Raw genomic sequence first — 62,488 nt, forward strand, 5'->3', positions numbered from 1 at the left:
TGACTTCCAGCAAGCCCTGCTTTGGCAATGTTCCCCTGATTTGGTCCTCGGGTTGGAGTGACCTGGGACCCATGTGTGTAGGGTGGGGAAGGGATGGGCCCACCTGAGCAGACGAGCTGGTAAGACTGAGGGAATGTCCTGGGCATCCTTGAAAGGAGGCAGATGTACCCACAGATTTTCTTTTGCCCTTTCATTTGTTTTGGTGGGGGTGGTGATAAAGAAGAAAGGAAACTCGGGTGCAAGAGACATTTGGATATAGGGTAGGGAGAGGCCCTGCTCGGGGCTGAACCATTCATTTGCACTGCCTGTAGCCGCATTTGACACTTTATGTTTAAACTAATTAAAATCAAGTAAAATTTATGGGACTTCTCTGGCGGTCTGGTGGTTAAGACTCCACACTCTCAACACAGTGGGGCACAGGTTCGAGCCCAGGTCGGGGAACTAGGATCCCACATGACGTGTGACTCGGCCAAAAAAGTTTTTTTAATTAAATTAAATAAAACTTAAAATTCAGTTCCTTAGGTCCAAGAGCACATTTGTTTAGAGGTTATCATATTGGGTAGACAGATATTTCCTCTGTTAACAGAAAATTCCACTGACAGCACTGGCCCTAGCAGGAAGTCACTTGAAATGAAAAGAACTGCTGGAATTGAGCCAGAGGTGGAGGTGTGGTTCTTGGAGGGAGACCTTGAAGGACCAACTAGCTGGAGCAGGGCCCCTCCCTGGGCCAGGCCCTCCCTCCTGCCCTGGCCCCAGCCTCCACCCCAGGCCTGAGCACCTCTCTCAGGCTGCCTGACCCAACCGGAGGCCTGTCTGCTGCTGTCCCCACCACCCGTGGGCAGGGAACAGGGCCTGTGGGGACCTGCAGGGAGCTGACCAGGAGCCAGCAATCATGGGAGCTGCGGAACCTCCTGCAGGCCATAGGCGACTGTGGCCCGAGGGGTGCAGCCTGCCAGGGCCACTGCCCACCTGCCTGCACCCCAGCTTCGACGGGCAGAAACCCGGAGCTGGGAAGGGAGCCCCTTCCGTTCGGAAGCCACCAGCCTTGGTCCTAACGAGAGGCCCCAGGAGGGAGTGGGCGCGGCGTGTTTGCTTCGCGGCATCTTTGATGCTCCTGGGAGCCTTTGATGTCGGAGGATGGCCCTAGCCAAGACGGCCATGTGCTGTTTGCTCTGGGGTTTTCCTTTTATTTGTTTTTAAACTCATCTCGTTAAATTAGTTCTGTAAAGGGCGAAAGAAGGAGCCCAGCGGAAAAGAAATGCTGTATAGTTTATAGGGGAAGGGCGGAGGGGTGGCAGCCCATTTGTGGTGGGTGTGGCACAGCAGAGAACAGAAACTGCCCATCCAGCTCACACTACAGGCCTTCAGCACTCCACTTGGTGAAATCTCTGAGAATCTTTCCAGAGACTGCTTGTGGATGAACCTAAAACCCTCATGCAATCTTAATGGAATCCATGTAGAAGATTTGCAGAATCCTTTTAGAAGCCACATGAAAAATCCACATAGAATTCACCAGACTGCTTCTCATATTCTGAATCCTTCCTCACATACACACACACACACACACACACACACACACACACACACACACACTCCTGTCCCCTCCAAGGGAAAGAGTAAGTCACCCTGAATTGCACTGTCTTTCCTCAGACAGAGTCCACTTGACAGATCTCTTTTTACAGGTGGGGCTGGAGTCCCCCACTGTCTGGGGTTAGAGGGTACTATGACATTTCGTGGCCTGACCAGGGCAGACAACTTTCTAGGCCTTGGGCCTGCAGACCTGGTCCCTTGGGAAGAGGAGAATCATTTGCATAAGAATCCCAGGACTTCCAGGGAAGGGACTCCAACTGTTGCATGCAAATGTGTCATGGTGATTTGGGTGCAGTGGCCCCTAGAATGGGAGCCCCACGAGGCAGGATTAGTTTGTGTTGTTCCTGAGTCTGGCGCGGAGTAATTCCTCCATGCTTGTTTTGTGACTAAATGAATGAAACTGTGCTAGCAGAAAGGATTCCCAGGGCTCAGAAGGATACCCACGAGGAGGACAGGGCAAACATGAGGCCAACGCAAGGCCTAGGCCAGACACTGGGCGTTACAGTGGACTGGCTGGGGATCTGGGAGAATGAGGTCCCCCTACTGGGTAAGGAGAGGGAGACCCATCTAGAGTGGGAAAAGCCAAGGAATGGGGTTCTGGAAGCACTGGGGCAAGGTCTGACTTCATGGCATCCTAGTGGTAGGTTGCCAGGACCTGGACAGGCCAGTCTCCAGCCTGTCCTGGGCCGGCGGGGTGAGACAGAGCTAAAGAGCCTGGCCTGGTGGGGTCTGCAAGAATGTTCTGGTTATTTTTAAATTTCATCTCAAGCAGTATGGCTTGCTTTCATTCTTCAGAACTGTGCTCAGCGAAGAACTCCCCAAATCAGGAGGTTCATTGAGATGTGTGGAGACAGGGGCTCTCCCCATGAGCCCGGCTGCAGAGCTGGGGTGGCCACAGAGGAAAGAGACAGAAGGGCAAGACGCCTTTACGGGGAGCCCTGGACTCTGAGGAGCCACCCCTGGGAAGCAGCGGGACTGACTGTTCAGACAAGTTGAAGCCGGTGTGTATGTGTCCGTCTGTCTGTCCATCTGTGAGTAGGGGGTGCCTCTATCATCAGCAGCTTCCTCTACCCACCTTGGCCGAGCCTTAGCTCTGCACCCTTCCATGGGCGTGACTGAGGATGGACGAGAGTTCACCTTTAGGAGTAAGTTTTTCAGTCCATTAAAAGCAAAGTAGGTCCTGGATGTACATTTGAAAAAAAGAAAGCAGAGAGGAAAGAGACAAAAAAGGACCTGCATCCCTATCCACTCCCCGTAACTCTCTCAGAAGTATCCTGGTTTCACTTATTGGATATTTTTTGACATTAAGGAATTTGGTTTAGTTTTTTAAAGATTGGATAAGAGCATTGCAGTTATGTTAAAAAGAAGAGTTCTTGTCTTTTAAAGATATATCCCTCAACATTTATAGATGGGCTTCCCAGCTAGCGCAGTGGTAAAGAATCCACTTGCCAATGCAGGAGAGCAGGAGACGCGGGTTTGATCCCTGAGTCAGGAAGATGCCCTGGAGAAGGAAATGGCAACCCACTCCTGCCTGGAAAATCCCACGGACAGAGGAAGCTGGTGGGCTATAATCCATGGGATTGCCAACAGCTGGACACGACTGAGCATGCCTGCATGCATTTATAGATGAATGATGTCTGAGATTTGCTTCCAAATAATTCGAGGGGAGGGATGGCAGCAGGGGGCCGGTAGGAGCAGAGATAAAATTGGCTGAGTGAATCATTGTTGGGGCTTGGTGTTTCATTCATTCATGCACTTGGTGGTGGGAATACATGGGGTTTCATTAATTAGTCAATTTTTAAAATTTGCTTCAAATTTTCTGAAATAAAATGTCTTTAAGAAGTGTCCTAAGTTGAACACAAATATGGTCACTCCAGTTCAATCGTCAGGAGGTTTTTTGTCCCCAGGGAGCAATTGGCAGTGTCTGGAAACATTCTGGGGTTGTCACAGCCAGGGTGGGGGTGTGTGTTGCTATCATGTCGGGGATACAGGCCAGGGATGCTGCGGAGTTCACGGGCAGCCCCCACAGGAAAGGATGACCCGGCCCAGAGTGTCCGTGGTGCTGAGACTGAGGAATTGCCGGCCTGTGGCATTGCCGGCAATTCAGCTTAAAGCATCCCTTATGAACAGGAAGAATGTGTATGCATGTGTGAGCTCATGGCAACGAATGCTTTAGGGGTAAGTACTTAACATGGAAAGAAAGTCACAATCTTGGAGTGGCTAGCAAGGTCTTCAAATGTAGTTATCTAAATCTGATCCCCAGAATTCATTAGTTAGCACAAAAGGTGTTCTAGACAAACTGTTATTGATGAAATGAGTGACATTCAAGAAATATATTGGCTGGAAAGATGGTACAAGCAACTATGTCTTTGCTTACACAAGAGAGAAGAATCCCTGGTGGTCCAGAGGTTAAGACTCCACGCTTCCACTGCAGGGCGCACAGGTTCTATCCCTGATCCGGGCACTAAGATCCTGCGTGTCCCGCAACACTGCCTAAAAACAGAGAAGAATCCAGTAAACCTGGATGCCTGACCCCCTAGTGCTCTGGGTCTCTTTCCATTTAATTCTAGGACTGATGTTGAAGCTGAAACTCCAATACTTTGGCCACCTGATGCGAAGAGCTGACTCATTTGAAAAGACCCTGATGCTGGGAAAGATTGAGGGCAGGAGGAGAAGGGGGCGACAGAGGATGAGATGGTTGGATGGCATCACCGACTTGATGGACACGGGTTTGGGTGGACCGGGAGTTGGTGATGGACAGGGAGGCCTGGCGTGCTGCAGTTCATAGGGTCGCAAAGAGTCGGACATGACTGAGCGACTGAACTGAACTGAACTGGACCCCCAACCACCCCGACTCTGATAAAAGTCTCAGCTTCTTAGTGCAACTAGAAGGTGGGCTGGTCCTGATGACAGAGCATAGGCCTATTCTGGGGGCACTGAACTTTCATGCAAGTGCTGTCGAGGAGAGGGGACGCCGCCAACACACACACACACATCCGAGGGCCGTGGGCTGCGTTAGTTGCCCTCATGGGCCTTTCCTTCCCAGGGTCTCAGATCACACGGCTGACGGGGGTTTTCCTAGCTGCTGACCCCATGATGTGCTGGCCTCTGGGGGTCAAGGTCAGTTCCATGCTGCAGTGCTCCCTCTGGCCCAGGGGCAGGCTACCTGAGTCCCGGGACTCAAGAGGGACTCAGAGGAGCACCTCAAGCTACACTTCTGAAATAGACAGAGGACCCTCCCTGGAGGCGCTGGGGTCAGTTAGCGGAATCCTTGGCACAATTCCATTGCGACTATCTTTGCCTTCGGCATGGCCAGCAGCTGCGCCGTGGGGAGGTTGAGATGGGAGAGAGGAGGGGGCTCTAGGCCTTCCTCAGTCTCCTCCCGTGGTTCCCCTTCCCCAAGCCATGCCACATCAACACATGTTGCCAAAAACCCCAGCATGCTGCCCCCAGGCCCCTGTCCCTCCACCGCCCACCCAGGGCCTGCCTGTCTCGGGGTCCCGGGGCCCCAAGATTCCAGCCCACAGTGGCGCTGGGGTTTGGCAGGGCCTGTGCACGGCTCTTCCGGTCTTCTCACCCATCTGGAGTTCTCTGAGCATACGGATGAGGCTGGGCGTTGTTCATCTGTCTTTCTCACAATAGAACTCGGCCCAGAACCCCTCGCCCCATTCCCCACTCCCGCCCCCACGCTCCGAGGACGTCAATGAGTGTGGGCAGAATTTAATTGCCTGACAAGTTCAGATTCGCATCTTTGATCTGCAGACCTGGCAGTGCTGAGTAGTGGAGAGAACTCGGGCAGACGGACCCGGGCTTGAATCCAGGCTTGGTCACTTACACCATGTGACCACGGGCAGTCACGTCACTCCCAGAACTCGGGTGTCCGTGCCAGGGAGATGGGGACAGTTGTACCTGACTCACAAGGACCCTCATGAAAAGTGATTACACAACGTGCACCAAACAGCCCAGCCCAGCACCTTGGCTTCCTCTTGGGAATTATGAGAGCCCAGTGATGGGTGTATTAGTCCTGTTTCCAGGCACTGGGCTGGGAAGCACCTTATGTATATCATAGTCCTCACAATGGTCCTTTGAGGAAAGCATCGTTATCAACAACAGCTTTTTATAGCCCAGGAAACTGAGGCACAGGGAGGCTATGATTCTTGGCCAATATCACACAGCTGGCAAATGGCAGAAGTGTGGTTTGAAACACGGCATTTGGGTGTTGACGCCACCCTCCTAGCTTTACCACTGAATGCCCTGAGTTCACCCCAAGACAGGTAAATGACAAGAGGGTGCTCTCTGGTGCGAATCAAAAATATTTTCAGAGTTGCTTGGAGAGAATTACGAGAGGTGTTCTCAGTTCCACTGTAGGATGCTCAGTGTGGGGGTCCTGGGGAATGGCTGTGGCCGAAGCCTGCTGCGGGTGCCTTGCTGAGAGCTGGCAGAGGTGGCCCTGCCCTTCAGGTCTTCTTCCTCAGCCCACTTGCCTGCCAGGGCGTTTGAACAATGATTAACTGCAGCGGGCAGGCTGGTGCAGGCCGGGGCGGGTGCGGCGGGTGAGCTCACACCTTGCACAACGGATACCTCACCCACCTGCCCAGCTCGGGGGCGACCCAGGGGGCAGGGCCGGGCAGCCTCCCAGAAGTTGGGGAAATGGCCTTGGGAAGGACAAGGGACAGTCTTGATGGACGTGAAGATGTGACCACCGCCACATTCCACCCCTCCCAAGACACCCACCCTGCCCCCAGCTCTTGGAGCCTCTTCTGGGGGCTCCCGTTCACCACGGCAGCAGACTCCAGACCCAGCGCCCAGTGGGGTCAAACTTGCTGAAGATCTTCAAATAGTGTCACCTGAAACTCTCCCCTCGGCTCCAGCCACAGAGCAGCAAATGCCAGGTTGGACTGGAGGAGGCAGGAGTGTGCCCCGGCCTCTCACCCTGGCCACCTACCTGGCTCCAGTCCCAGGGCAGACAGGGAGCCCGCAGGCAGCTCCTCTGTGCCTCCCTCCCCGCTCCTTGCTATTCCAAGGACTCAAGCGCATGCAGTCCCAGGCCTGGGGCACCCACACTCGCTCCAGCCCCCAGGACCCCTCCTCTGGGAGCACCCCGTTCCCAGAGGGCTGGTGGGAGTGAACTCACACTCCAGCTAGGCCAAATCTGTCTCCAGACTCAGCGCCGTGCCCACACACTGGCCCGAAGCTGGGCCTCATTTGTTTGTTGAACGAGGAAGCTCTGAAGTCCTTTGTCCTCAGTGAACTCTGGGCCCGTTTCGGGTCCAACTTCCCTGCTCCAGAGTCTGGAGATGGCTGGGATGTGTGGGTGACAGCTGGGGGTTGGGGAGTGAAAGGTGATCTTCTCTGAAGATGGGTGGAGGAGGGTGCTCCAGACAGGGACGACCCTCTCCCCACCCCAACTTGGGCGCCTCAGTATTCCACAAAGGCCAGTTCCTGCTGGTCTGATGAGGGGTCTTAGTGATCTGAGGGGTTCAGTCCGCTTTACTGGATGTCCCTCAGCAAACCACCCCACTCCCCATGGTGCCCAGGAGTCCGGACCTGACTGGGCTGCCCAGCCTCTCCTCACAGCCCAAGGACATTGTGACCTCCAGGTCTTCCAAAAACTTTGCAGCCACAAAGTCTGGGCACCTCCTGACTGGCAAGTTGGGCCCTGTTTTTCCCCCAGATTCACCTACCCAGCCTTTGGGTCCCCGATTTCTGAGCTATGTACTTGGAGCACCATATGCTGTTTTTTCTCTCATTGGAGGACCACTCCCACCCACCCACCCAACCTGGGTCTCAACCTCTGGGGGCTACCTGGGACCCTCTGCCCAGACCCCTCCCACCTGCCTCCTTACAGCAAATCCATGTGCTCCCTGAGCACCCATTCTGGGCGTGAAGAGAACAGTCTATACTCACTGCCCTCAGGGCATGTGAACAAATAGCAGAGAACAGGTGAGAAGTCCGTGTCAGGGACCAGTCCCCCTGCTGCGATGATCCGTGAGCCTTGACTCCTAAGGAGCACCTTCCTTATACCAGGCCCTGTTCGAAGCAGGTCACAGGTTTTTACTTGTTTTTATCACATGAGCTTCATGGCAAGATATGAAGCAGATAAACTCATGACCCTCGTTGCAGGGTGAGAGAAAGACCGAGGCATAGAGAAGGTAAGTTGCCCAAGGATCTAAGGAGCAGGACCCAGATTCAAACCCAGGCGCCTGTGCTCTAAGCCTCGACGCTACACTGCCCTCAAAGCAAGGTAGATGAGAAAAGGGAGGGCCAGGCTGTCTTCCCAGATGTGATGGTGACAGAGCCAGGTCTGGATTACAGATGCAATGTGAACACGCATGAAAATACGGCAAAGATTCAGTAGCAATGCTCTGAACCCAGGGGTTGGCAAAGCTTCCCCATAAAGGGCCAGATGGTAACGATCTGAGGTTTCGTAGGCCAAGCCTTTCCTGTCACAACTCTTCAGCTCAGCCCATGAAGCCCCAGAGCAGCCCCAGAGGGTATGTGGCATGGCTGTGCGCCAATAAAACTTTGTTAACAGGGCCTTCCCTGGTGGCTCAGCGGTAGAGAATCCACCTCCTAATGCAGGAGACAAGGGTTCGATCCTTGGTCTGGTAGAGTCCACGTGACGTGAAGCAACTAAGCCCATGCCTCACAATTCAGCCTGTTGCCCTAGAGCTCACGCTCTGCAACAAGAGAAGCCACTCCACCACACCGCAGCTGGGGAGTAGCCCCTGCTTGCTGCAACTAGAGAAAAGCCCACAAAGCAATGAAGACCTGGGCCCAGCCATGAGTAAATAAATAAATATTTTTTTAAAAACTTTATTTAACAGGCATGGGGATGTCATCTGATTCTCACACGCCACGAAACATTATTTGTTTACATTCTCTAATATTTAAAATGTAGAGAGTGTTTTTAGCTCCCGGGCTGTTCAAAAGCAGGCCTGGAGGAGTGATGGGGGTAGGACCGCAGTTTGCTGACCCCCCGGCCCTTCAGACTCAGAGAAGGGAGAGCACAGCGAGGCTTCAGAGAACGAGTTATGCAGATTTCCTGGGGTCCAGGAGCCCCCGGAGTGAAGAGCAGGGCTGGCCAAGATTGGAGGGGGGCCTTGAGGAGCCTGCAAGGAGGTGTTGTCAACAGCAGGGTGGGCCCAGGCTCCGGCTCCAGTTGTCACCAGGCCCTGACCGTGAGACCCCAGTGTCTGCACCTCTGAGCTTCAACTGTAAAATGGGCTTGAAAACGTGGTGAGTGGGAGATGCCGGCCAAAGCTTCATGTAGACCTGGGGTCCACTGGCTCCAAGGGCCCACCTGGGGTGAGGGGACGACTCTCATTTTACTCCATATGCTTGTTTGGGTTATTCTCAAAGTCTTAGGCAGGGACCCGCTCAGATACGGGTTTTGGCAACGTCTTTCTGGTGGCCACGTAAAGAAGTGAACATCTGGGTGAGCCTGTTTGCTCTCCAGATTCCTCCTCCACCGTCCTCCCCGCGGCCCCGTGCTGGGGAGACCAGCATCACAGACTCCCCCGTGGCTCTCCCACTGCTTGACAATGGAGAGCCCAGCAGGAACTGGGGGAGAGGTGTGAGTTAAACTCCCCACCCCTTCCTGGCGGCGCTTCTGCAAGTTGGCCGCCTCCCTTGGGGGACACCGCAGCACGAGGCCAGCTGTCCTAGGGTCTCCCAACCCCTTGCCCACATCTTTGTGAATTCTTCTCAGACTATCCCGTGTGCAACCTGGCTGACTGATTCAAAGAGTGAGACTGCAGAGAGACACCTGTTGAGAGACCGTCGCTGTGATTTTGATGAAGGAAGAAAGTGTAAGTTGATCAGTCATGTCCAACTCTTTGTAATCCCACAGACTCTACAGTCCATGAAATTCTCCAGGCCAGAATACTGGAGTGGGTTACCTTGCCCTTTTCCAGGGGACCTTCCCAACCCAGGGATCGAACTCAGGCCTCCCGCATTGCAGGCAGATTCTTAATCAGCTGAGCCACAAGGGAAGCCCAAGAATACTGGAGTGGGTAGCCTGTCCCTTCTCCAGTGGATCTTCCCGACCCAGAAATCAAACTGGGGTCTCCTACATGGCAGGTGGATTCTTTACCAACCGAGCTGAGGGAAGCCCATGAAAGAAGATGGAGCAGTAAAATGGGACAGTGGTGGTGAGAGGAAGGTAGAGCTGGATTGGAGACATATTTTTAAGATAAACAGACTAAAGGAGGAGGCTGAGCGAGCAGGAAGGAGTTCCAGGATGAATGGTGTTCCTTGTTGGGGTAGCCGGGAGGACAGAGTGCTGAGTGTCTCTCTCCAGGGAGAGAGGCAGGTGTCGGGAATGGAGACGATGAGTTTGTGGTGGTGCCTGAAGGACATCCAGATGGCTGAATGCACTGGTGTACCCCTGCCTGCAGCCCTGATTCTCTAATTGACCTTTAGCCATGACCTGCTCAGTTCCCGCAGACAACCCAACATACAGAACAGCTTGGGAGCCTTGGAGAACAGTCTGTGCAGAAATGGTTGCTGTACTTTCCTTTCTGATGCAGGGGAAATGGTCTCAGATGCATGAACTTAGCTGGAAGGAGTGATGGGGCGAGAGGGGTGCAGAATGCTGGGGTGTCCAGGAGAGGTCTAAGGGAACTCTGTTGGCCAGAGGGGCCAAGGGTTAAATAAAGCCAGAGCAGTCCACCAATGGGGCTTCCCTAGTGGCACAGCGATAAAGGATCCGTCTGCCAAGCAGAAGATGTGGGTTCGATCCCTGGGTTTTGAAGATCCGCTGGAGAAGCAAACGGCAACCCGTTCCAGTATTCTTGCCTGAAAAATCCCATGAACAAAGGATCCTGGCAGCCTACAGGCCATGGGGTCACAAAGAGTCAGACATGACTTAGCAACTGAACGACAACAATAAGCCAGCCAAAGACACTGACAAGGGCTGCTATTCTGCCCACCAGCCAGGGATACCAAACGCAAAGAGGCAACTCCTTTTGGGGGATGTCTGGTTTAAATCTTCCATTTCACCTCTCATCTTTTGCAGCTTGCAGGAGGCAGGAGGTCAGGCTTTCCTCCAGGGTGGATCCTGGTGTTGGGGCAAAACCACATGGGATGAGGTTGGGTGGGAATAACTCCATCAGATCTCCCCAGGGCTTCAAGCCCTTCACAACCCGACTGACTTCTGGTTACATCGTCCTTCCAAAAACAAGGACTTGATTGAATATTTCTCAACTGAGTCACTGCTCAGCTTGCCCTCTCCCAGGAAATCAAACATTCTGGTTCTGCCTCCCCATCATGCTGACCACCCTCATGCTTCAGCCTCTCCTGGGACCAGCTTCCAGGCTTCTCTGCTGGCTCTCACCCACGGAAGATTAAGCAGTTAAGTCTGTATCTTACACTTGCTGCCTCCGAGGGGGCGGGAGTTTGCACAATGTTTCTCTCCCTGGCCCACAATGAATTACCACATCTCCTTCTGAGAGGCTGGCCTGCCTTCAAGCCCCCCCCACCACGACTTCAAGTCCCAGCCCCCAGGTCTGGTATCTATTAAGTCTAGTCAAGGCCTGATTCAGCCACATTGCTTCACAGGCTGCCCAGTGGGCAGACAGCTGATGTTGTGGGCAACCCAGGTCTGACTAGCTGCTGGTCCGTGCAGCTCACAGCAACAGCTGGGCGGACTTCAGCTTTGGGAGGCTGAGACGGGGCCTGCAGAACAGCGCCTGGCCCTGACTCACCAAGTGATGCTGAAACTTTGAAAACCTCAGGAAGATTTTTTTTTTTTCCATCAGGCCTGGCTGGGACCTCTCCTTAGTGCAGGCTTGCAGTCTCTCCTGTCCTGGTCTGCACACAGCTGAGCACTGAGTAATCTTCCTTCCTTCTGAATCTCCCTTCTCTGACATACCAGAGCCTCATGAGGATTTGGGCTTTCCGGAAGACCCATTTAGGCAATTAGCTAGTGAACCTATGCCTTACTGGGCATGAAGGAATTAAACTGGAATTCCAGGGTTCCAGCAGCGGGGGCGGAGGATGGAATGTGATGTCCTCTTCCTCTTGGGGATTCCCTGGTTGACTTTCCGAGTCTCAAGGCCCCTGTGGCAGCAGCTCAGATGAGCCTGCAGGGATCGGGGACTTGGATTCCACTGCACCCCGGGACGAGCCCAGTTTGTAAGCATCTCTCAGCTTAGAGAAGCGACACTCTCAGGGCTCGTTCTGACTGTGCACGGGACACTTTCGGAGCTCAGGAGCCCTCAGGGGTCACTTGAACAGGAAGTTCTTGGGTCACATCAGATGTTCCATGTCACAACCCACCCCTCCTCATTTAACCCCTTTTCAGGAAGTCATCAGTCTCCCTGGCAGGGTGGGGGAGGGACATGGTCTTGTAACCGTCACGAGTCCAGCATCCAGCCACCCTCGGGTCAGCACACCTGGCTAAAACATGGGCTCTCTGCCCTGGGCACCCAGACTGGACTCTGCAGCAGCCCCCACAATAGCAGAGCATGGGGAGAAGGGCCCCTCTGGGGACAGGCACGACAGGACCATCCTAAGATCACCCCGGGGCGCCAGGGAAGAGCTGAGAAAGGGGTGCCTGGCAACAGAGATGCCAAGATTCTGATGTGAGTGCCAGGAGCGCTCCTGTATTCTAAACGAAGGGCCACTGAGAAGAGACAACCTCACCCGCTCCTCTCCACCCATTCATTCCTCTCTCTCTCTCTCTGTCTCTCTTGGTTCTAAATCCTGCTGTGTCCCCAGGCAGCCCTGGACCAGGAGACCCCACCAGGCAGACAAAATTGGCTGAAGACACTTCAGTCTAGTCCTGCCTTCTCCTGGCTGCTCAAACCCCCACCCTACTTCCACTCACGCTTGAAGAGAATCTGCAGGTCAGGGTGAGGGTGGGGAGTGAGGAGCCCAGCTGCTTCCACTCACAGCCCCAGCCCTCCTCCTGGAAGCTCCTAGAAACTCCGGGACGTTTCTGAAGTCCCAGACAGATGGTCCTGGTGCTCAAGGGCCCAGCTGAGTGACCACCTCCTCCTGGAAGTCTCCCTTGTGAATGGGGATGGCCTTAGAATCAGAGCAGCTGCCGAGAAAGGAAGAGAAAAAAGGCAGAGGCCAGGGGAGCCCACGGGGTGGGGGAGGTGATGGACAAGGGGAGGAGGAGCCACACAGTCCACTGTGGACTCTTGCTCCCCCGGGGGTAGGGGGGCTGGCTCTCGAGGTCAGGGACCCAGCTCCCGAGGAGACCCCTCCTCCGGGTGGCTGCCCACGGTGCAGGAGGGCTGCAGACGGCAGGCAGCGAGGAGAGGGATGCTCTTCTGGACAGGACAAAGAGAGCACCAGAGGCCCAGAAGGACCCACCCCCAAGAGGAGGCGCGGGGTGGTGGTGGGGGGGGACACTGAGCTGTATCTGAGCTCCCTGCTGGGGGCACCCATGGAGCTGACTAACCCACACAGGAAGTGGTTCTCGAGCGGGCAGGGAGTGCCGGGAAGTGGGTCAGGGGGTGGCCCCCTGACTGACCAGAGTCCATGTCATCAGGGTCCCAGGAGAGACATCGTGCACCTTGGGGGTGCAAGTGGATGCTCTGGCCACTGCTGTGGCTGCTATAGGGTTTCCCTGGTAGCTCAGCTGGTAAAGAATCTGCCTACAATGCAAGAGATCCCAGTTCAATTCCTGGGTTGGGAAGATCTGCTGAAGAAGTGATAGGCTACCCACTCTGGTATACTTGGGCTTCCCTGGTGGCTCAGCTGGTAAAGAATCCGCCTTGCAATGCGGGAGACCTGCTGTAGAGAGCAGCTCTCAGAAGGGTAGTGCCCTGTCCAGCACCCTCACCAACACTCAGAGAGGCTGGGGTCCAAGCCAACTCACTGCTCCCACCCGCACTTTGGTTTCCTATTTTTTTCGTAGCTCTTAGACTTTTCCCGTGGGAAGTCATACCCATCCTTCCAGTCCAGCCTGAGGAGCCCTCCCTGACTCCCCCAACCATCCCTTTTCTCCCCCGCCCTCAGCAGGCTTCTCCCTCCTTCCTGCCTCCTGCAGGACTTAGGGTCCAGGTCACAGGTGGCCAAGTCTCATGCCATGTGTTTTCCCTGCAGGATCATGGGGTCCCTAAGGACAGGGTACCTGTCCCAGAGGGGAGCCCTTCTGGGCACCTGTCGGTGCTCAGTGGGGGCTCTGATGGCTGATTCCCCAGCTTCAGCCCCTCTGGTCTCCACCCTCTCGCCACTCCCCATGCTCTGCTGACCTCAGGGAGCTGGCCCGCCTGTGAGAGCCATTGGAATTCCCGCCTGCAGGCTCAACTCTGCTCCAAGAATGCGGGGCGGCAACCCAGCTTCTCCAAGCCTGCACAAACCTGGGGCCTGGGCCCTGACCCACCCAGTGAACTCTCAGTGACTTCTTTCTGCCAGTCACTGGCCTCTGCTCCTTTCCCTTCGAGGAACTAACTGCCCTTCTGTGAGTCAGAAACTGGAGGTAAAGGCCAAGGTGGTCTCATGTGACAGTTACAGTCATAGAGGGAGGCACACTGCTTCTGCTTCTCCCAGGGGATGGCTCCTCCCATGGGAAGGAGGTCCCTAGGAACAGTATGGACTCCATGTATGTGCAGTCTAACCAGCCTGGGCTTCTAGACTCCACCCTGAGCAGTGAAAGGGCACCGGGCGGGGAGCAAGGAGACCCAGGGAGTCTTGGATCCCTGTTGTTTAATCGCTTAGTCGTGTCCATCTCTCTGCGACCCCATGGACCACACAGCATGCCAGGCTTCTCTGTCCTCCATTATCTCCCAGAGACTGCTTAAACTCATGTCCATTGAGTCGGTGATGCCATCCAACCATCTCATCCTCTGCGTCGTCTTCTCCTCCTGCCCTCAATCTTTCCCAGCATCAGGGTCTTTTCCAATGAGTTGACTCTTCACATTGGTTCCCTGCCTACCTGGTAAGTCACATTCTTTCTCTGAACCTCAATGTCCAGGATATGGCTGCAAGAATCCTAAGAATCGTCATAAAATTGTGTGACTTCCAGCAGCCCACGTCCAAGGAGAAGTGCTGCTGGGCAGGCCATGTCCTAAAGAAACCTGTGAGTGGCATGTCCCAGCTGGCACCATGTACCCTGACTGACAAAGGGACCCTGCGGTGATGCCAGGAAGCTTTGAAGCTGGCAGCTTTGGGTTCTGATCCCAACTCTGCCTCTCACTTGTGCATTATATAACTTTCTGACCCTGTTTTACAGATGGGAGACCTGAGCCTCTCCTGATGGAAGACGTGCCCACGATCCAGGGCCAGTCCCTGGGCCTGGTGGCTTGCAGCTTTGTGTCCTACCTCTCTTTTCCCAGTGGACTGACCCTAAAGGGTGGACAGTTGAAGAGAGGTCAGGGTGCTGGGAGGCGTGTTCAACTTTCAAAGGCTGAGTTGGAGGCGGCCACCCCTCAGAGCCCAGCTGGCAAGACCAGTTCCTCTCCCCAGGAGGGTCTGGGGCTCCACCCCTGATGCCTCATGTCCGGAGGTGGGGTGGGGGTCAGATGGGACCACATGCACCAGAGGGAAGCCCTGGAGGGGTGGCGGGGTGGCCTCCCGGGTGGTGGCCGGGGCCGCAGCCGGTCCTGGTTCTTTCATCTCCAGATGCCCCGGCCTCCCTCCCCACGTGGTGCCCAGAAGCAACACAGGCCTTCCTCTCCTGGGCTCTGTAGCAGAACTGTCAGCAGCGGGGGGTGGTCAGAGTGGGGTGCAAAGTGGGCAGTGCCTCCCGCAGCCCTTGAAGTGTATGAGGCTCTGCGTTCATGGCACCCCTCCCCGCCCTCCAGGTCCCTCCTGTTCTTGGCAGGGCTGTTTATGACAAGGGCTGGGGTGGCCCCTGGGTGGGGACAGGGCAGGGGGGGCAGGGCAGCCCCAGTTGTGGGTTGGCAGACAGAACCTCTCCTCTGGCTGCTGGAGGGTGTTCTCAGGGCCCCCGCATGCCTGCTGGTCATTTGTCAAAGGCTGCGTCTGCTTTAAAAGAAGTGTCCTCCTTCTTAGCTGCAATCAAGGCCATGTCTCCTCACCAAGCTGCGTGCACACAGGGCTGGGTCTGCCCAGAGAAGGTGCTGATTCTATGTACACAGAGGGGTGCTGGGTGGCCCCCTGAGGCCCCGAGACTGTGCCTGGGGGTCACCCCGACCCCGAGCAGACTCTGGGTGGGGAGGGGTCTCTGAAGGGGCACAACAGGTGGGACTCAGCCCACACACTGGCAGCCCCACCCCTAGTGCCCAACAGCCTCTTCCCAATTTCTGACCCACCCAGTTGATGATCACTGGCACTTCGAACAGGGAACCCCAACTCTGCCAGTGGGCACAGGGCTTGGGAGCCCCACGTCTTCTTCTGCATCAGCCCTGGACGGTCTTGAGAAGTCAAGAGAAGTGCTGCCCAGTTGGGACTGCCCTCCCACTCAAGACGTGTCCTGCCCTGCCAGCGCATCCTTCAAAAGAAGGAAGGGTAGGCGGAAGCCTGGGGCCCAGCCTCCCCAGTGGCCACCTCGGTTCCCCGGGGCACCCAAGTCCAGGGAGCAGTTTGGATCTAGAGGCCAGGCTGGACCAGGCCAAGAGCCCTAGTGGGCTCTGGGATGAGCCAAGCCTCTCCTCTGGGGCCTCAAACACTCCTTCCTTCATGCATCCTGGGGCGGGTGGATGGGATGGGGTGGGAAGAGGCACTCAGTCTTCATTCCTCCTACACTCCTACCACTCAGCCCCCCTCCCCCACACAGGACTCTCTGGGGAAGTCGTGGGTGACCCAGGGCCCTGCCTGGTGTGGCACTGACATGCCGTGACCTTGACCAGAAGCTTCCATAGAACCAGCACCCACACAACCAGTGCCTTGGCTCGGGGGGGCCCCAGGGCCCATGTGCGGTGATGCCATCACTGTGACTTCCTTTCCCCTCTTTCTTCAGTGCCCTATTCTCCCCACCCAGGCCTGGGCTCAGGGGAGCTGATGATAAACCAGCAAATGCCTGCCTGGAATACCAGCTACTTCTCCACCTCACTTGCAAGGCCCTAATCCCCTCCCGTCCCAGCTCCCAGCCTGGGCCCGGGCAGAGCCCAGGTGTTTCTCGTTAAGGGTTTTATTGCGGATTCTCAGGCTCTGTTGTAGAAGGTTGAGGGGCTCCCCAAGCCTCCGCCCCACCCCCAGGCTGCGCCCACACAGTGGGGTCAGGTGACCAGGGGGCCTCTTCATTCCCAGCCCCTTACCCTTGCCGGGAAGTCACCCAAAGCCGCGGAGCTCCACTGCCTTCCGCCCATCCTTCACGCCGGACAGAGTATCCTCCTGAGGAACAAAGTTAATCATCCTGTGCCCTGACTTTTTAATCCACCAGAGCCTGCCCTTTTTATTTTTTCAATGACTGGCTCTGATTTGTAGCACTTTCCAATTCCCACCATGGCCAGTTTCAAACAGCCAATGTGAGGTCACTGAACTCGTGTGCACAGTCAGCTTCCATAGGCCGGCAGCAGCTGGCTCCACACACCATGGCCATGGCTTCCCTTTACTCCAATCCAGGATGCAAGCCCTCCTTTAAGGCTCCTCTTGCCCCTCTTGCCTCCTCTGCCACTGCCTTCCCACCCTGCCCACCCCCCACAGATACCGCCCACTAGATCTGACCTGCGAGTCCCTGAGTGCACTTAGCACATGCTCCAAACATCCCTCTCCTGCTTGGCCTGGCCGGCTCCTTTAATAATAACCCTGCTCAAGGATTTCCCTGGTGGTCCAATGGCTAAGACTCCATGCTCCCAATGCTGGAAGTGCTGGGTTCAATCCCTGGTTGGGGAACTAGATTCTACATGCAGCAACCAAGACCTGGTGCAGCCAAATAAATAAATGAATATTTTTTAAAAAAATATTCTGTTCAGTTGTTTCCCCCCTTTAGGCTCTCAGACTCCCCAGGCTGGACGAGATGCCCTTCATATGTGTCCCTAGGATACTGCCTTGGCTGTCTGCATTGTACAGTCATGCGAGTCTGTCCTTCCCATGAAACTGTGGCCTCTGCAGAGGCTCTGACCCAGAAAAGCCTCTGTGATTGTGTTGAGGGCATGAGATTCATGAAGCAGCCTGTTCAGGGCTCTAGGGGGAGAGCCGCCATAGGGGCCCACATCACCATCTTGGGCCTTTCTCAGCAGATCCCAGCGCCACCTGCTTGTCTGGTTTCTCACCCCCTGTGGGGGGACGGGGCCATCTCTTAGCTCCTAGATCTGAGACATGCCAGGTGTTACCTCCAGTCCAGGCCCAGGAGCACGGAGCTGGCCAGGCCTGGGGCAGAAGGGAGCTGCCACCCTCACGCTGCTGTTTGTATCCTTGTGGCCATGGCTTCCTGCACGGCAGGTTATCATTGTTGACTCTGACAGCAGCATCCAGACGTTTCGGGGAGGCCATCGTAACCTGTGCCTGGAGCAGCCTCGGCCCCGAAGAGCCTCCCGCACACCCTGTGCGGGTGGTCCTGTGTGACCAAAAGGGATGAAACAGGGAGCAGCCATGTTCAGGGGAGTGCTATGTTCTTCTGAGCAAAAAAGACCGAGCTTGCTTGTCAGTGTGGCCACTTAGCAGCTGTACGAAGTCGTGGCTTGCGGCCTCATTTTTCTCATCCGTAAAATGGGGTAGTAATGCCTGCTTCTCAGAGGTTTTGTCCGCATAAGACTAATGGCCACTATGTATGGAGTGCTTGTAAAGTCCCATGCAAAATGCAGTTTCTGTGACACGGTTTACTCACATTATCTTCTTTAATCCCCACACAGCCCTATGAAGAAAGACCTGTTAGCCCCATTTCACAGACCAGAAAATAGAGGTTCTAAGGAGTTTATAGTCACATAACAAGAAAAAGGCAGTCAAAATGCAAAGCCCCTGAATTTAGAGGGCAGGTGTGTGTCGGGCCTGACAGATTCTAATCATATGGTGATGTGATGGGCTTAGTCGCTCAGTTGTGTGTCTGACTCTTTGCGACCCCATGGACTGTAGCCCACCAGACACCTCTGTCCATGGGGATTCTCCAGGCAAGAATACTGGAGTAGGTTGCCATTTTCTTCTTCACGGGATCTTCCTGACCCAGGGATAGAACCGGGGTTTCCTGCATTGCAGGCCAATTCTTTACCAACTGAGCTACAAGGGAAGCTCTATCACAAAGTAGGCAACATATATTATTAGTAATTATTGCAAGTCCTGCTTTCTGGCATGTATTAGGAAATGTAATTTTTAAAAAATCTCTTCCAATGTCTCTGAACCAGAACCTTAAGGTAAGCATCAACTTTCCTGGTTTTTAAGAGAGGAAACCAAGTTCTAAGAACTTCTGTTTTATTGATTATGCCAAAGCCTTTGACTGTGTGGATCACAACAAACTGTAGAAAATTCTTCAAGAGATGGGAATACCAGACCACCTGACCTGCCTCCTGAGAAATTTGTATGCAGGTCAAGAGGCAACAGTTAGAACTGGACATGGAACAACAGACTGGTTCCAAATAGGGAAAAGAGTATAGGCTGTATATTGTCACTCTGCTTATTTAACTTCTATGCAGAGTACATCAGGAGAAATGCTGGACTGGATGAAGCACAGGCTGGAATCAAGGTTTCCAGGAGAAATATCAATAACCTCAGATATGAAGATGACACATTTATAGCAGAAAGCGAAGAAGAACTAAAAAGCCTCTTGATGAAAGTAAAAGAGGAGAGTGAAAAAGTTGGCTTAAAACTCAACATTCAGAAAATGAAGATCATGGTATCTGGTCCCCTCACTTCATGGCAAATAGATGGGGAAACAGTGGAAACAGTTACAGACTTTATTTTGGGGGGCTCCAAAATCACTGCAGATTGATGGTGACCGCAGCCATGAAATCAAAAGACACTTGCTCCTTGGAAGAAAATTTATGCCCAACCCAGACAGCATATTAAAAAACAGAGACATTACTTTGCCAATAAAGGTCCGTCTAGTCAAAGCTATGGTTTTCCAGTAGTCATGTACGGATGTGAGAGTTGGACTATAAATAAAGCTGAGTGCTGAAGAATTGATGCTTTTGAACTGTGGTGTTGGAGAAGACTCTTGAGAGTCCCTTGGACTGCAAGGAGATTCAACCAGTCTATCCTTAAAGAAAATCAGTCCTGAATATTCATTGGAAGGACTGATGTTGAAGCTGAAATTCCAATACTTTGGCCACCTGATGTGAAGAAGTGACTCATTTGAAAAGACCCTGATGCTGGGAAAGATTGAAGGCAGGAGGAGAAGGGGATGACAGAGGATGAGATGGTTGGACAGCATCACCAATTCAATGGACATGAGGTTGAGTAAGCTCCAGGAGTTGGGGATGGAGAGGGAAGCCTGGCGTGCTGAAGTCCGTGGGGTCACAAAGAGTTGGACACGACTGAGCGGCTGAACTAAACTGACTGATAGTCCAGGCGGAGCCCGGCTGAGCACCATCCGTCAAATGAGCTGGCCCCAAACGGGGAGCAGTGTCCAATTCACCAGACGCATTGTCCAGGCTGGGGGTGGGCCTGATCTAAAGGAGATGGGGAGGTCAGTCCCAGAGTCCTGGAGCCAGTGTCCTGTCCTGACCTAGGCCTTGGTCCCTCTCTTCACTAGGAGCCTGTTAATCTCTGCAGGGTCTCGAAATTAACTTCTCACCCTCAAGTAATAAGGATCCTAAATCAGGGTTTATACTTGGACAAAGCATTCTGATCTGTGAATCTAGAAATAAGGAGATCCATATAGTTGAACAGCACTTGGGTTCTTCTAGTTTTGGGGTGATTAAGAACAAAGTTCCCTTATGGGTACATGGAATGATACTCAGCAATTAAAAGCAGCTCTGATGTAGCTCAAATGCAGTCTCCTAAACGAAAGAAGCCAGACTCAGAAGGCTCCATGCTCTACGATTCCGTTTATAGGATGTCTGGAAAAGGAAAAACTACCAAGACAGAAACAGATCATTGGTTGCTGGGGTTGAGGAGTGGAGTCGGGGGTCGATCGCGAAGGGACAGAGGGAGTTTTGGGGGTGCTGAGACTGTCTATATTGTAACTGTGGTAGTGGTTACATGACTGTATGCGTTTATGAAAGAATTATACAACAATAAGAATGAATTACTGATTGTAAGTCAACTATAGTTCAATTTAAATAAGCCTAATAAAACCACTGGATTTTGATTTTTTTAATGAAAAAAGAATTAATTATTGTACAAAAAAAGAGACCTTAATTTTTTTATTGGAGTATAATTGCTTTGCAAAGTTGTGTTAGCTTCTACTATACAGCCAAGGGAATCAGCTGTACATACATATATATATATGTATGTATATATATGTATATGTACATACATATATACATATCCCCTCTTTTTGGATTTCCTTCCCATTTAGATCACCACAGAGCAATAAGCAGAGTTCCCTGGGCTGTGAACCGAGTACAGTCGGTTCTTGTTAGTTACCTATTTTATACACAGCGTGTATAAGTCGATCCCAATCTCCCAATTTTTCCCATTCTCCCCTTCCCCTTTCGGTGCCCGTACGTTTGCTCTCTGCATCTGTGTCTCTGTTTCTGCTTTGCGGATAAGTTCATCCGTACCATATTTCTAGATTCCACTTATATGCGTTAATGTCTGATATTTGTTTTTCTCTTTCTGACTTAGCCTGTGTGACAGTCTCTAGGTCCATCCACGTCCTTCACTTTTTAAAAAAAGGAAAAAATTACATTTCCTTTTCAGTCCCTTTCCCGTTCATTTTGACCTTAAGATAAATTTGAACATTAACGTAATTTCACTTCGTGGATATTTCCGAGGCACCTCCTACGTGCCAGGTCCTCTGCTGTGTGCGGAGACGGCAGTGGGACCCCGTCCCTTCTCAGCTGTGCTTTGCCGTCAGCACGTGCTACCCCAGTCATCTCCCAATGTACGTGCTCAGGCCCAGGGCACCCCTATTTCCCTTTCGGGGCCGGGGGGGACTCTGGATCACTTCTGCCTGATGTGGGTCAATCGGTAACTATGTGCTGAAACACTGGAATTTCTGAGACGTTTCCATGGTTTATGGGACCATAATATTTGAAGTGGGAACCTGGGAACCGTCCTCCACACCTCCCTCCTCCTTGTCACCCCCGCCCTCCCGGTGCCCCCCACAGAAGGTGGGGGCGGGGTGACCCAGACTGCCAGGCAGCGGCTGTAGCCCAACCCGTCCTGTCAACACCAATCCTGTGTCACAACATTTGAGGGGCAGCCGACAGTGTTCTTTTTTTTCACTGACCCAAGAGTGGCCGGGTTATTGTGCAAAAAAAAAAAAAATCAATCCACTGGCCAGTCCTGCTGATGTTCCTTCCTGAATGTCTTCCCAGTTCCCCTCCCCAAGGCCCTCACTTGAAACAGGCAAGGCACCTCTCACAGGGACCCCTGCATGGGCCTCCCAGAGGATCAGCTCCCCCCGCCCCACTCTCCTCACACCTCAGCCAGAGGGGTATTTTGAATATCATCAGTGCACAAGGAACCCATGCCAATCCATGAGAAAAAGGGGCCAAATAGTATGAAGAAGCAGTTCCCCTATGGAAAAAAAAAACGCAAATGGCAAAAACACATGAAGAGATTCCTAACTTCATCTATAGTTAAATGTATGAAAATCAAAACAACCATTGAATACCATCTTCATATCCTCCACCCCAGTGGAGGAAAGAAAATGGAGCCGTTTGATGACACGTATGGTGACCGGGAAGAGAGTTGTCTTGGGGTCTGTCCCACGCAGTCTGGGTGTGGTGACAGGTAGGACAAACTGGTGGAACTTTTGGAAGATGATCATAAAGCACTTCCCCCTCCGTCTAGAACCCACTCCGCTAGAGAGGTACCCAGGGTGCAACCTCCCAACTCTCCCCTGGGTGTGTACCATGTGATACCCTAGGATGGCTGTCTGGGAAGGTGTCCCCCAGCAGGGTTTATAACTGCAAATGCCTGGAAACGAGATGCCCATCCAGCGGGAAGAGTCATGTCAGTAACGTGCATCTGCTCCTCTCTACAACCAAGCGCTCCACAAACATTAAACACAGTGGGGCAGGGGCTTCCCTGGCGACTCCGTGATAAAGAATCTGCCTGCCAATGCAGGAGACACGGGTTCGATCCCTGATCCGGGCAGATTCCACAAGCCACAGAGCAACGAAGCTGGTACTCTAGAGCCTGTGAGCTGCAACTACTGAGCTCATGTGCCACAATTACTGAAGGCCTCGCACCCTAGAGCTTGTGCTCCGCAACAAGAGAAGTCAGTATGCACCGCAACTAGAGAGGAGACCCTGCTCATCGCAACTAGAGAAAAATCCTTACAGCAACAAAGATCCAGCATAACCATAAATTAATCGATTAAAATGAATAAGTGCAATGGGGTAAGGACTTCCCTGGCTGTCCAGTGGTTAACACTCTGTGCTTCCAATGCAGAGGGCAAGGGTTCAATCCCCCATCAAGAAAGTAAGGTCCCACATGCTGCATCATGTGGCTGGGACAAAAGAATAAAAACAAAACAAAACAAAACAAAACAAAAGAACAATGGCGTAGGACCGAATACATGTGCTGAAATGAAACCAGGTCAGGAAAAGGAAGCTGCAGATCTCGGCATGTAGCGCCATCCCTTTGGTGTAACTCTTGAAAATGCAGGCTTACCCTCACAAGTGTATGATGGAAAAAATTTCTGGAAGCACACACTGAAAACCTGCTAAGTGAAATTGCCTTTGGCAAGACAGGTGGGGAATAGGAGGCTTTCACTTTTCTTTGTTTACTTTTCTGTTCTGCTTGGATTTCGAGTTCGTATGCACAGAGTGTTTTAATTTTTGAAATGTCATCAGGCAAGATCTGGAGTGGGAAGCGGCAAGGGGGTGGTGTGGATTTGAGGCCAATTTTGTTTTCTTCTCTCTACTTTCCTATATCAAAAAGAATCACAATCAATGTGTTTAAATGTTGCAAAGCAAACAAAAACTTTCAGTGCCCAGGGGATAAAGTCCACGTTCCTGAGCTCGAGCTGGGAGGTCCTGAGTCTCCACTGGCGGGCTCTTCCCTGCTTTGGTCTCCTGACTTCTGGGTCTCAACCACAGCTGACCCCACCCACCTTTCGCATCCCAAAGACCTTGGCTCTCCCTCACCTCTGGGCCTCTGGCCACACTGCCCATTCTGATCACCCCTAACCTTTGCTTCCTCAGCCCTTAGCCCTGACTCCAGGTCCCGGCCCATCCTCCCCTGACTGGCAAGCCTAGCCCTGCCCTGCTACCCTGCCAGCGCCGAGGACCCACCTCCCATCATACCACAGCTCCCACTAGCCAGAATGGCCATCCCACTAGCCTGCCTCGCTAGCTCTCAACACCCTCGAAGGCAAGGACACCGCTGGCGTCCAGGACCCAGCGCCGCGCGGGACACATAGTAGGTTTCATAACCGTCTGCCATCTGGACTGACAGCTGACTGCCTGAACCAAATGAGGAACGCACGAGCAGCTGGCACCCCAGGCTCATCCCTGACACAGGCCCGTCTGTGGAGTGGGATCCCTGGGCCGGGCCCCAGACGGCGGGCCCCAGGGCCTGCAGAGGCAATCTGGAGGGGCAGACAAAGCAACCTGCAGCAGCGCCGCCCGTTCGACTCCAAGGTGGCTTTTATTTCCTCTTCTGCGGGTGCCAAGTCCCTGAACAAATATTTTCCTGGAGTGGAGGAGCGGCTTAGCTCCCAGCCTTAAGTGCTGGAAACACCTTCGGGTCGGGCAGTTTCCAGGAACCAGGGGAAGAGAGGGGTCTGGCTACAGCGGGGGAGGAGGGGGTCGGGAAGAGGAGATCACCAGGGCTGCCCTCTGGGCCATGCCCACCCTCCTGGCTGGTGGCCGGGTCCTCCGTTCACCAGCAGCCCTGGGCCTCTCCGCCTGTAAGTGAGAATCCTCTGGGATCCTGAAGAAAACATGGGCCAAGTGGGCCTCCCTCATTTTTGCTGCAAAAGCTATAGTGGGGTTTAAAAGAACTACTTAGAGTCTCAGAAGCCCTTTTATAAGCTGTTTTTCCCCCTCCCTCTTTCTTATTGCAGAATAAAATACACAGATGATACTCATCTTCAGTGTATAACTTGATTTATTTATAGATAAATACACTCTTGATACCTTGGATGGCATCACTGACTCAATGGACGTGAGTTTGAGCACACTTCAGGAGATGGTGAAGGACAGGGAAGCCTAGCATGCTGCAGTCCATGGGGTCACAAAGAGTCAGACACGACTTAGCGACTGAAGAACAATACTCTTGTAATCACCACCTACGTCAAGCCAGAGAACATTCCAGAAAACCTTTCAGAGAAACATCCTCATGCCCCCACCTTGTCCATACCACACCCCCAGCAGAAGTATCACAGGCTTTTATCACCAATCAATTTTACCTGTTGCTGAACTTGAGAGAAATGGAATCATGTACTCTGTGCTGGCTTCTTATGCTTAACATATTGCCTGTGATGTCATCTATGCTGAACGTGTAGCCATCACTGGTTCTTTTTTAGTGCTGAGTAGTATTCCACTGTGGCAATACAGTACAACGTATTTATTCACTTGGGTTGTGTCCATGTTTGGGCTGTGATGTAGACACTCTCACACTTACCCTTCTGCAGACATGGGCTCCCCTTCTGCCTGGATTCTAGCATAGACACAGACACAGGTTTGATTTTAGCCTCCCAAGTGCTTGTACGATTGGCACATGTTCCAACAGTGTGGGAGCTTTCCAGTGGCCCCACATGCCCTTGAACAATTGTCCAAGTTTAACGTCAGCCTTTCTGGTGAGCATGTGGTGGTGTCTCACACCGTTAATAAACTTTTAATGACCTCTTTGCAGAGCACGACAGGAGCACCAGACAGCCACAAGGAGCTCCCAAAGACAGAGGCTCCCCTATCTGCAGCCATCCCCCCATGTGCCACGCCTCATTCTGGCCTCACAATGAAGCATCTACCCTCAAGAAGCACCCAAGGTAGCAGGAAGCCAGTGTGGAAACAGACACCTGCAGTGATGGGGCGAGAGGTGCCGGGAGCAGTGAACCAGAAGTTATGGGGACACAGACGATGCAGGGCCTCACCTCAGAGGAAGTTTGCACCAAGACTGGAAGTTGAGTGGATGCTGCGGCAGCACTGATGAGAACCTGACTTGGGGGCACACTCACTCTCACACCCACACACCATGAGTGGGTGCAAAGCTGGCTCAGAGATCAGTACTGGGGGCAGGGGGCAGGAAGGGAGGAAGCCAGATGAGGGCTGTGCCCACGGCCCAGCAGAGCTGGCAGGACCCCAGACCCCGCTGGGCTTGTTGGACTGGCGCCTCCCCCAGCTCCTGCAGCTCCAGGACCCAGGAGCTCCCCACCTCCCGAGCCTGACTAGCTCTTCGGCCAGGCTCCAGGGACAGGGCGTGTGACTGGGGGTGATGGGGAGAGAGGTGGAAGCCTGGCCCCAAGACACCTCTTTGGACAGGAGTTCCCTCAGTTCAGTTCAGTCCCTCAGTCGTGTCTGACTCTTTGCGACCCCATGGACTGCAGCACATCAAGCCTCCCTTTCCATCATCAACTCCCGGAGCTTACTTAAACTCATGTCCATTGAGTCGGTGATGCCACCCAACCATCTCATCCTCTGTCATCCCCTTCTCTTCCTGCCTTCAATCTTTCCCAGCATCAGAGTCTTTTCAAATGAGTCAGCTCTTTGCATCAGGTGGCCAAAGTATTGGAGTTCCAGCTTCAGCATTAGTCCTTCCAATGAATATTCAGGACTGATTTCCTTTAGGATGGACTGGTTGGATCTCCTCACAGTCCAAGAGATTCTCAAGAGTCTTCTCCAACACCAGAGTTCAAAAGCATCAATTCTTCAGCGCTCAACTTTCTTTATAGGAGTTCCCTGCACCTGTGTAAAAGCCCCTTTCTCCCCCAGATGCTGCTTTGGGATCCACCTACCATCCGTGTTTAACCCGGGAGGGTCAGCCCTCCCAGCTCTGGGACTACTGTCCCTTCTGCCCCTGTTAGGCCCCACCCTTGACCACCAGCTCCAAGGACCACCCCATCACAGGCACCTTTTCCCTCGGGCTCCGTGTGAAAGTGTGCTTGTGGGAGACGGAGGTGACGCCCAGTGAGGTGGAGACACACCGTACAGGTCCTGCCAGCTTAACTTCTTAACAAGCTCTCCAACCCAGCCTCCCCTCCCCAGCCCTCCCCTGTCCTCGGGCCTCCACCCCCACATCCCTCTGCAATCCCTAACCTTTCCCTCGTTTGCTCAGAGGCTATCTGGCAGCCCTTGGCATGGTCACAAGGCAGGCGACTGCCACTTTCCCACCACATTCCAGCCTCCTCTCTTCTCACACCTGCTTTTGCTCCACATCCAGCGCAGAGCCTCCTGAGTCCTGATTTTTGCTGCAGCTGGGCCTTCTGCCTGGAATGCCTCCTCCCTCCTGTTTGAGAGGCTGACTTGAGTCTGTCCTTCAAGACCCAGGTCAAGCGCCACCTCCAGGCACCTCCCCTCCAACGCTAAGCCGGGAACGATGCCCTGACTCCCCCACCAGCCCACAGCGAGCTCCCTTGGTGTCCTCCGTCTCCCCCCAGGCCCCAACCTCCCTGAGAGCAGGGCTGTGCATCTTTGTTCCATAAGTGAAAACACAGTGCTCCCAGGACAAAACCCAAGAGGCAAGCAAGGCAGAAAATGCAATTTCAAGCAGAAACTGGCTGCAAATTAAGAAGGCGATGCAAGCCACCTAAGAGAAGATGGCTCATTAGTTTAGAAAATAGCTTGAAAGAACTCAGTGGAAATGCAGTGGGTCCCCCGTCCCCACACAATATACACACACACACCTGAGCCACGTGTATGTGATCGAAAGGTGAGGGGAAAATGAAATAGGGCTCAACCGCTCCGTTCTCAGGCATGAGGGGTGGGGTGAGGAATCTCAGAAAAGCAGAAAAGAGGGGAGGGGAAAGGGGTCAAGGCTGTGGGAACTGGGGCAGCAAGCGGACGGCTGAGGATAGATGGGCAGAGACACTGCTTGAGGACGCTAGAGGAACCCCTTCACAATTACCTTTCTTCACTGTTCATCTCAAGCACCCAGTAAAGCCTGTTTGACGGCACCACCCCCTCCTGGAAGTGCCCTGGGGAGGGTGTGACCCAGGGTGAGAACAGTGCCCGAAGGGAATCCGAAGAGAATCCGTGGAGCAAGAGGAGAGTGCCAGGCGGGGTGCAGTTTAGCCCACTTGAACATGATAAAAGCAAGAGGCTCAAGAGGCTGGAGTCTTGGACCCCTGCTGGTCCCACATTGTAGGGGGCAGTGGAATTCGTCCTCCCCCACCGGACTGTCACCCAGGTCACCACTGTGGGTTCAGGGGCCAGGTCGCCAGCATCTAAACCTGAGTTCACTGCTCACCAGCATGCAGTTGTGGGCAGGAAACTTCCCCTCCAAACAGCAGGTTCTGTCTGCAAAGTGAGGGTCATCCATAGAAGTGCGTCAAGATGATTGAAGAGCTGGCCCTAGTGGATGAAATCACCCAGCTGCTAGGGCCAGCAGTGTCCGGCCCGCAGTTAAAAGTACTAACACCCAGGTGGCCAGCTCTGTGCCTGTGTCCCCACCGTCCAGCCAAGGGACAGGCAGAAAATAGGCACTTGGTGTCCTTGGTGTTTGTTGAATGAATGAGGACCTTGTCTTGAACCCTTCAAGCACACTCTGTCCGGGAGAGTAGGAATTCACTCTGCAAAGCCGCCCTGAGTCTGCAGTCCCTGCCCTGCTGGCAGGTGCAAGGCCCCGGGAGCAACGGCCTCCCTGACTCCCTGTGTCCCCAGGACACACCCGGGCTCTGGGGTTCAGGGTTGGCACCTGGAGCCGGAGAGCAGGTCAGGTGCAGGTGGGGAGCCCTGCTGCGGAAGGGCACCTGAGGGCTGGCTGGGCGTCAGCAGCCTGGGGGACGCTCTGAGTAACGGGTGGGCGGGCGGCTCGGTGCCTTTACGATACTAGGGCTCCTGCAGCGTGCTGCATGTTTGTCCAACTGCCCAAATCGCCCCTGGAGTTTTTCGCCAACTCTTCTAGACCTTTGGCACTGAGACCATTCGCTGGTGAGTTTCCAAGAGTTGTGCGACAGTGAGCAAACAGCAGGCAGCGAACTTTGAGTCAGGAGGGAGCTTTGTGTCCTTGGAGGACGGGACGATCCAGGAGAGGCTGGGCAGGGGAGAGGAAGGCAGAGAGGAAGGCCCGGCCTGCTGCAGGGCTGGCGGGGGGAGAGGGCAGAGGTGGACATGGCTTCCCTCGCAGCGAAGGCGGCCGGTGCTCACCCCGCCACAGCACAAAGCCAGGCTTCCCCACAAGAAGGGGACAGGCAAGGACGTCGCCAGGCCAAGAGGAGATTCAACCACCACCGCAGCCAGAATGACAGGTACCGTTTATTACAGTTACATGAATGGGCCCGGTCACTGGCCAAGTGCCATCCCACGGGCCCACAGAGATGAGCACAGTCACAACCCCTTCCCCACCCCCGAGTCGTGTCCAGTCACACACTCCGGCAGAAAGTCCCCGTACGGAGCACAGGGCACGGGTCCCCTTCGTCGGGCGGGGGCGTCTCTCCAAGTCACGGACGGGCCCCTCTCGGAGCACAGAGCGGCTGGAACATCGTCAAATTAAATAAGCAAGCACAGGAGTTCCCAGGAGCCAGGGCTGGGGCAGGGTGCGGGGTTGTCTCTGGTCCCAGCAAAGGTGTGAGAAACGGAACATCGAAGGTGTCTGAGAGGCAGGCCTTGGCTCCAGGCCTCCGTGGGGCTCATGGCCTCCGATCAAGCTGGACTGGGGCCGACACAGCTTCGTCACCATTTAGGAGATGTTCTTTCGAACTTGGCAACACAGAAATTTACATCAGGCCTTGTACGACCTTGGCAGAAGAACCTGCCTAGGTCCAGAAGAAGTTCAGAAACAACAACAACACCACAAAAAACCCAAACAAACCAGAGGTGCTCTGGCCCCCGAATCCGTCCCTATGGGAAAGACGAAGCAGAGCTTTTAGCCAAGTTTCCCAGTATCGTTGGCATTTAGAGAACAGGCTGGTCAGACACACGACCAGCACAGAAAGAAGCGAAGGCAGTAGAGTTCACGTGACTACTTTATATTAAAGTTTATTACATTTGGAAAATCTACTGTACAGGGAAAAACCCATTGGATTAAGAAGAGTTTTGCCAAAAGCAAAAGACTATCACTCTTTGGAATATTCCTGATTCCGGCCCACAGTCGGGCCACAGGAGCTAATCAAAAGTGAGCCTGGTCCGTCCGTGGGGCAGCTCAGTGCCAGGTGTACCCAAGACGTCTCTTGTCACTTTACAGGAGAAAGTGTCCCCGAGAGATGGCATCAAAGGGAGGGCTTGGTCTACGGGGGATTCTCTGGGCCCAGCGCCATCTGTCCCACCCTAGAGTCGTTTCTCCTTGATCCTCCCCAGCCTGAGACACCAGGATTCAACTTTACAGGGGCCTCCCCAGTATCGTAGTCGCCCAGGCCATGGCCCTGGCCCCAAGTTCATGGACACAGGCAGGACTGCTCCAAGAGGTGACCACCCATGGGAGCCGGGAGGGGCCAGCCCACCAGTGAGGCCACCCAACAGACATTCCATACCCTGTTGCACACGTGAGCGACAAACTCAAACAATATACAGACTAAACCTAGACATTGACTTCTGGATTTGGTTCTCCTAGTCAAAAAAAAAAAAAAAAAAAAAAAGAAAAAGTCTTCTTAATAACCCTGATGCTGTCTCCTGACTGTAGATTAGGGAAGAAAGATGGGGAATAACCAAATCGACTTACTTAACTTACCTCAGAAGTAACAAAGCCTACCGGGCTATGAACAAAGAAACTAGAGGAAAAACATGTGCAAAAACAAGTTGACATCTAAGTTAGACCTCCCCACGAAACAAAGTGAATTCTGACGGAGCCCTGACCTCCTGGCCCTGCTACTCGGCGGGACACGCCCCCAGGCCTGCTGGTGTCTACCAGTAAGTGCTACAGACGTGTCCACCCTCAGCCACAGCATCTTCATCCAAAGCAGCAGGGTCCCCTTCTCTCCGGAGCTGGGCCTGCTCCAGCCTGGAGAAACTGAGTCAGCGTGGCAGGACGTCAGGTGCCGTCTGCAGTGGAAAGGTCAGTCGTTTGCAAGAAAGCCCTTGTGCCCAAGTCTTCAGGCAGAAGTCAGAGAAGCAGAGGCGAGGTCCCTTCCCCGGCGGGCCCAGGACGCCACGGGCAAGGGGAGACGCCAGCAGAGCTAGGCGCTCCGGGGAGGTGGCATGGTGGCAGGGATGCAGGTCTGCAGTTCTTCACAGAAGAGGCGAGTGGGGGGGGGGGTCTAGTGAGTGGCAGGGGGAGGGGAGAGTTGCCCCCCCCATCAGGCGTAGAACTCCTCCTGCTTAGTGGGCTTCTGGTAGGCCCCGCCGTTGGCTTGTTTTGGCTCCTCCAAGGAGTAGCTGCCCTCGTCCTTTTTCTTCATCCGGTACAGCATGAAACCCACCAGGCACACGGCAAAGATGAGCCCCACGAGGCCTCCAGCAATGACCCCTGGACAGGCGGGGAGGAGGACAGAGGCCGGCTCAGCTCGGCTGCTCCTGGGGGCTGAGTGGTGGCCCTGCCAGTGATAAAGACAGCCCCGCCCCAGCCCACCTCCACCGCCCCACCCACTGGAGAGAAAACTCACCTCCCAGCACTTCCTTCCGGTCCAGGAGGCCCTGCGAGGCCCCCGTAGCCCCCGTGGCCTCAGGATCCCCCGGGACCCCGTTCCGTGAGCCAGGTTCCACCGCGGCCCCAGCTGCGTTCTCCCCAGACACGTCAAAGGTGAAGTCCTAGGGGAGGGCGGGGAAAGGACCAGGTGGGTGGCCACAGCTGAAGCTGCACCCAGGTCCATTTCCAGCTTCCCTGGTCACCCCTGCCACCAGCTCTAGACACGCCCAAACCCAGACCTCCCTGGACCCCGAGGTCAGGTCCCTCTGGCCACATCACACTGGACCCTGCCGGACGGTGGCCAAGGCACCACGTCCAGTGATGCAAAGCACGTTTTATATGAAAATAAAATAGGCTCATTTCAACGTAATGTGTAAGACTGCCATGACGCTCTAAGATGAAAAGAGAGCTGGGAGAGCTTTCCCTCTTGCCCCAGGGACGTATGCTGGGGAAGCCCTCTTGAAGGGCCTTGAAGGGCCCTCAGGCTCTGATCTACTTAGTCTGTCTGTCCCAAAGCAGGCTCAGCCCTGTGGGCAGGCGGAGGATGGGACCTTGTCTTCATGGTGGGGATTACAACATGCTCATAGACTACAGGGGGTCAGGTGTGCCAGGGGACCGGGCCAGCACCCTGCACCCAGGGCACTGCGCCCCACGAGGGTCACCCAAGGCCCCAGGAAACGCAGAGGATGACAGCGGGCCCGACACCCACCTGCTCCCCAGAGCCCTCTACCACTGGGACCTGGGTGGAGAGGTCCTCCTCGACTGCCTTCTCAGTGGCAGGAGGACCTCCATCCTCCACGTGGGGCGTGTGCGGCTCCAGATGGCCCCGGCCTGTGGGAGCCGAGGTCTCGTGGTGGTCGGGCTGCACGTCCCTGTGGGGATGGGAGGTGGCGGGTCCTGGGGCTGTGATGGCTCTGGCTGTGGACACCACGTGAGTGGTCGGGTGCAGCGTGGTCTTGCTGGGGGGGTGGGTGGCTTCCTTCTCCTGGGCGGTGAGGCCAGGCTCCACCTCTGCCAGGAGCACCGGCCCGGCCCCCTCAGGCTGCTCTCTGGTTGGCAGGACGCTGGTGGAGGCCGCGATGGCGTCTGGGCTGGTGGGCTCTGGAGCCGTGGCTGTGGTCGTCACGGGCCCCAGGTCCTTCCAGGTGGAGGGTGTCTGTGACGAGGTGATATCTGGCAGAGCACCTGCAGGGCCAGAAGCAGAGCTTGTGGGGTCAGGGAGGCCCCTGAACATCAAGACCAGCCAAGCTCAGACCCCGGCTCTGACCCCCAGGCCAGCGCAGCAATGTTTTCTTCCCATGAGAAGCCATGGGGCAGAGCTGTGTGTGCATGCTAAGTCGCTTCAGTCATTTCGGACTCTGTGCGAGCCTATGGACTAGCTAGGGCTAGGAAAGCTGCCCTTTTCTGCTGCATCTGGAAGGGGAGTTTTCCTGCCACTGCTGAAGCCTGCTCCCTGGGCAGAGGGGTGGAGAGACATCCTCGGGGCCCTGAACACCTTATCCCCAGCACACACACCTCTTGGCCCCTCCCTGCTCCACTTACTCTCAGGCCCAGGTTCCCAAGAACAGAGGCCTGTGTCTTACCTCCCAGCTCCCGGGCCCCCTTGCCTAGGCCACTTTCCCCAAGGATGACTGTAGCCCCTGCTTTTGAAGTCTAGTTCAAGAGCACCTCCTCTGGGAGGCCTCCCTGACCACCTCCAGTTCAAGGATTTCACTCCCTCAGGGAAATGGGGAAAGACGGAAGATAAAGGAAGATTTGTGGACGATCTGTACCCCCACCAGGATCTGCGTAGTCTCACGGCTCCCAACAACCTTGTAAAGTTCAAATGTTATTCCCATTGTACAAATGAGAAAATAGAGGCTTGGGAGAAGTTTAAAAAAAAAAAAAAAACCTTTCAAAGGTTTCCCAGGGAGTTAAAAAGGAGAACACGAGCCCAAGTCTGTCTGTGGCAGGCAGCCGCCCTGGGCATCTACACCCTGCCCTCCCCTACCCACACGTGTTTTCTCCTTGCAGCATGGACCCAGTTCTCATTCCTGGCATAACCCTCCAGGCCCAGCCTGACCACCACCCTCAGCCCACGGCCTGCTGACATCCTGGAGGGGGCCCCCACATCTACTCACCTGCGCCTGAGCCAGAGAAGTTGTCACTGTCATCCCCAGAGCCATCCTGATCTTCGGGGGGCACGTTTACGGCCACGCTGTGCTGGAAAAAGATCAGGGAAGGATAAGAGTGGAGTCTTCCCTGGGACCTGCTATTTCGGGGTCCCCATCCTAGGCAGCTGAGTGCCACACCCAAACACACACCTCACACACAGCACAGAAGGAAGCCCTCGGCTCTGGGCAGTCCTCTGGTTCCCCCGCACACCCCCTAATGCGATGCTGACACAGCCCTGGGCTAGGTCCTGGGGGTGCAGAAACCCACAAACTGGGGGTGAGGCCCTTGCCCCAAGAAGCCTGCTCTACCGAGGGAGCCCCAGAACTCACAGGAGCAGGCAGAAAACACCATTCCTGGAAACCCAGGTGGTGGCCTCCAAGGGACCACAGCCCACCCTACCCCGAGAATCAGGTCCTGGGGGCCACTGGGAGGGAGCTTCAGGGTTCAAGAGTGAGGCTTTCAAGGGCCCCCTGGAAACATCACAACCACCTGGCTCCAGGGAGGCGGTCCCCAGGCATGCTGAGCACCAAGGTGCAGACCCCGAGGGCCCCACGGGGGCAGGGGGTGGGGGCAGCAAGGATGGGCGTGGAATGAGTTGTCTGTGCTAAGGCAGGCCTGCCCATGCAGGACAGCCCCCAGGCCTGGCCACGATGCTTGGTCACACACTCAGCCCATTTTCTCATTCACAGGAGAAACTGGGTCCCTCCCTCTTGGGGAAGGAAGGACAGAGCATCCATCAAGCTGGGGACAGATGAGGCTGGTCTAGAAGGGGCCCTGGGCTAAGGAGGCAAATGGGCCGTGGGCTTGGGGTGGGCCCTGTGTGCAAACAGCCGCCCCAGGGAAGCTGCCTGCCTGGGGCGGAGCCCAACAGGCTGCAGGCGCCAAAGTGAACACTCAGACCCAGGCCCTGAGGCAAGGGGCCGCTCCAGCAAGACCAAGGGAGTAGGGGCAGGTGAGGACATTGAACTGGCCAGGGCAGAAACCCAGTCCTGGGGCGACCACACCCACCCCTAACACTGGCTCCAGGAGAACAGGTGAGGAAGGGAGGACCCAGAAGCCGGGTGACAGGAAGAGTAGCCTTAAGTATCCTGTGTAGCAACAAGACTTTGACCCAAATGACCCCGTGCGCGGCAGTCCCAATATATGAGCGGCCAGAACAAAGAAAAAATGCGTAGTTCAGAGCACACGGGCTTTTGCAAGCCCCCTGACCTCTGCCCCTTACTAGCTGAATGGCCCTGAGGACATAGTAAACCTCTTACAGCCTCAGTCTTCCCATTTGTAAAATGAGAACAGTAGTAATATCAAAACCCACACGTGCATGTTAAGTCGCTTCACTTGTGTCCAACTCTTTGTGATCTTATGGACTGTAGCCCACCAGGTTCTTCTGTGAATGGGATTCTCCAGGCAAGAATACTGGAGTGGGTTGCCATTCCCTTCTCCAGGGGATCTCCTCAACCCAGGAATCAAACACACATCTCCTGCAGTTCCTGCATTGCATGTGGATTCTTAACCACTGAGCCCCTGGAGAAGCCTATCTACATGCCAGGATTGTTGCAAAAGTTCAATAAGGTTATGCAAAAAAAAAGAACCTATCAGAGCCTGGTTCACAGTGGTGAACCCACCACCCAAGCATCTCACCGACAGTGTCTCTAACTTGCTCCCCGCTCTAACTTGGGGAGCAAGAGCCACTCGGCATGGGAAAGAGGATTCTGGGGCCTGTCCAGGAAGAGGAGGGCTTGAGGTGGGTAGGGTTTTAAGAGAAGAGGGGGCAGAAGGGAGCCAGTACATAGGCAGCTCTGTGCAGACTTGTCAGAGGGCAGACTCCACCCAAGGCTGGGCTCCAGGGAACTGGCCTCCTCAGCCCAAGAGGCCTCGCCAGGTCCTGGCCACGGGCCACGGGGCCCCCTCTTGAGTGGGGCAGAGCAGGAAGTGACAGATAAGATTTTTGACCTCCTGAGGCAGAGCTAGACCAGGTGGAGGCTCCATCCAAGGGCCCAGGTCTGAGGGAAGCTTCAGACACGTGTAGAAACTATGAGACTAGAAATACCACTGAGCTTCCTTTGAAAGTACAAAACCCACACTGTACTTCCTCCCATCTCCACAGCCCCCCAAGAAAAAGATTTTGGTCACTTTGTCTGAGCTGCCATGGCCCATTCGCAATGCATAGATAGATTCCACCTGCACCCTGGGCCACATCCTGTCTGTGTTGTCCCCTGGGGTGCTTCAAACACCTGCCCTGCCTCCACGGAGCTTTAAGGCTGCCCCAGGCTCCTGGAAGGCTATCCCGCTTCAGTAACAAAGAACCCTGCCCCTCAGGCAGGCGCAGAGTGGGTACCCCCACCCTGACAGACTGCTGCCCCAGGCCCCCAGCAGATGCGCCCGACAGGACAGCTAGAGGGGGACAACAATTCAGGGGACCCCACCCACCCACACTCACTCACTGAGACCCCCTGCCTTCACTTCACCCAACACCCTCGAAGGTCTGGAGGAGACCCTAGGTGGTGACGCTCCATTTCCCGCCCTTGGAGAGAAAGCTGGAGCTGGAGCTGGGGGCCAGGGCTGCAGCCGCACCAGCCTGGACCACACGCCGTGAAGCAGAAGGTAGCGTCCCTGGGGCCAGGCCCTGGTTCACGGACGGGGCCTCTGAAGCCTGCAGAGAACACAGTGCGCTGAGACCCCTTCTATCCTGGAGGCGCCGCCTGAGACACAGGCAACGCCAAGGAGGCCCAGCCTCTCACCTACACGGAGGCCCCGACAGGTTAGCAGTTTCCCAAGAGAAGGGTTTCCTCTCAGGACGAGATAAGACTTTGGATTGGCCCAGTCCCTAAAAACAATTTGTTCCCTCATCTTGGCTGGGCTTATCCCGCTGCGATCTTGTTTACACAACAAGCTCTTAAGCAAACACTTTCTCCCCCTGAAACCGGCTCCCAGGCCTCAGGGCAGCCTCTCCCCTTTTTGGGCTGGGTATCCACTGAGGGGATGGGCCGCAGTGACCTCCCAGATCTCCAGCGTGAGCCTCCCCCGCGACAGCCGCAGCTCCCAGGGGAGGAAATTAGCAGAAACTGCTGAGGTTGAACTTGCCTCACCAGGTGCCCCGCTGACGCTGGAGGCTGGGAGACTTCCGGTTTCACTCAGCGGCCGGCCATGCTAAGGGCCTGTGGTCAGCTGCCTCCAGGGCCCAAATAGGGCTCTCCTGGGCACGGCCTCTTGACGCTGCCCTGAGACCACTTGGCCAAAACGCAGGGATACCAGGGGCAGGTCGGCCCAGTTTGGAACCCACCTCAAGCAGTTTGGGAAGACAAACGGGAGCCAGCTGGACCTCTAAGAAAGCCTTTAGCCTCTGTAAGGCCCAGAAAACCAGTTTTTCATACAAGAAATCAAAAGCCCTATGAGTAGGTCTAGACGGTCAAAGTTTGCTCAAAGGCAAACTTAGTCTGCTGAATCTGGTCCTTCCCACCCCCAGCACAGACACAGGAAGCCCAGGGCCTGAAAGCACAAAGCCAGGTGTGCCTGGGCATCTGGGGCAGATAGATACACAGAGGCTAGGGCACAGGAAGCCTGAGAGGAACAGACAGCCCACTTCGTCTAGGCCACACTGAGGCTGTGAGAGGAGGACCCCCCCCCCACCCGAGAGAGGACTTGGGGTTAGGGGTCTGGGAGAGCAGGACAGAGAGTGTGAAAGGAGAACCTGGTCTCTTGATACTGGAAGTATTTTCCATTCCTTTCCTCCTGTTAGCCTTTGATTTGAGGCAGGCAGGGCTGAGATTTAGCCTCTCCTGAGAGGCTTGTCGACTCTTTGTGACCCCATGGACTGTAGCCTACCAGGCTCCTCCCTCCATGGGATTCTCCAGGCAAGAATACTGGAGTGGGTTGCCATTTCCTTCTCCAGGGGATCTTCCTGACTCAGGGATTGAACCCGGGTCTCCTGCATTGCAGGCAGACTCTTTAACCTCTGAGCCACCAAGGAAGATAAGGTGAGGTCTTGCCCACGGCCACCGGGCAGTGAAGTGTCTGCACACTCACAGGCAGTGCTCACATCCCCGTCTGCCATCTCTCTCCCTCTCCCCAGCCCCAAAGGACCACATTCCCTAATAGCTCAGCTGTTCTAAGGGAAATTTGCCTAAGCCTCGTCCCTGGTGGCTCAGATGGTAAAGAATCTGCATGCAATGCAGGAGACCTCTGGGTTCAATCCCTGGATTGGAAAGATCCCTCGGAGAAGGGAATGGCAACCCACTCCAGTATTCTTGCCTGGAGCATTCCATGGACAGAGGGGCCTGGCCAGCTACAGTCCATGGGGTCGCCAAGAGTTGGACATGACTGAGCAACTTTCACTTCACTTGCCCAAGTCTCTACAATGTTCTGCAGGCCCCAGGAGTCCCGGGATGCGCACGTATTCCTCACTGAGTAAGGGTTCCGAACCCCTGCCCAGCAGCAGAGACACTGGTGCTGGTACAGCTTCAGAGGTGGAGAGGGGATGGACAGCATGGCCAAGCAAGGGTCAGGCTCATCAGGGGTTGAGGGTCTTCATCACCAGGCTGCCTGCCATTCCCAAGTGCATGTCAGGAGTCCTTGGGCAGAGGGCTGGCAGATAAGTTTCGAGAAGGCAGCCTCAAGGAGAATTCTCTTCTGGTCCAGTGGTTGGGACTCCATGCTTCCACTATAGCAGGCACTGCTTCCCTCAAGCCCATTCCTGCCATCTCTCACCAGCAACTGGCCATAGGAGGGCTTGGGGCTGTGTGATAGCATTCCTCCAAGACACCCTGGACATGTGCATGAAAGTTCCTTGGGACAATCATACATCGGGATACCAAGTGGGCATCTCAGATGTTCAGGTGAGGGGCTTCTACTTCCAGGCTGACCAGAGAGGTTGCCCATTCTGGCCCCTGACCCTTGCCACCCCACCAACCCATAGCCACCAGTTCCAAAGATTATGGTTTCCAACCCACACCCTCAATCACTAACATGTCACCCACTACTTGATGTGAGTGATGGATAAACACAAATCCTGTAAAAGCTGAGGTCACATAAGAAAAGTACAATATCATGCAAGGTCACAGATTCTGACAGTAAAGAGGGTCTTCAACTTCAAAACTCAGGGGACCACAATCCAGGGGTTTGCGGGAGAAGAGAGGTAAGAAACGGTATGATCTTGACCCTGCTGAGCTCTCAGGGTACAGCCCCCACTCCAGGAGGCTTCTGGAAAGGGGAGTCACTTAGACTGGGGCACAGAGGGTCATCGTCCTGGAGGCGCTAGGGGAGGATGGTGAAGCCCCCAGCCAGACCTCAGAGAGGTCAGCACTCAGCTCTGAGTCACAACTTCAGCAACACTGCAGCCTCACTGGTATGGCAGACTGTGCAGCCAAGTGGGAAAGCGGGGTCTAGGTGTCTGTTGGTTGGAATGCTCTGTGTGGTGACAGAGCTTTGGCTGCTGTGGTGGAAGCCCAGCTCCTAAGTCCACAAGGACCAAGTACTGCCCCTTGTCACAGGGCCCAGGTCACGGACTTCCCCAAGCAGCCAGCCTCGGTGTCAGCGCCGGGGCTGAAGACAGGGGGTGGGGGGCCCAACTGGTTCCAAAAGCCCAGGTTGAGGGGAGAAGAGAGGGTAAGAAACATAGTTTTCTTACATTTCATGAGAATGAACGAACATTTCATGAGAAAATGTACTTTTCTCATGAGGCGGCCCTACAATCACGCCGGGATAAACATCCTTGTCCCATCCCATCAAAATCCCACACAATAACAGGCATTCTCGAGGGGCTTAAATGAGATTCATGGTTTTTTTTTTAAATCTTTTTTACCAGTTTCTTGGTCAGACCTATGGATCTAAGGAGGGGGGGAAAAAGCTGATTTTTCCAACCCGACACAATTCTCGGGGGCCGAAGTGTCTAAGCTACAGAATCCCAGCTGTCACCCCTGACCTGTGTAGCAGGATGCCAAAGTGGCCAGAGGGGACATTCACACCATCATCTGCATTCAGGCTGAGCGCTCTCTTTATGGTTCCTAAGAACTACCAGGAGACTGCTGGAGAGGAAGTCTTCTGAGCTCCATCCCTAAGGCAGATTCAGTGGGTTGGGGGCAAAGGCCTAGGACTCTGCATGTTGCAAGCTTCAGCTGCTGTAAGCAGTCTGCAGACTGCACGTGGAGAGCAATAATCTGGATAGGAAAAGGTCTCACTGGGAGTGGGCTGGAGGAGATAAGACTCCCCACTCAGGGCCCGGGTTCAAAGAAGAGGTACCAAGTAACCCCCAAAACATGCCCTAGAGGCAAAGTGATCTGAGAAAGCTCTAGAACATTCTCCCTACACCTCTGATACACCCATTCTCTGTAGTCAGTACACCATGGCGCCTGCTTGGGCTGCAGAAGCTTCACCGCAGAGTTGAGGGGACCCCTCCAATCCCAGGAGTGCAAGAAGCAGGAAACAAAGACAAGCCAGACTCTTCTGTCCTGAAGCTGGGCTGGGGCTCTGTCTTGCCTGCCTGGGCTGAAAGGGCCCCCTTGGCTCTCCAGGCAGCTCTCATCTGGTCAGCTGGCCAGATGCAGGCTGAAACCAGCAGGGAGTGAGTGCAAAGCCATTCCTGCCCTCTCCGGGGACCCCACCAAAGAGGTCAAGGAGCGGAGAGGGGACCAGGGCTGCAGAGCCACGGTGCTGTCTTCCCAGGGTATCTGCACACCCCGCGGTGGCAGGGAAGGTGAATGTTACACACCCCCAGTGCCCTCCTGCCGCCCACCAAACGCCCTGGATGGAGCCCTGCGCAGTGCGGTTTGTGACTCTGCTTTCCCTCATCAGAGGGATCATTTGCACCCCTTCTGTTAGCCCTGGCTCACACAGCCTATGCACAGACCACGCAGGCCAAACCCAGAGCATCCTGAATCAAGGCTCTCAGAGAAACGACCACAGCGAAGGATGTCAGAAGGGAAACAGCCCTGATCAGGGAGCCACCCCAGGCTAAGATTCCTTTGCTGGGTGACCTGGGCCTCTGCCGTCTCTCTGGACCTCATTCCCATCTGGATAACAGAAGGGGTTCAGAGCTTGAAGAACCCTAAACCTTCTTAGGGTTCTGACAGGTTAGGCTGGGATCTGCAGACCCAATTCATCATGAGTGAGGCCAGAGTGGGGGCAGGGGGTGATAACTTGGCCACAGCCAGCCATGTGGGGGTGGGCTAGAGGGGTAGGCCTGCAGTCTAGGGCTCCCCCTGCCTGGGATGTCACGGTGGTAGATAAATCACTTCCTCTCTGAAGGCTTCTTCCCTCACTTGGGAGCTGTGCTGCAGGGGATGTGTGCTTAGGCATTGAAGGGATTCAGATCTCCCGGCTTTGGCCTCAAGACCCTGAAACCTTCCCCCAACCCTCTCCACCTCCAGGAGGGAGGGGCCCCATCAGTGCCTCGGGACAGCATCAGCATTTCCAGCCTGACAGGCACGGCGATTTATCAACTCACCAGGAACCAAGTCAAGCTGGGACCTGCCGAGGGGTGATGGGTATGGCCCAAGACAGGAGGGGCCCCCGGAACAGACAGGCAGGGAAGAGGGGGCTTCTGCTGCTCTCGCCTTGAGATCGTGCTTCTGTCAGGGCACCAACAGGGCCCCGAGGAGGAGTGCTTTACAGGGGGACCTCCTAGGCAGGTACCCCTCACCACCACCCCCTGCCCCCGACAACCGCACCTCAGCCATTTCCACCCTGCCACTAGGAGACAGACCTCAATCCTCTGGGGGATTCCAGGGCAGGGCCGGGGTGCAGGTGCCACTTGCACTTGGCTTAAAGACCCCCTCTGCAATGGCACGTCCTGCAGGGCACTGCGAGTCAGGGCTTTCAGAAGGGGGACCCAAGGTCAGGTCAGAGAGCCCTCCTCCCTTGGAGTACCTGGGGTCAGGGCTGTGTTGAGGGAGGTGGGTTTCCTGGCAGCCAGAGCCAGCCCCGATGCCCAAGTCAGGTCAGAGCTGCCACCAGCAACCCCCGTAGCCACCCTTCCAGAGGGCTGGCGCCTGCCTTGCTGCTGCATGCCGAGACTCGTCTTAGAACAGGCCCCGCTGACGGCTGGGTGTGGGGCCGTGGAGCTGGGAGACCAGTTCCTCGGCTTTCCTCCACCTGCCAGAACCTGGGCCAGGCAGGGTAGGATTCCACTCGGGCGTTGAGCAAGGCCAGCCTGGCCCAGTCCACATCCATGTCTGCTGCTGCTCCGGGATCCAGACAAGGGGGTGGGCAGGGGAAAGGGACCAGACCTGAAGCTGGAGAAGCTGGGCTCTTTTCCCAACTCACTGGGTGACCTTGAAGAGACACCTTGCCTCAGGCAGCCTCTCTGCAGAGTAGGGGCTTGGCCGAAGGCAGCAAGAGGGCTCCGAGACCCAGGTCTGTGGCTAGGGAGTCAAGGCCCACCCTGGAGGGGCAGCCAACCCCCAAGAGGGACTCAGCAGCGAGGGGCACTTGATCACAGCGATTCGGGGTCACCCCTCTCCACTGCCCCAGAGGGTGATGGCCTAGACAGGAGGCTGGAGATGTCCCAAACCAAAGTGACTCTGGGGATGGCAACTGTCAACCCACAGGGAGAGAGACAGCAGTCCAGACTCCCACAGCCTCTTCACTCCTTGGCCCAGGCTGTCTCAATGAGACAGTTAACGGCAGAAAGCTCGTGGCAGGATCCCCAAGTCGTGCCTGCCCCCCCACCCCCCACCCCCATGAAGGCTCCTCGAACTGCTCTCTGGCTGATTCATCTCCAAATTCAGCCTGGCCTGGGGACCTGACGCCTCTGGCATATGGACTTCGAGAGCCATCCTCCCCCTGCTCCGGCTAAATAAAGTGTCCTCAGGTTTCAAGGAGGCAGAAACTTGCAGCTTTTGACACACCTGCAGTCAGACAGGACTCCAGCTGTGAGGATGGGGTGGGGTGGGGGGACGAGGTGGGGAGCACTTTATCCCCAGATCTCCCCACTGTGCAGTTGCAGACCATCCCATTTAAGATGCAAATGCCTCTAGGAGGGCTGAAGGGTGCTAGTCCCTCACAGGAGAGCAGAAATCAGCTCTAGGGGGAAGGGCAGTATGGCACCAAGGCACTGGGGATGGACAGGCGCTTTGGAAGATGTGAAGGGATTGCAAAAAGGAGGCTGAAAGATGCCAAGAGCACATTTTTTAACCTGTGTCAGAACGCTATTGCCAGCCAGCCCCACAGACAAGAAAGGACGATGAAATTCCCTTTGCTCCTGCTTAAGTCACAGGTGTAGATGGCTTCTCCTCCCACGTCCAGAAGGAGAATGGGCCAGTCTGGGAACCTGCCTCCGGGATCAAGTAGGAGACAGATCAAGTAGGCACTAAGGCTGCTCGAAGCCCAGAGACACAGGAAGGTCAGAGTGTCCTTGAAGGGTATTCTACGGCAGAGTGGAGCCAGTACTTTCTGGCCTGAATGATGGAAAGAAGAATTTTCAGTGAAAGCCAGGTGCCAATAGGTTGGGCCCTTTCCCCAGATTACTGGTAGGACCCTCCCCTAACCGACAGCAAAGCAGCCTGAGCCCCTTCACCGTCAGCCTGCCCTCCTCCAGACGCTCTTGATGGCTGGAAGGTGCGCACAACTTCAAATGCCCAGCGCTGAATTCCCAGGCCCTGGCAGCCTCTGCACAAGGTAAGTGCTAAGTTGGTTAAAAGGAGGACTGTGGGACTTCCCTCGTGGTCCAGTAGTTAAGACTCCATGCTTCTGATGCAGAGGGCACAGGTTTGATCAGTGGTTGGGGGAATTAAGACCCCACATGCTGAGAAGCACAGCCAAAAACTTTAAAAAAAAATTTTTTTTTAAATAAATTAAAAGTTTTAAAGGAGGACAGTGGACTCTAGCCCCAGTCTGAGGAGCTCGGAGAAACCCCAGAAATGGGATGAAGTCATAACACCTGCTCAGGGCTCAAAACAGCTATGGGGCAGAAGGAAGAACCAAGGATCTGACCTGGGCTTTGGGGGTCACTTGAAAAATAGATCTGACTTAGTCCTTGGGGCAGAGGCGGGGAGTTGGGCAGCGGGGGGGACAGTAACCACAGCTAATATGTGTTGAGTACTATGTGCCAGGTACTAGTCTAAGCACCTTACCTGAATGAATATACTTACACCTCAGGATGACCTTAGATTCTAATCCATACCCATCTTACAGAAGAGGAAACTAAGGCAAAGGGGTCAAATCATCTGTCCCAAGGCATACAGCCACTGAAGTGGTCAGAAAGAGGGTCTGGGGCCAGGCAGTTTTGCTTAGAGCTTCCCTGGTAGCTCAGATGGTAAAAGAATCTGCCTGCAAGGCAGGAGACCCAGGTTCAATCCCTGGGTCAGGAAGATTCCCCTGGAGAAGGAAATGGCAACCCACTCCAGTATTCTCGCCTGGGAAATCCCCATGGACAGAGGAGCCTGGTGGACTCTTTGCTGTCACAAAGAGTCAGGACACAACTGAGCGACAGACACACCCAGTCTTGCTCCAGCAGACATGCAGTTAACCACCCCGTCACAGGCAAGATCGAGGGCTCTCTGGCCCTCAGGAAGAAAACAGCCATCATTTCCACTGGAAGCAGCACAGGAGAAAGTGCAGAAGGAAAGAGGACCCTGGCGTGGGGCCTTCCCCGTCCACCTCGCAGCCCAGCCCTGCTCCCAGTCCAAGATACTCCTGAGTCCACAGTTCTGCCCACAGGCTATAGTCCCCCACAGCCACAGAGCCCCGCTCAGCTGGCCTGAAACCCCACCCTAGTACCCTGGGGTCCAGGTTTACCAGACCTCCTGCCACTGCCTGCCAACGCAGCCCACACCTTCCCGGGGCAGGAGCCAGCCCCTGGCAGAGGCTCAGGCAGAAGTGAGCAAAGTCTGGCCTGCCCATCAAGGCTCATTATTTCTGAGAAGGGGCAAAAGCCATGTTTGCAGGCCCTGCTTCGTCAGCACTGGGGTAAGACCAGCCGGCCATTCACGCCGAGTGCGGATCCCACACCCGGGCCAGGTCGGACTGAACCCCTCCCCCAGGTCAGGGCCATGGGGGCTCTCTCCAGAGGACTCCCTAAGCAGTGTCAGTCCCAAAGCTCTCCCAGACTTGCTCCTCAGAGGCCAGATGAGGAAGCCGCTCCCATCCCACCATACATGGTATTTCACAGGATCTTTCCTAAAGCCCTCCGAAGCAGGACTTGAAAAATCCTGGTTTTACGCAGCAGGAAACTGAGGCTTCGCAGCAGGTGAAGAATCATGAACAAGATGCTATGGGGAGGAGGCGGTGAGCCTGGTGACGGTCGGGGCTGGCCACACACCGCGGCCTGTGCTCTTCTGGCCTCCATACAGCGCCTCCCTCTGCTCTGACACCTGGGAGAGAGTAACTGAGGCGAACCAGCCAGCCAGTTCTGGGTCCCACCTTGCCTGCCCAGCTCGAAGGCTTCAGGACCCCAAATGGGGCCCCAGACCTACCTCAAAGGTAGGCAGACTCAGATATTCAGGCTCAGCTGCTGCCACTGAACTGAACATCCACCGGATACCCAGCCCCTAGACAAGGCTCTGGAAGGATGATCCTGTTCCTGGGGTGGGGGGGTGCAAGGGAGAGGGGTGAAGTTGGGGGCTCCCCACTTCTCACAGAATTCCCAGAACCCAGGGGGACCTCAGCTACTGCTTCAGGCTCACCATGAAGACCTAGGGGCTGGCTTCCTGGCCTGAGCTTTCCCAGAAATTCACAACAACCAGGCCTGCAACTACCCTTACCCCTCAGACCCCTGTACCCTGCTCCCCAGGGCCTGGGGAGTGGGTGGGCGGGAGAGGAGGCAGGGGCAAAATCTGGGGGTCTCTGCTCAGCCCCTCTGGGCCCATTCTCGGGCCCTAGTCAGCCAGGAGGTCAGGTCCCCCAGGCCCTACCCACCCTCTCCTGGAGGAGGGCGCCCACCACAGACAGCAGTGGCCCCCAGCGCTTTTCTCTGGGAGAAGCTGGAGCGACGCCAGCCTCCACCACAGTCTCAGAGGCTCCCGGTACACCCTGCGAGCCCTAACCTGACCACTGTCCCTCCAGACACTCCCCGGAGACGGGACTCCGAGGCCCCGGCTTGTGCCATAGGCAGCAGGGGTGCTGAGAAGCTGCTGGAAATTACAGCCAATGCAAACTCTGTGCTCCTGCCACGGGAGGGACTGCCACAGTCAAGTCCCCAACCAGGTCAGACGTGGCCAGGGCATCAAACGTGGTGTGGAAATCACAGGGGGAGGCCTCAGGTCCTCCTGAGGCCTCCTGGGGCCCAGCACACACTAGGAGCTGGGGTGGCCAAGTCACCTGGACCCTTCAGAAGTTCCCTCCCACCTCCCCATGTCCCACCCACCCTGGACCAGGCCCCAGAACCCCATCTCCTAAGCCTGCTGTGAGAAGGTGGGGCAGACGGCACCCCACGAGGGCCAGCATGGCCCCGGGACGCACCAGGTAGCCACGTGGGCAAGACTGTGACTCCAGCGTCCTGCGGTGCGACAAGTCTCTGAACACCTCTGGAGACGAATGGCACCCAAGAGTCATCCCAGAGCAGGACTGGCAGCCTCCCCGAGTCCTGCTGCCTTCACTGGGGAGCCCCTGCCCTAATGCGGAAAGCGTCCCGCCTCACAGCCTGCGCTCCTGATTGGAGGGGCTCCAGGATGGTAAAGGCTCCATTTACCCTTTCTCAGGGTAAATGGCCTCTGGCTGTCACTGTCCCTCTGGTCTGTCTGCACAGACTGATCGACCCTCCTGCCTGGTCTCAGTAATGGCACCCCTCTCTCAACACGTGCCCCTGGACCAGGCGTGGACCCTTCTCCAATCGCTCAAGGCTGTGCTCACAGCAGGCACCCAGGCTCTGGGCTTCAGGTCTGGTCAAGCCAGGGAGACTTCACAACCCCCCTGCTCGAGGCAGAATTCTCCTGAGGCAGCAGGAGCAGGCCCCACCCAGACGCCCACCAGTCCCGAGACACAGTCACCAGATGTCGATGTCCCCAACACCCCGATGCGTGGCTGAGCTTCTGCCCACCCGCGCTCCCAGTCCCCTCCCATTTCACACGTGGGCTCACTGAGGCCAAGAGAGGCCCGCGCAGGATCACTCAGCAGGACAGAGGGTCAGGGAAGGAAGCCAGGCCCCCGAGCCCTAGCCAGCCTCACGCACAGTGGGCTCGAAGACAAGGCTGGTTGGATGAGTCTCCAGGGAGGACTCATGGGCTGAGTGACTCAGCTGATGAGCGGAGTGATAAGCACGCCTGCCCTCCCCACTGCCCCAACCTGCCCAGCACCGCTTCCGCTCCTGCCGATGAGCAGACGGGGTGGGGGGTGGGGGAGGTGGAGGTGGCCAGGGGCCTGGGTGTGTGCAGGGAACACCACCCAGCCCGTCCTTGCCCAGGGGCCTCCGTCCACCTCCAGTTCCCACACTGAGCCCTAAGTCCACCTCCCTCAAGCAGCCTGCCCTGATTTCTGCCCCACAGATGACCCCTCAGTCAGCTCGTGCTCCCTCAAGTCCCTGGAGGAATAAAGTGGGCTTGAGCCCCTGCTAGGTAGCCCCCAGTACCACCTTCACCCTTCCCAGGACAAGGTCTGTCTGCAACCACATGGTTGTCAGAGCTGAAAGCAGGGAAGCGAAGGGACTTTGAGTGCCTGGGGGAACTGAGGTGCGGAGGGGCAGTGACCTGCCCGATCACACAGGAGAGGGTTAAACTGAGACCAGGAGGGACCTGGTGTCCTGGCCGCCCTTGTCTGTAGGAATAACTTCCATGGACTTCTAAAGCTGCAGTTAAAAGGGAAAAGACTGTTGAAAGGGAGGGAGAAAACGGTTCCTGCGTTTTAAGGAGGAAGTTGCAGACGGGTGGTGAGCAGGTTTCCCCAAATCTCAGACTGCAGCCTAACCTACAGGCAAGCTCAATGGGGAAATCAAGTCAGGACGGGTCAGGCAAGGCCCAGCTATAGCTGCAACCTATGCAGTGGGCCCACCACTCCACACCTGCGTGAGCATGCACATGCACACACACATACACGCACACACACACAAACTATCTCTCGTGGGGCTGCAAGCCTCAGGTGAGTCACTGGGAAGAGGAGTTTTTCCCAGGGCTGAAGGCCAAGGAAGGAGCAGCCTCTCCATATAATTAGGCAGAACCACAGAGCCATAGACACAGGAGAGAGACCCTCAAGGCGTCTCTCTCCTGACCCCACGACCCCTCTAGACCCATCTTGGCTCCCCAAACTAGCACGGTATGACAGACAAGAGAAAGCTTTCAGAGAAAGCTTAGACCGCCCTGCCCCGGGTGCCCCCTCTGGGTACCAAGTCCTGGGGAGCTGACCAGGTATCCCTGTCTTGGACCTGGGCATGGAGGGGACTTTCCAGTGCTGATACCCCACCTAAGGTCAGCATCCTGAGGACAGGAAGAGGTGGTAAGCTCTCACAAAGCCCCTCTGGGGGGCGGTGGAGGGGGCTCCCGTGTCTACCTGGAGCCGGAACTTGCATAGTTGCTAAAGTGACCCCAAGCACAGGGTCATGGCTCCTTGTGCAGGGGGATGCCCACATGCTTGCCGCCCCTTGGCGCTGCCAGGGCAGTCATGGCAGCTCAGAGAGAGGTTCCAGAACGTACCCTCCCATTGAAAGCCCAACCTCTGCTGGAACAACTGAGAGGGAAATGACACCGCGCTGAAACTGTTCCAGGGTACAGGATCCTGGCGCCAAAAGTCCTCTTTCCACAGACTCCGTTAATCCCATTCCTTCTCTCCAGACACATTTACGCAGGCCCTCAAGGAGTGGCTTTCAACCCAAGCCTCCAAAATTCGTTGTTGAAAAGAAGGAGGAAAGCAGGAAATCATTTGTTCTGTAAAATTCCCAGGGTTCTGGGACTAGAAATCATTTAATGACCAACTCTTCATGCGGCTGTTTTCACAGCAGCATTGAAAAGGCCGGGAGGTGAGCCCAGCACAGGAACCAGGAGTCCTGGGTTCTGGTCGCCCCACAGGAGCCACGGTGCCCACTTTCCAGGCTTATAAAGGATCTACTAATCCCACAAACGTCTCCCCAGTGCCCACGATGAAAGTCAGCGCAGGCTGGCTGCTACCCTGGGGACAAGCACAAGGGCAAGCCTGGTAGGTTTCAGCCAGCCTCCTATGCTGGGTTCACGGGGGCGACTTGCCAGTCCTTCCATTTCTTCACGCCATACACATGTGGACAGGTGTACATACAGATCCTGGTTCTTCCACATTGGCCCCTTGTAGGGGCTCACCTCTGCAGGCCTCATCCACAAAATGGGGACAGTGACATACGTGATAAAGGTTTGGGGTAAATATGAAATTAGGATGCAGGCAAAGCATAGAGCACTCAATAGTAGACACTCGAAGATGACCCTAGGGACTTCTCTGGTTGTCAGTGGTTGGGACTCTACGCTTCTGCGATGAGCACAGGTTACCCTGGTTGGGGAACTAAGATCCTACATACCCTCAGGCCAAAATAAATAAATAAATAAAAAGATGACCTTAATTCTTTCAACAGCCAACTTTCCTCTGGCATTTTCATTACCAAACACTTTCACACCTTCATTATGAAATGAATACGCAAATGACAGAATAAGCTTTGCACGGGACATCAAGACTCAGCAGTGAAGTGACTCATCTGAGATTACATGGTAAATTAGTGGCAAAGCAGAAAACCAGTCCCAAAGTTCTACCTTACCCAAAGTTGTTTCTGGCCTGTCAAACAGTATGCACAAACTGTCACCCAAATAAAACATGGCGAGAAAAGGGAGACAGGACCCAAGCTAAGAATGAGGGCCCTTGCCAACCAGGATTTAGAGTGAGCTAGTCTCACCGGGTCCAGGCTACCTGTGACCGGCAAGTCACTTACAACTTCAGACAAATGGGAGAACTGAGAACATGGGGTCATCGTCAGGTGCTTGTTTCAGAGGTCACTGACATCGGAGTCCTGCAAGGACCTCCCTTGACAGCCTCTTGGTTATTCTGGGTAGTATCGGGACAACACAGAGGTTCCAGCTGGGCCTCTGAAGGCACAAAATCCATGTATCACATGTCATGAGTGTTACAGGTGAGACCCTCACTCAGCACTGAGAACTCTTGTCTTAGAAATAATTCTAACAAATCCAGCAAGTTCCTTAGTACCGCTGGAGAAAAGTGCCAATTAGAACTGAACTGAAAAGCTGCCGGCTACACTTTAGGTCCACAAATGTCACTTTTGGCTGCTATCAGACAGGGATGGGAGAGGATAAAGAGCAAACCAGAATTCCAAGTGTACCAACATGAGGGCACCAGGCCCAGGGGCAAAGGGCTCTTCAGAGCTCAATAAACCCAGGAGGTGAATGCCGTAACCTAACATGGTGACAGTTATGGGGCCCCTGGCATCCAGAGATCAAACTATGCTTAGGACTGTTTCGTTAATTAAGGAAGAGAAGTAAGTATTTCAGAAAGTCCTGCCCAAAGTAAGAATATTTTTTAGGGTAATACGGCTTCTCAGCTTACTGAGAAAACCTGGATACCAAGGATACCTCATTCTCAAGGGATTTTGGAATTCAAGATTCTGCTGCAATAAAAAAAAAGATTCCTCCATAAATACGCCTCCAAAATTCAAGCTTTTCATTAATTTTTTCCAGGCTCCTCTCCCTTCTCATCCCTCTCCCCACCAATCTGGGTTAATGAGATTTTACTGGAACCCACCATGAGCCACAGGTAGAGACTCAGACCAGCCCCACCCTCCCTGTGGAGCTGAAGCCAGGAGTGACATCACCTCGAGGAGGCTTGGAGCCCAGGCAGAGGCAGTCAGCGCCAGCCCCCCCACCCCCCGCCTGCCCCCGCCCCCACCCACTCCACCAGGCCGAAGGGAAATGTCTCTACTAGCCCCCATAATTAAAGCAAAAAGGGATTTTATGCCTTTCAAGAAAGGGAAGAGAGAAAGAGAGGGAAACAGCAAATAACTTTCCAGAACAAGCAATTTTTCTTGCATGGCAGAAACAAAAGACCACGGGGATCTCAAACAGGCAAAACCACACACAGAAACCTTTTAGACAAACCTGTTCTCGTCTCTTGGGAGTGGTTTTGAGCAACCTCCTGCTCCAGCAGCCTTCCCTTGTCCAAAGTCAGGCGCCCAGGGTCACACCCCACCTCCCTGGTCCCCAGGGGGTTCTGACCTGCTTCCCATTGGGACCAAAGTGAACCCTGGGAGAGGCCAGACCTCTGCAACTGGTAGACACCTTCTCCTATCCTGGCAAATCCCACTGCCATATTTATTTCAGGAAGACGGCAGAAGAGGGCTCTACTTTTGCCCCCACTCTGAACCAACTACAGACAGCCACTATAAAAGGGAGAGAACACGGCTGGGAAAGAGAAACCAGACTAAACTTTGTAAATAGGGGGGAAAAAACCCAAACCCTAAACTCTGAGCCAGAGTCTGACCCCAAAGATTAGTGCTTTCAGGCTCAGCTCAACCACTCCCTCCAGGAAGCCCTCCCACCACCACAGCTCTAATGAGTCTCCCTCCTCCCATCCAGCTTTCCCCCCCTCCAAACTTAACTGCCTCTGGCTCTGCTCTGCCTTTCCACAGTGTTTCAGTTTCTAGCTGAGAAAAAGAGAAAAAAACAAAAAACAGCTGTCTGCTCCTTCCCAGCACACAGGAAAACTCTGGGAAAGTGGTCCTCAGAGGATCTCTAATCCCATCTGCCTCCCAGTGTTAAAGGACACTCTGGGATCCCCGCTCAGAAGTATGAATGCCAGCTTCACCTAGGCCAGCAAAGAAACCGCTGCTACCACTCCTGACTCTGGCTGGAAATGGGTGAAGTAGTGCTGAGGCCCCGTCTTGAGCCTGGAGAGAGTGTGGAGCAGCCAGGCAAAGCCAGGTGGGCCAGGGAGGTGAGCCAAATACCTCCACCCTCTTCTCTAGAGTATTAGCTGTGGGTTCAAGGTGCCGTCTGAATCCCTAAGAAGCCACCGCACTTCAGGAGTGAAGGAGAAGAAGCCAGATGCCAACTTCTTGGGCCTAAGAGCCAGCAGTGCTCTGGACACTCTGCTCAGAAATCTTCTCTGTCCCCATGGCTCCCTGAGAGAGGGCAACCCACGAGCACACACTCCAACTCATCACTGATCCAAGAGGCATTAGGGACCAGTTCCTCGACTCCAAAGTGTTTCCAAGCAAAGCAAGAAGGCACTTTACAGATCCACCTGAAAAAACACCTCACCTGAACCAGACCCTGAGAAAAATACCCCAAGGCTCTCAAGAGCTGGGAGCTACCATTATTATGGAGGGACACGCTTACGGAGAGTTTTGGCGTTGCCCAGAGACTTGTCCAGATAATAATTTATAAGGAGAGGACCGGGGTACCCGCGCCCCGGGAGCCGCTCCTTCCCCTCCCACGTGCCTCCTTTTGCCAGAGCTAGGGAAGTCGAGCCGTCCAGATGTGGTGGCCAGAGACCGCCACTTCCGGAAAGGCGAGAGCCCCTCGTCCCGCACCTCCCCTCTCCATCCCCCCCGGGGATGGCCACACGGCCGGCGGGGAGGACCCCAGGACTCCAGCAACGGGTGTGGGGCTGGGCGGTGGACGCGAGCAGCCCGCGGCCAGCGCTGACACCTGGCGGCAGCCCAGGTCCCAGGCCACTTTCGGGCCGGCGCTGCGGGGCGGTTCCCAGGAAAGGGTTACAGGGGCCGAGAACAAAGCGCCCCCTTTGGGGAAGGCGGGCCAGTGGACGGCGGCTGGGGCGGGAGGCCACTTTCTGGGGACCCTCAGGATGCTCTTTGTCGGCTAGGTCCCTCTCAGAGAGGGGACCCACCCCTCGCCAAAGGTGGATGCTGTAGTCCTACCCAAAGGCCTCCCCTCCAGCTCCGGCTCCACATTTGTCCCCCTTTTCCTCCAGCTCCGCTGGGCGGGCCAAGGGACCCGCCTTCCCTCCGCGCGGCTCCAGCACAAAGCCAGGCCGGGGGAGGGGAAGAGCCATTCCAGGGTCCACTAGAGTGGAAGCCGCCCGCGCGCCCCGGAGGTGCCCAGCGCCGGCTCGCGCCCCTCCGCGGGCAGCACAACTTCAGCAGCCCAGAAGTTGGGTTCTTGCAGGTCTCTAGCATGCCGGGTCCAACTTCCCGGAATCTCCCGCTACCAACTCGGCCTGGCTTCTCTCCGGCGGCCAACGGATAGCCGAGGACCCCACCTCCGCCCGCCCGCCCTCGTTCGCCGCGCAACCCTGGCTGGGGCTCCCGAGCGAACACGCCCGCCTGCTCCCGCGCCTGCTCCCGCACCGACTCCGCGGCGCCCAAACTTGCCTCCGCCGAGGGGCCAGGAGCCGGGGTTCGGCGGGTCTGGTTTGAATTAGGGTCCGCGGGTGGGGCGCAGCTGCCGCGATCACCACATCCTCGGGTCACCGGCGGGGGGCCCGGCCGCAGCGGTGCCCTGGGCGACGGGTTGGGAGCCGGCGACCCCAGGCGCCTTCGCCCGTGGAGCCGTTCCTACATAAGTGCGGAGCTCCCACGCAGGTTCCGCTCCGCAGGGCTCCCCAGGCTCTCGCCCGGAGAGGCGAAACCCTCACGGCGCCCCCGCCCCCCACACCCCCATGGCAAGAGACATTGGAGAAGGAGTCCTGATTTCGGGACTCCGGGGCCCGCCGGGCTAGCGCGGGAAGAAGGGAAGTCCCTGCTTCCCCTCCCCCTCTACGTGTGCAACAGCCGGCATCGGCGGGTCCGCCAGCCCCGGCTTCCCGCCGCCTCGCAGCCCGGCCCCGGGCCGCACTCACCGGGAGGGCCGGCTGTAGGCGCAGCGCCAGCGCGCAGAGCCACAGCCAGAGCGCCGCGCGCCTCATGCTGCCCGGACCGGCGGCTGGAGGAGAGCGGCGAGCTGCGCGGGTCAGGGCTGCGCCGCGCTGCGCGGACTGCGCGGGGCTCCGGGTAGGCGCCGCTGGTTGCGCTGCGCGCAGCTCCCTCGAGCGATGCCCAGCGCGCGGCCGTCCTAGGTGAGGTCTACGGATCCGCCGGCTGCTCTCCGCTCCCCTTACGGCTGGATTCCTCTCGGATCAGCTCTGCTCCCGCCTGCACCTCTCCCGCCGAGCTCCGCCTTATAATAAACCCGCAGGCCCTTAGCCGTTGCAAAAACTAGCCCCCCACCCCCAGCTCTCCAGGTCTCGGGGCCAGCCCTCGTCCCCACCCCCTAGGACCCCGCCCCCAGGGCCCCGCCCCCTGAGCCACGAGGCCCGGCCCCCCCACCCCCAAGGAACGCCCCAACCACTGCACCCCAGCCCCGCCCCCGGCCCGTGACGCGGGGCTGTAACCTCGCCTACCTGCGGAGCCCTGGTCCCTCGCGGGCCGTGGCTCCCCCGCCTCTCAGCTGCGCGGCCCCCAGGTTCCCCTGTGGTGGGGGCTGGGCGCAGTCCTTGCCTCCCCCGCCCAGGGTTTGGCGGCTCTGCCCGGGAGAGTGGCGGGAGGGGCGGTGGTTGGTCGTCGACTCTGGGTTCCAGTCTGCAGCGCCCTCTGGGAGCGTACGCTGAGCGCCCTCCAGGTGCGTAGGACTCCCAGGCAGGAACACTTTCGGAAACTGTGGGCGGGGCGGGGCGGGGGAGGGGGGGAGGTCCCCGGGGTGATGGGGCCTGAAACCAGGGACCCTTCCCTGGCTGTGGATGGAAGCACTGTACGCCCTTCTTCACCCAGTCTGCCAGTGCTGGAAACTCGGAACCTTATTTTAAACAAGAGGAGGGGCAGTTAAAAAAAATTTTTTTTTAATTTAAGAACAACCAGTCACCTCCGCCTGCCGATGGGGGAAATTTTTTTAAAAGGACTTTTCATTGTCTTTCTATTAAAAAAAAATATATGTGAAATAGATCGCCAGTCCAGGTTCGATGCGTGGGACAGGGTGCTCAGGGCTGGTGCACTGAGATGACCCTGAGGGATGGGATGGGGAGGGAGGTGGGAGGGGGGTTCAGGATGGGGAACACATGTACACCCATGGGTGATTCATGTCAATGTATGGCAAAAACCACTACAATATTGTAGAGTAATTAGCCCCCAATTAAACACATAAAATTTAAAAATAATAATAAAAAAAGACCTGATTTTAAAACAAACAATGCCCTCTCTTCATGCTCTGGGCTAAAAGTAGAAATAAACGGCTCTGTGCCGAGGTGACCTCCCACCTGCAGATCTGAGAAGCATCACTGAGTTTCTTGCTCTTCGTGATTCCCCAAGAAACCCTGGACCTGAGTTTGCATCACCAGTCTGGAACCTCGGTGCAAAAAGACTAGGGAAGGCCTGTGGGTGTGGTGCAAACAGCCTTGAAAGAAAAGGTGAAGCACTGGCCCAGCCCTGAGAGCAGTCTGGTAGGCAGGAGAGACGGCGCCAAAGGACCTTGGACCTGGACACCAAAGATGGCGTCGTCCCCAGGCAGAGGACACGGCCCGCCCTGGCGGAAACTGGGAACCGAAAAACTCTCCCTGACTGCTTCTTGGCCTCTTGGGCAGTCTCCTGTGTTTCTCTTAAAACGGATTAAACATTCCTGAGTCCTGGGTTTTGCAGGCAGGGACAACTGGCTGCTGGCCCGTGGATTCTTCTCCATCCTGCGGGTGTGCCCTGAACTAAGCAGCCTCCTGTATCTCCATCTTAGCCTCTCCTCCACCAGACACTGAAAAGTAGTGAAGTGAAGTCGCTCAGTCGTGTCGGATTCTCTGCGACCCCATGGACTGTAGCCCACCAGGCTCCTCCATCCATGGAATTTTCCAGGCAAGAGCACTGGAATGGGTTGCCATTTAAGTAATGCCCCCCAGAACAGCACTCAGCCGTGGTTTTGCCTCTGCTTCTGCATACCTGTTTGATCTCAGGCAGCTCTCCCTTTGGGGAGTCTCAGTGTCCCCAGGTCTGTCTGTGGGGGATGGCAGATCCTCATCCAGGTCCTTGGTGCCAGATGCAGGGTCTCTAGAGCCCTGGTTTCAGGGATCATCCAACAGCGGGGTACAAGACAGGGCTCTTCTAAGAACCTTATGGGGGTCCTGGTGGGGTAGAAGGCCCTTTTAGTGAAAGACCCATGAGTGTGTTCACCAGGAGCTGGCTCACGGTCTGAGGTCAGCTCTCTAGCCTTTTCAACCCAATATGGAGGAAAAGTAGGTCAGTTTGGAATCTAGCCCTTGTCTGCTGCACAACATAAAGACAATTGGGGTCTGGGGACATTTGATGGGGTCTTTATATTATAAAAATGACCAGTCCACTGTTACTTTCAAACTGAGTAAATTTGCCCCCAGATCAATGTGTATATCTTTGGGCAGATTAGGAAGAGGAGAGGCCTCAAGGAGAACACTTAAACAAAGGGGACTAGAGCATCAAGGCTTGCCTTGACATTGCTGACTCCTGGACTGCTTGCTTCTCCTCCCAACCCAAATTCTGCAAGAAAATCTCTTCCTTCCAGAAGCTCTCTTGGAGTCCCATATTACCCAGAACCTGTGCCTCCCAAGATACCCTACGGCCTCTAGGAATGCAACAGGGGTGTCAGCCCATTTGCACTGCTGTGGCCATGCTGTCTGAACTCTTATCAGCCCCTTCCTTGGGATCCTCCCAGACCTTCATGGATCTGACAACTAAAGGGTTAGACATCTGGCTGAGCAGAGGGCCTCTAGCCTCCCCCGCTGGAGGCACTAAAGCAAGGCCTCTGTCCCTCTGTTCCTAATACAGGTTGTTAAATATTTTTAATAGCATCCCTGTTGAATCTTAACCACCTTGAATATTGCTTTCTTTTCCCATAAGAGAAAGAAGGTTCCTGGAAGGCAGGGCCAGTGTCTCCTCCTCTCGTTTCTCTCTCATTTCTTTCATTTCTCATTTCTCCCCTTGTTTCTCTCATTCTTCCCAGGAACACTCTGGGCTTCGTTCCAGAGAAATGCATGCTGTTGCCACTGAGGGGGAGGTGGCAGCTGGAGGGGAAATGGTAGGAACAGGCCAGCAGCTGACTGGGGTGGGCAGAGGGGAGGGGGCAGAGACCCTGGGCACAGGGTTGCCCATTAGGCACCTCCACTGGCACAAGTATTCTCTGGGCAAGTCGATATCTATCAAAACTTAAAATGCAGATTTCCCTGATGATACAGTGGATCAGAATCTGCCTGCCAACACAGGGAACATGGGTTTGATTGCTGGTCCAGGAAGATTCCACATGTCACGTGGCAACTAAACCCACGTGCCACAACTACTGAACCTGCATGTTGCAACTACTGAAGCCCATGCGCCTAGAGTCTGTGCTCCACAACAAGAGAAGCCACCTCAGTGAGGTCCGAGCACCGCAACAAAGAGTAGTCCCCACTCACCACAACTAGAAACTTAAAATACACCTCTCCATTAACTCAGGAATTCTCCTTCAGTGAATTCACTCTTCATAAGTATTTCAGTGCCCAAAGAGGTGTGTATAAATGTTCATTGATAAAGGAAAAGTAGAATAAATGTGGGTATTCCTACACCATGAAATACTATACAACATTTTTTAAAATTAAAAAGGTGGAAAACTCCTGGCCTGGAATATTTTTCAAACCTACTTGTAGATAAAAAGAGTGATCTCCATGTAGTGTGGCCAAAATTTTCTTAAAAAATAAAAACAAAAATGTGTTTAAGCATAGATGACATATATATATGTATATATATATATAATAAAAAAGGTCTAGGGGAGGAAATTTTGATGGGGAAAGTGAAGGGGAACTTTTACGTTTGCTCTGTATTCTTAAAGTGTTTATACTTATATTATATGTATATATATATATATATTACTTGTCTAATTTATTGAACTGACTCTTGAGAAATCTGTATGCAGATCAGGAAGCAACAGTTAGAAGTGGACATGGAACAACAGGGATAGGAGTACATCAAGGCTGTATATTGTCAACCTACTTATTTAACTTATATGCAAAGTACGTCATGAGAAACGCTGGGCTGGACGAAGCACAAACTGGAATCAAGATTGCAGGGAGAAATATCAATAACCTCAGATATGCAGATGACACTTATGGCAGAAAGCGAAGAAGAACTAAAGAGCCTCTTGATGAAAGTAAAAGAGGAGAGTGAAAAAGCTGGCTTAAAATTCAACATTTGGAAAACTATGATCATGGCATCTGGTCCCATCACTTCACAGCAAATAGATGGGGAAACAGTGGAAACAGTGACAGACTTTATTTTGGGGGGCTCCAAACTCACTGCACATGGGGACTGCAGCCATGAAATTAAGACACTTGCTCCTTGGAAGGAAAGTTATGACCAACCTAGACAGCATATTAAAAAGCAGAGACATTACTTTGCCAACAAAGGTTCATCTGGTCAAGGCTATGGTTTTTCCAGTGGTCATGTATGGATGTGAGAGTTGGACTGTAAGAAAGCTGAGTGCTGAAGAATTTTGAACAGTGGTGTTGGAGAAGACTCTTGAGAGTCCCTTGGACTGCAAGGAGATCCAACCAGTTCATCCTAAAGGAGATCAGTCCTGAATATTCTTTGGAAGGACTGATGCTGAAGCTGAAACTCTAATACTTTGACCACCTGATGCAAAGAACTGACTGATTTGAAAAGACCCTGATGATGGGAAAGATTGAAGGCAGGAGGAGAAGGGGACAACAGAGGATGAGATGGTTGGATGGCATCACCAACTCAAGTTCTCTTCACTGACTCATCAAGGACATGAGTTTGAGTAAACTCCGGGAGTTGGTGATAGACAGGGAGGCTTGGTGTACTCCAGTCCATGGGGTTGCAAAGAGTCAGACACGACTGAGCGACTGCACTGAACTGAATTTCTTAAATTAGAATTTATTTACTGAATCAGTGGAGATGCTTTCAACCTCAACTAATAGCTCTCCTCAAGTAACCTGAATATTAGTGCATTTATTGCATGTACCTATACCTGTATTATCCACTCGACAACTAAAAGCTCCACAGTATGGAAGTTTAGGCCTCTCCTACCCCTTGGCTCTGCCATCTCCTTGTGGCTCCCCTATGGGGGCAAGATGGCAGCATTGTTTCTTGCCATCAGAGCTAACACAGCCTTGCCCAGAAACAAGGCCACCTTCTCCTGATGTTTTTCTTAGGAATAAGGACATAGTTTTCTGAATTAACCCCATCCCCCCAACCCTGGGACACATAGCTTCTTTTCCCATCTCACTGGCCTGAAGTGAGCCCCATGCCTTCGTTGAAGCCAGCACTGCAGGGCGAGCTTCCATACCAGCGTGGGTATAGATTAACCTTCCAAGGGCTGGATTTGGGGAAATTGATGCCAGATCCACTAAATGTTTTGACTCCTTAAAGCATCTCAGATGTGTGTAAGGGCATTTTTCAAGATGATGCAACATTTTTCATAGTAACTTCTTCCTATCATGAAGCATTTAAAAAGACCATTAATCATTTTATTGTGAAGCATTTGAAACAAATAGTAAAAAATAATGTTCCTCAAAAATTAAAAATAGAATTACCATATGATCTAGCATTTCAACTTCTAGATATATGCCCGTAAGGAGTAAAAGCAGGGACTACAATAGATATTTGTACACCCACGTTCATGGCCACATTATTCCCAATAACCAAAAGGTGGAAGCAACACAAGTGTCCACTGATAGATGAATGGATAAATAAAAGGAAGTGTGTGTGTATATATATACAGTGGAGTACTATTCAGCCCTAAAAGGAAGGAATTTGTGGTACAGACAGCAACGTTGATGAACCTGGAAGATTTTCTGCTCAGTTAAATAAGACAGTCACCAAAGGACAAATACTGTATGATTCCACCTGTATGGAGTTCCAAGAGTAGTCAAATTCTTAGAGACAGAAAGTAGAGTGGTGGTTCCTAGGGGTTGGAGAGAGGGGAGAATGAGACATTATTGCTGTTTTTGGTGACACCATGTGGCAATCCCTGCAGTGGAAGTGCTGAGTCTTAACTACTGGACCACCAGGGAAATTCAAGGCATTATTGTTTAATGGATACAGAGTTTCACTCTGGGAACATGAAAGAAGTTCTATAGTTGTTGATGGTTGCACAACAATGTGAATGTATTTAATGCCACTGAACTGTACCCTTGAGAAGGTTAAAATGGGGAATTCCCTGGCAGTCCAGTGGTTAAGACTCCCTGCTTCCACTGCATGGGGCACAGGTCGCATCCCTTTTCAGGGAACTGAAAATCCTGCACCCTTTTCAGCAAAGAAAAGGGTTAAAATGGTAAATTTTGTTATGTATACTTTACAGTAAAAAGAGAATGCTAAAGAATCCTTCAATTTAATCTTGAAAAAAGAATAATATAATGAACACTTAGTTTATCAAATCTTCACATGATATCTTTTTTCGTCTTTTTAATGAAACAAAACATTGTAGATTTAACTGGATCTTCTCAATTTATATTTTGAGATTTATCTGTGTTGATACATGTGGCTCTGTTTCATTTATCTTAATTGCTGTATTATAACTCATGCATATGCCACAATTTATTTATCCATGGACATGTGGTTGTTTTCAGTTTTTCAATATTACAGTGCAGCAGTCAATTCTTGTATTTTTCTCTGCAAGTACATGTGAGATTTTCTCTAGAAGGATCAGTATAGATAGAACTCCTGGGCAGTAGGTATAAATATCTTTGACTTTCTTAGGAATTGCTCTAAGCAATTTTTCTAAACAAATCTCCAAAGCTTTCCTCAGGGCTTACAGCAATTTACACTTCCAGCGGCAATTATGAGAGTTCCCATTTTTTTCTACATTCTGCGACTTGACATTCGTTGGACCCTTGGTATTGTGCCAATCTGATGCAGGTAAAATGATATCTCATTGTCATTTTGATTTTGAATGGCTCTCTTGTTATGAAACATTTTGCTGGTCCCTTTTGCTGCTGACTGTTTGGGCAGATGGTACTGTTTGCTCCCCACAGCTGTCTTACTCTGCTTTTCCATTAAAAAAAACACCTAAATTTCAGTTGGGCTTATGGCCTCCTGCAATAAAGACCACCCTTCCCATCATCTCTTACAACTCTGTGTAGCCACGTGATTAGTGTTTTGCTGATTAGACTAAACGGAGGCTGTGCACCTTCAGGGAAGTGTCAAAGGGAGGAGGCATGCCCTTCTCCTTCCCTTCTTCTTTCCTTTCAGCTGGAATGCAGATATGATGGCTGCAGCTGGAGCAGTTATCTTGGACAATGAAGTGAACTTGGAAACCAAAGCATGAGTGGCAGAGGAACAGGTTAGAAGGAACGAGCCTGGGTGGGCCCATGACCCATGAATCACTGCACCAGCCCTGGACTGCCCACCCAGACATACTCATGATGGAGAAAGAGACTTCTGCTTTGCTTCAGACACTGCTACCCTATATTTTCTATCTCTCACCAGAAAACCAATCCTAACAATACACTGATCAGTTCAGTCTTATGCACACCACGCAAGGGAGGACACGTGTGTGTCTGGGGAGGACGGAAAAAGGAGTGGTTCTGAGGAAGCAGCAATACATCCCTATAGAAGGCAACGCGGCCAGTTTCCCAGGCCTGGACTGTGAGTTAAACTCTGGACGTGACTTGAGTCACCTAACATCCTTCCCCAGAAGAAGTCTAGATGAGAAATACCATTTTGGAGTGAGGCGGTGCTTTCAGAGTCTGAAGTCTGTGCGGCGCCCTCTGCCTCTCAAAAGAACTGCTCCTGGAGGGTGGTCTCAGGAGGTGGCAGGCATGACCCCGACCTCCACGGAGGCTCAGCATGTAACTCCTCGCCCACACCTGCTGTGGGGCTGGGCTTGCATCCTTTGGGAGACATGGAGACTAAAAAACGTGGGACATTTTTGTTTCTTCTGAGTAACTGGGGTGCTTGTTCTCATAGACAGTGAGGACCGTGTGACTGCACGTGTTCTGTTTTTACTGAAACAGAACAACGGGTGATTGAGTTATTACAAGTATATTGGACTTGACACCCTGCTCCTCTGGTACCATCCTCACGCCTACCTCACTACCCATCTATCTCTAATTTATAGTCTCCCTTGCATTCTTTTTTGGGGGGTGGGGAGGGTGAAGTAGGAAAGAATAGCTTTATTGTTTTGGCAGGCAAAGGGGCCCACAAAACTAATGCCCTCAAAACTATGTGTCCTGACCTGGAGGGAATAGTGAGGGATTCTATAGTAATAATTCAAAGAAGACGTGATCGGCTGGTGGACGTTCTTCTGATTGGTTGAACATTCTTCTGCTTACCTTCTATGGTGAGGTAAGTGGGAGTCAGCATCGTCAACTTTCAGGTTCCAACCAGTGTGGGGTCTACCTGCTTATGAGCAGCATACAAGTAACTTCTCCCACTTGTTGGGGGTTTTCGTATCTGCAAAACAGCTCAAAGATATTGCTATATATATCCCTTGATGGGGAATCCCTTGCCTTCTGAGTTGCCTGTAATATTTGATAGAATGTCAGCAGGGAAGAGAGAGACTAAATACATCCTATGTAAATATCATTGGAATTTACCCATCCAAATCAGAGTATTACTTCCCCAAAGCAGTCCCCTCCGGAGACTCTGCTTATCACCTGATGCTGTTGCTACCTTGCTACCCATCCCATCACCCCAGGGAGGCCTGAAGACTCTTTGTCTAAGAGAATAGCTTTTATTTTGGAGGAGGGTGGAGTGTAATAGTTCATGCACTTGATACATGTGTTCAAAGTAGCAATGTTGCCCAGCTCCCAGGAAATACCCTCCCCAGGGCCTCCCAGGTAAACAAGGTCCCTGGGGGTTCATGTCCCTAGCACCTGCCCGAATGGTGCCCCCTGGAATTGGGCGGCGCATCACTGCAACAGCTTCAGGAGTGCCTGCTGGAACCAGCCCCCAAATAAGGTTCTCAAGTTCCAGGGGGTCCTAGTTTGGGGGAAGAAACAGATATAAACAATCATTATAAAGCAAAGAAGAACTATTCTGTCAGCCTGTTTATTGATAGCTTGAGGGAAACATCAATTTGAAACGCAGAGAAGAGGTTCTCAAAAGTTTCATAGATGAGGACTGGGGGTTGGGGAAGCCATTAGTACCTGTCTTTAGAAGAAAAGAGCGTTTTGCAGTTTATTAGTTTCCTGTGGTTGGTGTAATAATTACTACAAATTTGGCTGCTTAAAATAGCACATATTTATTCTCTTACAATGCTGGAAGCCAAAAACCCCGATTCAGTTTCATTGGGCTGAATCTCCCCATTGCAGCTCCCAGCTCGGAGCAGGTCCGAGCTCCCTCCAGAGGCTC

The 62,488-nt window shown here is 54.1% G+C and overlaps 1 protein-coding gene across 2 annotated transcripts; it reads right to left on the reverse strand.

Moving 5' to 3' along the window:
- Positions 1–29,610: 29,610 nt before the first annotated feature.
- SDC1 (syndecan 1) lies at positions 29,611–53,698 on the reverse strand. 2 transcript variants are annotated; one of them, XM_065927198.1, is made up of 6 exons: positions 53,596–53,698; positions 53,056–53,372; positions 33,339–33,420; positions 31,928–32,403; positions 31,196–31,340; positions 29,611–31,059 (listed from the first exon to the last, which is right to left on the reverse strand). In XM_065927198.1, exons 2-6 carry the CDS (start codon positions 53,119–53,121, stop codon positions 30,890–30,892), a joined length of 939 nt encoding a protein of 312 aa, XP_065783270.1. In that variant the 5' UTR covers positions 53,122–53,372; positions 53,596–53,698; the 3' UTR covers positions 29,611–30,889. The 2 variants fall into 2 exon arrangements, with proteins under 2 accessions (XP_065783270.1, XP_065783269.1); XM_065927197.1 differs by lacking the exon at positions 53,596–53,698 and having other exon boundaries at positions 53,056–53,411.
- Between the last annotated feature and the right edge of the window lie 8,790 nt (positions 53,699–62,488).

Source organism: Muntiacus reevesi, chromosome 3, assembly GCF_963930625.1.
Source record: "Muntiacus reevesi chromosome 3, mMunRee1.1, whole genome shotgun sequence".
NCBI lineage: Eukaryota > Metazoa > Chordata > Mammalia > Artiodactyla > Cervidae > Muntiacus > Muntiacus reevesi.

Excerpts from the sequence above, each read along its gene's own strand:
- SDC1 (XM_065927198.1), bottom strand. The coding sequence starts at position 53,121 with ATGAGGCGCGCGGCGCTCTGGCTGTGGCTCTGCGCGCTGGCGCTGCGC. Across the intron at positions 32,404-33,338 it reads CTTCTCTGGCTCAGGCGCAG|GTGCTCTGCCAGATATCACC; the intron begins GTGAGTAGATGT and ends CTGGCCCTGCAG. Across the intron at positions 31,341-31,927 it reads TAGAGGGCTCTGGGGAGCAG|GACTTCACCTTTGACGTGTC; the intron begins GTGGGTGTCGGG and ends GCCCTCCCCTAG.